The sequence below is a fragment of the Ochlerotatus camptorhynchus genome, unplaced genomic scaffold (genome assembly GCF_037179485.1).
Source record: "Ochlerotatus camptorhynchus isolate MF236.1 unplaced genomic scaffold, CSIRO-AGI_Acam_v1.1 ptg000023l, whole genome shotgun sequence".
Taxonomy (NCBI): domain Eukaryota; kingdom Metazoa; phylum Arthropoda; class Insecta; order Diptera; family Culicidae; genus Ochlerotatus; species Ochlerotatus camptorhynchus.
In genome coordinates, this window is record NW_027040515.1 from 2,099,280 (window position 1) to 2,171,368 (window position 72,089).

General features: G+C 40.2%; 3 protein-coding genes across 5 annotated transcripts in view; all 3 read right to left on the bottom strand.

Moving 5' to 3' along the window:
- Positions 1-6,661: 6,661 nt before the first annotated feature.
- scny (scrawny) lies at positions 6,662-34,314 on the bottom strand. Of its 2 annotated transcripts, none has more exons than XM_065228447.1 (4): positions 33,199-34,314; positions 10,856-11,119; positions 9,053-10,784; positions 6,662-8,154 (listed from the first exon to the last, which is right to left on the bottom strand). In XM_065228447.1, exons 1-4 carry the CDS (start codon positions 33,716-33,718, stop codon positions 7,251-7,253), a joined length of 3,420 nt encoding a protein of 1,139 aa, XP_065084519.1. In that variant the 5' UTR covers positions 33,719-34,314; the 3' UTR covers positions 6,662-7,250. The 2 variants fall into 2 exon arrangements, with proteins under 2 accessions (XP_065084519.1, XP_065084528.1); XM_065228456.1 differs by lacking the exon at positions 33,199-34,314 and adding an exon at positions 19,814-20,989.
- A 5,630-nt stretch (positions 34,315-39,944) lies between these two features.
- On the bottom strand, positions 39,945-45,545 carry LOC135706579 (eukaryotic translation initiation factor 4 gamma 3-like). The gene is made up of 4 exons (XM_065228236.1): positions 45,384-45,545; positions 45,087-45,311; positions 43,859-44,852; positions 39,945-42,721 (listed from the first exon to the last, which is right to left on the bottom strand). The coding sequence occupies exons 1-4, from the start codon at positions 45,543-45,545 to the stop codon at positions 39,945-39,947; spliced, it is 4,158 nt and encodes a 1,385-aa protein (XP_065084308.1).
- A 24,713-nt stretch (positions 45,546-70,258) lies between these two features.
- The window catches only part of unc-13-4A, a 348,082-nt gene continuing 346,251 nt past the window's right edge, over positions 70,259-72,089 (bottom strand). For both annotated transcript variants that reach the window (XM_065228399.1, XM_065228393.1), the window contains 2 exons: positions 71,753-72,002; positions 70,259-71,687 (listed from right to left, as the gene is read on the bottom strand). In XM_065228399.1, coding sequence (XP_065084471.1) covers positions 71,596-71,687; positions 71,753-72,002 — 342 coding nt within the window. In that variant the 3' untranslated portion in view covers positions 70,259-71,595. The remainder of the gene's footprint in view (positions 71,688-71,752; positions 72,003-72,089) is intronic.

The window sequence follows — 72,089 nt, forward strand, 5'->3', positions numbered from 1 at the left end:
ATACAATATTTGAAATATTTGGTAACACACAGAAATTGTTACTTGTCACTTGTCGTCACGGTGAAGTGATTCCCATTTGAATTGTACGGCAATCACGGCTCTTATTATGAGTATCACTTCCTTATCACCGTGTAGTGAAATCCGTAATAAGGCCCAACATGTGACGTTGGGCCTAATTACGGGTGTCACTTTACGGTGAAAACGAAGTGAAGTGACCAGTTGTCACTCACGGTGAAGTGATTGCCGTGTAAATCAAATGGGAATCACTTCACCGTGAGTGATAAGTTGTCCCTTCACCATTAAGTGACATCGGTAATAAGGGTCGGTAATATTTAAAATGCACATAGCATAACAGAAAATCGCATCGATAGAAATCTTATAGATACTTATTTCAATGCTTTTAATATCCCTTTAGTGAATTTTATAAACATACGAAACATGAACTAAGCACAGTAACAACTTTAATTTTTGTCATCGAATTTTCATTGTAATTTAACCGGCACAGACAGTTAATGATGCTGAATACACACTCATTTTCAGTATCTTTATCCTGGTTGAAGTATATCAACTGAACAGCTTCCGGGCTCCTAAGACTGACGAGAAATTCCTCCCAGTTGGACACCCAGGTTTTTATTGAAATGCGTAAATCTCCTGGTTTGTATGCTGCATCGGTTCTTCTATGGCAACAACCTCCTCGCTTAGCAGAAAAAAACTATCAGTTTGTTATCGATCTTTTAAATTTGTCGAACCTCTTAACGGAATCCTTTATGCAGAGCTTTGAGTGTGTTGGTTTATTTCCTTTTAATTCCGTTATAATTGCTTATTTGTTGACACATTCGCGTATTTCGTCTACTACTTGTAGACTTCACTGTCGTGACCAGGTCGAGGTTTCAAGCATCGACCATTTCTCGCGTCACTTTTAAAATAGACCAATGTAACATATCCACCATTTTGAGAAAATCGAAGTTGAAGTTCGACAGATTATTATTTTAACTGTTTAAAAACAATACATTTTGCAATACTATTTTTAATGTAGTCAGTGTATAATAACGTTGAAAATTCAGAATAAACGGTAAAATCACATTATTACCACAGACAAACAGACGTAACACATTGGATATTTCTCATTGTAAAACATCGTAGCTAAGACATTAACGCCATCTGTTGAGTACACTGTGGTGGGTAGTACGCTGAACAGATGGCGGTTGTGTGTAAACGTCAAACGCAAGGGAATTGACTATGCGCGCCACAGGTGGCAGTACTACCAACTTTGATACTTTTAAATTGACCGTTAAATGCTTGTTCGATTAACAACTTGTGAGTGTTATGTCTGTTTGTCTGTGTTATTACTTTGAATTTCATGCTACAACATAGAAAAAACCACATAGGACGTTTTGACAAGTCGAGTTGTGCATCGGACATGTTGCATTGGACGATTTTTCTCAATGACATACACAATGAGTGTTACATTGGACGTTTTGTCTACATGATACTGGTTTCCTTTTCACAGATTTCAGAGTATAGTACCTAACTTTAGATTGGCCCCGCCTTTGGAAAATGAGCACCAATCATGTTAGGCAGTCCGAATGACCGAAGTAACAATCATGTACCCATCATTTCAAACTGTACATTGGACAATTTTTGATTAATGATGTGTGTGTGTACAATCTAACCCCCACTGTCCGGCAGTGTTATTATGAAAGAAAACTGCTTTTTATTACCCTTCAATTAAAGCAGGTTTAGTCCGGGAGTTAGAAGGTGTTAGCTCTATTGCAGCTCCAGTGACCCATTTCAGAATGCCTGGTAATTCACGACCACTCCGAGGTCACTTTTACTTACAATAAGCCCCGCATGTTCACTCTACCTTTATCAAATGGATAATGGTATCATAAACACACTTCCAGATTAAAAAAATATTATTTCCAAATCTGGCACGTATATAGTTTTGAAATTTGTTCAACTGTATTAAATCGATTTGAATGGACATTTCTTACCAATTTTGTTTCGAATACCTCTTGATTCATCTGCTGGCAGCACTTACTGGCCCTTACCGGCGACCAACTCGTCTGCCCGCAAAAGCAACAACGCCTAAATCTCAAAGCTCTCCGGACGTCCCCTCGAAAATGCAATCGAGATATGTATAAGAACAATCTTCAACTGGAACGTACTCGCCAAATCAATACATCCGGGAGCACATTCCCGATGCTTATTATGCCCGTCGTCGTCGAACGGCAAAAAAAAGGAACTCGGTGAGCAATTTTGTGATACGGAATTTTCACTGAACATAAACCGCGAATTTACGAATTTCACCACTCCCAACTGCGAAACACGTTTAGAAGCACTTTTGGTACACTTTCGATCAATTTCTTTTGAAAACACAAAAAAAGTTGCAAGCAGCGAGCCAACATCAACACCGATTGTGCCGAACTCTTTCACGCACCTTGCAGCGCGTAAATAAACTGAAATTAAAAATTATAACTCGCGATGCCACTAATTTCTGGTCCGGGAGAAAATCAAATAACGCAGATTGCGACATCTCTTCTGATGCTTGCAAACATCTTGGACAATTTTTGATTAATGATTATCTTAAATAAATGAAAGTAAATTTGGATGGATGTTTTTGTATCACATACAATGATAGAAGAGCAATAGTTTGTAGCGCTTAACTCGATTTGTTTACATTTGTTACATTGGTCTATTTGAAAAGTGACGCGAGATTTGTCACTATATGATGAATCCTGCCAAATTGTCCCGCGTTGTTCGTAGCGTCCGTCTGCTTTAAAATTTGTCAACAGAATCACATGAATGAGCGTTATGAATCTGATAGTACATCTCATTCCGCACTCTTCTATCCCATAGCGTCATGTTATACCCCGGACAGACTATAAAACGCTGTCCAGACTGGAGAGTTATAACATGTTATAACGGTTGTCAAATAATTGCAACACAGAAACCACCCTCAAGATCTTCGTGTATGCAGACGATATCGTCTTGGTGGCGGTCGGATCCACAGTGAAGGCCCTTCGCAGAAAACTCAACGCGGCCACGAATGCAGTTCTACGCTGGACTAAATCCGTCGGATTCCACCTATCGGTGGAGAAATGCGCATATACCGAGGGGGACGACTCTATCTACGCTGCAGGAAAGATTGTGTTGTGCTGTGGCTAGCTGCTCGCACGCTGAGTAGATAGAAAGAAGATTGAAGACGATTTTGACGATTTCCTGCAAAAAGATGATGCTCGATGCAAGCAGATGCGAGAAATGCAAGAAGATTTTTCGAAGATTGATTCGCTAGCGTGAGATTTTTTGAGCATCTAAAATTGAGATTTAGATGTGTCGCCCCCCTCGGCATATACCCACATTTGTCCGTTCAATCACCAGGTGCTCCGCTCTCCTATCAGCGTCGACGGAAGGATCATGCCGTTTAAGAAGTCTATCCGCGTCCTCGGCATACGCCTGGATCGGCATTTAAACTTTGGAGACCATTTCAACGAAGTGAAAGGGAATTGCCAAACAAGAATCGGCTTGCTGCGGACATTAGCCAGGAGGCATCTAGCGAACAACCGTGCTGTCCGGATGCGCGTGGCTAAAGCGGTAGTCGATTCAAGATTAACATACGGTATAGAACTGACCTGCCTAGCTGCCGACAGGATGATTTCCCAACTGTCCCCGGTATATTATCAGGCCATTCGAATCACATCAGGTCTAGGTCTCCTCCCCTCCACCCCCAGGCTTGCAGCTTGTGTGGAGAGTGGAAGGTTACCCTTCGACAAATTTAACACTGAATTTATCGTTGCTACCGTTTGCAAGAGGGCAGTTGGCTTCGCAGAGAAGACAACTGGAACAAGTGATGGAGTGTCCCTCCTTATGGAGGCGAACAAACTCCTGAAGGACGCCGCCGACCTGGAACTCCCCCCGGTAGCCAGGGTCCACTGGTGTGGAGCCAGGGGTTGGAACTCACCCGGACTTTCTATCGACTTGGCGATAAAGAACAGATTCCGGGCGGGAACCAACTCCCCCGCACTAGTGGGATCGGTGGCCGAACTACAACGAACCAAGTACCCAAATCACCTAGCAAGATACACTGACGGATCTCGAACAGGCGGAAGGGTAGGCATTGGGATATCCGATCCGGAGCTACGCACCTTCTACCGACTTCCGGACCCTTGCAGCGTTTTCTCTGCTGAAGCTGCCGCCATACTAGTAGCCGCCACCTCGCCTACCAACAAACCTGTCGCCATATTTTCTGATTCAGCCAGCGTACTAACAGCTCTTCAAGCACCCTTGGATCCAGGCTATTCAGAAGCTCGCTCATAAAGGAACAACTTTCATCTGGATCCCAGGACACTGCGTGATCAGAGGAAATGAGGTAGCGGATCATCTGGCGGCATCCGGAAGACAGGCAAACCTCTATACCCAAAAGGTCCCTGCTCAAGACATCAAGCGGTGGATCGTGACTACAGTATGGAATTGCTGGACAAATGAATGGCTGCGATCTCAAGATCTGTTTATCCGGAAAATTAAAGGGGATACCACAAGATGGGATGATCCGCCTGAACACCGATCTCAAGTAATTTTATCGCGGCTGAGAACCGGTCATACCAAAGCCTCTCATAACATGGGAGGCGGAGGTCCTTTTAGGAAGCAATGCGAGACTTGTGCCCCCAGTACTATGGACCACGCATCAAATACGGGATCTCAGCAAGCGTCAGGGACACCCTGAGATATGACCCCTCTAGCACCACAGCGCTCTTCTCATTTCTGCGGGAGACAGGATTGATCAACCAAATTTGATATATGACCCAATATTGACCCAGGCAACGACAACGGACAAAGGATTGAACTACTATTGGCAAAAACCACTGACTCAAAACGGACGAGCGACTATATTAAGATGATGCACGAAAATGGACGGATGATGGCACAGAATTACGCACAGCGACAACAATGGAACTGAACACGGAAAACTACTACACATAAAAGCAAAATCACCACAATAATCGGACACAAGACCACGCGACGACAATGGATTATGACAAGGACCAACTACTAGACACACCGCAAGTTACCTGAATATCTGCCAACAAAACCAACTCCGTTATTATAACTCTGTCCAACACAATTGTACCCTTTACAGTCAGGGGCCGCTCTCCGAAGCCCTCTATCCCTTTTAAGTGACGAACCAGCCTGTGGCTGAAAGTCACTCTAATAAAGAAAAAAAAAACCCTTAAGATAGCGCTATAACATGTTATAACTCTGTAGTCTGAACTAAAGAGGCTGAATTTATAAAGAGACGAACGTACTATATGACTTATATCATGTAATATAGGCTGTTTTGCAATGAACACTCATACATCTAGTTTTCACTGGAAATCCAATGTATGAGTGCTCATTGCAAGACAGCCTATATTACATGATAAAAGCCATAGTCTGTCCAGGGTATTAAGCATAAGTCCTATCTCCCTCACTTCGAGTCCTGGAATCGCATGAATCGTGAGCTTTCCGAAGTTCATGTTTTATCCAAGGTGAGTTTATCTGTCATTTTTCTATTTTATATGAATGTCGACTTCCAGTGCTGCCAAATGCACTTTGCCGACTTAAAACTAAATAAAGGTAAATTTATTATTAATTGATCACTACTTTATCATATATACTACATTCACCAGTGCCAAGTAGTGTAGTTGAGTACTTGGCACTGGTGAAGTCTGCAAATAATAGACGAAATACGCGTATCTGTCAACAGATAAGCAATTATAACGGAATTAAAAGGAAATAAACCAACACTCTCAAAGCTCGTCATAGTTTGTTATCGTTTGTTTTGTCGAGTCGAGTGTTTTGCATTAAATGAAATGGGACTTTTTCGGACCTTGGAAAACCAATCTCAATCAACTTTCATTTCCGGTATCATAATTAACTTATATAGTTTATTAATCAACTTATGCATGTACAGTTCATTTTTTTTTGCATTTCTTTCTTTCGTTTAGTATTCTTTTCTTTGAATCTGATCTTTTACTCAGTTGAGTTTATCGTTTTTTGATAAAGATACAATATTTGATGTATTAATTAAGGGTTTTGCAGATTGTATTTACATTGTAAACTATCAGCAGTTCCATTCCAAACGACATCCCACGCATTTTCGCTCCTGCCGTGCCCGATCTGTGCCTCTAGTTGTAAAACTTTACCTAGTTAAATATGCTCATCATCATTCGCCACTTTCATTTCATCATACATACATATTCCGCACTAAATCTAGAGACTGCACTCTGCTAGAGTAGGGGATATATAATTATGCTTATCTGTTTGTTTTATGCTTCATAACTTCATGGGTAATTTCCTCGACATTACAGTTGATTGATGTGTCGTCGTGTGACTCAAAGTATAGTACTAACCTTAGGTAGGCATATAAAATTACGCATATTTCAGTTAATCAATGTTTCACTTCTCTCGTTCGCTATCCATACACAACAGGGTGCGGCATAAGTTATTCACGAGGATTGTTGTATCAGTTTTGTTTAGGGCAAAATAAAGGAACTTGTACACTGAAGGAAGGTAGTGGCAATCGGGGGGATCAAACGACTGTTTAGGATAGATAAATTTTGACTATTCTCCTAACGTGTTGATGATCGATAGCAATCTGTTTTTCAGTTATTACACAGGTAGGTAATTGCATGTATAAATGTATTTGTTTTTTTTTTTTTATTTCATGTCTCTTTCATCGTCGGTTAGAGAACTTCTATTCAGGAGGTATATTTTCATAAACTGTTCTTATACCTGCTTCGCTGCAGTTGCATTTGCTGCACTATTTACAACACCATTTCCGCCTTTTGCCAACGCTATCGATCCAACTGTTTTGTTGTCTTCTTCATATTTATTTGTTTTGTAAATCCTATGAATTAAGATAACTACTACCACTAATAAAAGTGCAATTATAAAGAGCTACAAGATTTCTAGTAAACTATTTACACAAATTTACCTCAGGCTTTTCGGTTAACACAAACGGGTTCGCTCGCTTAAAAATGCTTCATCTGGTGGATTTCTTGGGTAAAACGCGGGGTTGGGACAATTTTTCAAAATCCTCCATAAACACATACAGCTTCGATTGCGTTAATTCGCATTTTCAAAAGGAATTGTATACTCTTCCTTAATTTTACATATTTATACAACAAATAATAATGAAAATAATGGAAGGATGAGAAGAAGAGACGGGAGGAGGATTGGAAGAAAGTGCATTGCCACTATTACGACCAAGATTAAAATTTGTCACGCTGATGATGGTGATGAGACTTATTATAAAATCCATTGCGTCCGTGACGTCCATTGCGAAACCCGTTGTGATTCCGGGGATGGTTCCCATTGTGGTAGTAGTTGTTTCCTCCCCGATTCTGGTACTGATATTTGCCTCCGAATCCGCTGTTGTTGTTGTTATTATTATTATTATTGTTGTTGCTGTTCCACTTGTTGCGGTTGTTGTTGTTGTTGCTGATTCCACCGCTGCTGACTCCATTCATCATCTGGTGGTTCTGATAGCTCTGGAATGGATTCTGCTGTTGCTGCTGCATTCCGTTTCGCTGCTGATCGCGACCATGTTGGAAGTGTGTCTTCATCTTCTTCGTCCGACCTCGATCCATTTCGGTGTCGTGATCGTCTTCCAACTGACGCTTCCTGTCCTCCCGTCGCTCGTTCGCCAGCTCCCGGTCCATGTTCGTCTGCTGGCCATTCCAGCTACGGACTGGAGCTCCGTAGCCACGATGTGAAAACTGATACAGCTGACTGACGACGTCGTTGCCGTTCCGATTGTTGCTATGGTTACCATTACCATTGTGGTTGTAACCATTGAAGCCATTGTACTGACGGTTGTTCGGCTGGTAACCAGACGCCAGTGGACCACCGCTTCCACCGTTTCCGTTCACGTGACTGTAGTTGGCAGGAGAGGAGTTACCGGAAGTGGCGGGCGAAGTGTTGTTGCTGCTGTTTGCACTGTTACTGCTACTGCTACTGCTGGGCTGCGGACGATTGTCACTCACTTTCCAGAGACCGGCTTTCGTTTTGATTACGGGAGGTGACTTTGGCGAATATTCCTGTTCGGAAGGTTCCGATGGACGTTGCTGCTTGCCGTTGCATACGCCCGGACCAAGCAGGACGTGCGACCGTATCCTGAAATGTGTAGATGTGAGTATTACTTTTCCAAATTTTTTTCAGAACCATAAATCGAAGCCGTGGGAAGATTATTGCTATGAATAGGACCTACGCTTGATAGTCGGCGTCGAAATCCTAAAAAGTTTCACATTGATCTTTTAGAAGAATTCTTCGGGAATTATCCAGGCAGTCCATTAAAACAGTTTGAACTTGTCTTGAACTGAAAATCTTCGAACTTGCCCAAAACGACTTCTTAATGTGTCTTTTGATGCTTTGGTCTTGCCTCACCTTGCTAGATCACTTAACACGCTCGGTAAAACTTCGACTCAATGAAGGAAAACAGTTTCATTCATGTTGACTAATTTTCCCGATGTTTTTTTTTCCAAGGAAAATCCCGATATAGTAAACCACTTAGGCTGCCGCTATTCAGTCACATGTAGATAGAATAAGTTACAACAACAAAATAAAATGTTATTTGGTATTGAAGTTGTAGGGGGGCACCGACACTCTCCTTCTACCCCCTCTGACTGCTCAATGGATTAAATGTCAATAAGATGAATTTCGAGTAAAAGTTGCTAAATAGATACTCGTTGAATTCACCGTTTGCGCCTCTCCCTCACTACGTCGCTGAGTAAGTCTTCTGAACTTTGTCGTAAAAGTCCATGAGACCTATCTCGTAATTTCTATGCACTTAGGTGCAGAAGGTCCAGTTAAACATGCCTTGCGAGACCCCTGACTTGGACCTGGAGGACTTCCAACCTAAGCCTGAATGTTCTCTGAATTCGTACTGGAAGTCCGAAGCTTATCAAACCACATCTACAAAATCTCAAAACATTTTCTTACAAATTTCCCGGTCTGCCATGGCCGCAGAATAGCAAATAAAGCAACCCTCCCAGTCAGCAATAAACAAACTTACCGTTCCACGTCCTCATCACTATCATCATCATCGTCGTCCTCGTCATCCGCTGTGGACCGTCCGTTTCGCCTCTTGCCACCGCCGGCGGCACTTCTGTTCTTCTTCTCTTCCCCACTACCATCATTATCAACACCGTCATCTTCCTCGTCGTCATCGGCATCGTAAGGAACTAGACTAACCGCTTTACTGCCGTTTTGGTGGCCGTTCGGGATGTTGCTGCTCTTCGAGTGTCCAGGGAAACCAGCACCCTTGACGGTCGAGGATAGAGCGGAAGGCTCACCGGCTTCACCGGAGTAGTTCTTCGCAGCTGCAGGGCTATTGCAAAGTTTAGGCATTGATGGCATTGTAGTAATAGAAGAAGAAGCAGAAGCTGTGGATGATGATGATGAAGGCTTAAAACTACCGTTGTGACTGCTGCTGCTTGGGTTTGCCATGCCGTTGGAGGTGATGGTCGTGCCGAATTTGCTCTTCACACTTGACGCTTGAAGGTTCCGTACGAGCTTGCCGCCACTGGTGGAAGGACTGTTCAAATCGCATTGCTTGACCGGCGAGGGATTGGATAGGGACGATGTGCTCGATGAGATTGGGGACACTCTGGAGGAGGTGGATGTCACGACCTCTCCTTCGTCCTCCTTATCGTTGTATAGGTGAATCAACCCGTTAACCAACTTTTTGGTTTTCTCCGCCGTCTGCTGCGGCAACACTGGCCCAATAAAGTGTGGCCTGTTTTCCAGCTTGCTCGGGAAAAGAGGGTTGTGGCCAGAGTTGCTGCCAGACCCATGAGCTCGAAGGGGCGACGCGTTCGAAGAGGCTCCACTGGAGCTGTTTCTACCTTCGCCACTACTCCCGACCTTCCCGGTGGACGAACTCCCAGTTGCGTTGGCAAACGAAGCCAACGTGGCAGTGCTGCTGGCGCTTGGTTTAATCCCGTTTTGAACACTTTCCATTTCGTAGAATAGTATGTACGCATTGGTGCTGGTGACATGCTGCATCGACATAGGCCTAACCGAACTGTCATCAAATACGTAATAGGTTCCACTTTCGGTACCTCCGATTGCCGTGTAATGTCCGCAGTGCTGCGTATTGCCCAGGTGTGTCACCATCGAAACTAACTTGTACGTTAGTTTGCCGCTCGAGGCAGCCGATTTGGACGAGTAAGGCGTCAAGTCCAATCGATTTTTTAGCTCGAGAACCTTGTTTATCTTGCCACCCATCATCGAAAACCTCTTCAGCTGAATGCAGAGTGCGAAGGGTGCCCGTTCCAGAGAAAACTGCTTCGTAGCAGCTACCTTACGCTTACAAGCTTCGCACTTGTACTGCATTTCCTCCAGGTGCTCTCTGGCAAAGTACATTTTGAGCGCTTCGTCGATCGAACTGACTTTCCTGATATCCAGCAGCACATCTTCGAAGTGTTGGAAGGTGGTAGAAACATGCCCACAAGAACCACACTTGACCTCTGACCGTAGGTAGCCGCCCAAAATTTGATTCAGTGGGGTCGTCTCCTTGCTGTGCTGGTCAAGCTCTTTGCTGTTTTTGATCCGAGCTAGGTAACACTTTTCCATTGCTTCCACCAGATAGCGCAGGAACTCGTGGGCATCTTCCTGACGACCGGGAACCAAATGCTTACATACCAACCGCAGCTTCGAGTAGACCAAAAAAGGTTTTATCGCGCTTTGATTGCTCTGCGATGCCAGCAACGTTTTGGCCATGGCACAAATGATGCATCCCTGACCTGCAACGATCAAACACACAAATGTTCCAACAATGTCAAATCTACGCATCATTCCCATTCGAATCACTCACCATTGATGTTATCGCTGCACTGCTCACGGTGGGCACTGTCCGAGATGAGCCAGTTGGCAATGGCCGGAACGTGAAACAGGGCCTGCAGCGTGGAGTTCAGGTAGCACGTGTTGCCGACGTTGACCATTCCGGCGCCGGTGTTCCACTTGCGACCGGTGGCCTTCCAACCGATCTGGACGTTTTCGCGCGGGTAGAGGACCCGCTTCGGTGTCGGCAGTTGATCCTTGCCCGTGCCCGATGACGACGACGACGAGCCGGTGCCATCTGAAATGAATGAAATTAGAAATCAAAGCAAACATGTTAAAGATTACTGATTGGATTGGTCCTACTTAATTCATCGAAAAATGTGAGACGAGCGAATGATTTGGTGATAGTGTCCATAATGTTTGGCTTTATTACGCTTTATACCAGCCGAAAGAGCCGCGCAAATCGATTGAACTGTCACATGGTACAAAATAAACAAAACACTGATCATGGCTAGGCTTGATGGCCAGCAGGTTATTTAGCTTAACCTCGAAAATAGGTCTCTCAAATCCGCCATCTTGAAAAAAGGCTTGATGGTGCAGATTTCCAAACTTTGCATGGTAAGGTTCAGGAAGGCATGGGAGAGAAGTTTTAAAATGCTTATAGTTTTCAAATGAAGTACTTTAAATTAATTTCAGTGTTGCTGTGGGGGAAGAAAAGTCGAAATCTACCTATTCATCAAATATTTTGAAAAAGCTTGGAATATTCAATATAATAAGACTGAGTTTTTCTCCCCCGTAGAAAAATTGAAAAATTTAATAAACATAATATTTGAGAAATAGAAGCCTATACCTATATGCAAAATTTTGAAATCTGCATCATCAAGCGTTTTTTTTTCTTCTCCATGATGGCGGGTTTAGAGACCTAATACAGTGTTATTGCAGAGATGCTTTTTTTTTTAATTTTTCCTCACGCTTTTGATTTTAAACAATAGAAGATAGAGACGAAGATTATATTCACCTCCCTTGTTTGTTGCCCGGGAGAATTAGGGAATTTATTCTTCCTTACAGTTTTATATTGGGATTATATCCTCAAAATTCCATGCGGCCATTTCGCTCCCAGTTTCCTCCAATGCTCTTTGGACCTCCCTTAGCACTGTATTCTGACAGTTCGCTTGGAATTCTTCTTAGAATTATCAATAAATTCTCCTCAAAATGCTCTTGAAATTATCCTTAAAATTCCATTAAAACTCTTTTCAGAATTTTTTGAAAATGTAAATCCGAAACTCGAGTCCCTTGGTATTTTTCCCGGAATTCCCTTGAACCTCTCTTTAGAATTCATTTGAAAGTATCTTTCGAATTTCCTCAGAATTTAATACGCTTGGGAATTTTCTTTTTGAACTCTCTTGAAATACTTCTCAGAACTTATTTAGAATACTCATTAGAAATAGACTGGGAATCCTCTTCCCAATCGTCGTGGAATTTTCTTTAGAACTACGTAAACAACCCTTCTTTAAATTTTCACAATTACCTTGGAACTGTTCCCACAATTGACTTGGAGTTGTAGAGGTTGTAGTCAAAACTCTCCTAGTTCTTCCAAAAATTCACTTGAAGTTGTTTTCTAAAATGCCTTAATGTTATACCTAGAATTCATTCTTAAGTCTCCTCTAGGAATTTATCAATTTAATTTTAATAGTTCTACAAAGTGACTGTATCCTGAAAATCTGGTCCAGTCTAACGTGAATTATATTAGGATTTTCAGAAAACTTCGACCACAAGTGTAACTAATTTCCATAACGTATCCATTAGGATGGTTCAAAATATCGATTTTGCTACACCGGCTTCAAATCAGGTTGTGATAATTCTCCCAACATTTGACCTTATTTGGATACGATCTCATATTGCACTGGCCCTTTGAAGTTTATATGGGAATTACTATGGGAAAAGTGAACTTTTTGTTATCATTGTTTTATCCCTTCGCTGTAATGATTTACGTAAAAGTTTGGTATCTGTATTCCCAGCTGCAATTTTGCTGAAGACCGCATTTTAACTGAACATCAGTGTCGTGAGCTTTCCGCACCATTTCACTCAGCCACGAAAAGTCTTCCGGTAAAACACTTCTGGACGTATCCTTCCTTCAATGTTTATTGAATCTCAGAGATTCAAGAGACATTGACGGAAGAATACGTCCAGAAGTGTTTTACCGGAAGACGTTTCGTGGCTGAGTGAAATGTTGCGGAAAGGTCACCACAGTCAGGACAATCAGTTATTAATTAATTAGAAAGATGATATTCTTATGACATGCTCCATAAACTGCTCAGCAGGCAACATTGCAGTGCTTGCCGCGAAGAATTTTGAGAGAACGATCAGGACCTGACTTAGAATCGATATGTAAAAGTAAAAGAGTAAAAATTCAACTTTAAAAGACAGTGCAAAGAACCATTTAACTGAACAAGCTTCTATTTAGTTGAACTAAACTGCCGGTAATCGCAAGTCAGTCCCATCTGCATTTGTATCAATTTTGAGTTAGCATCATTATTCAGTATATGTTTCTATGTTTTTTGAGATTTTCTATTGACAAAAGGTGGTTTGTTCAAGAAAAATGAAAAACAATACCAAATTGTCCCACAGCGAAAAGTAACCGCTAGTCAGTCCCATTAGAAAAACGTGTGTTGGGAATGTTAGACAACACATCGCATCATGAGATTTGTCTCAAGACAGATTTTGTCAACTTCCTCTAGGGTATCTGGAACATGTCCGGATGTGGCCAATATAGTTCATACGATCAGGGTGTCTACTCAATCCAAGGAATCAAATTCCCTGAGTTTTCCAGGTTTTTCCAGGTCGGATGAAAAAAATTCCAGGTGCATACAAATTAAACACATTATTATTTTATCGAACCCCCCTGTTTGCTGGTGTTCACACTGCTTGCACATGTCGAAAGAACTGTCAATTTAGATTTCAAAACAAAACTGTATCAGGAATCAAAAGTAAATACTTCCATCATGAATTACCGGAAAATTGCTCTAGTTTCGGCAGACGTATTTGCTTTTATTATTTTAAATAAAATGAGAAAGAGTGAACTTTGTGGAGTAGGAAATGGTTGATCAGGAGGAACACCGGCAGGGATTTGGCTCATCTTGTCCGTCAAGAGCTGCGATATGAAGATAAAAATGGATTTCAAAACTTCGCCAGGATGTCGATACCAACTTTAGACAAGCTAGTGGGAAAAGTTCATGATTCCTTGAGTTCTGAAAATTTCTGTTAACAACTCAATTCTGCAAGGTCTTCAAACCTTCTGACGTCCCTGAAGTTTTGTTTCTGTTCTCCGGTAAAGTTTCTTTAAAGATCAACAATCTTTCCTGACAATTTGCAAATGTCTCGGTAGTTCTATAGATTTCTTTGAAGTTCTGTGTGTTCTTCAGAAGTTCTGCAAATTTTCCTAAAAATCTACAAAGTTCCTGAATCCCTGAAGATTAAAGATCCTTGAAGATCAACAATTAGCTCTGATGTTCACAAAATTTCAAATAATCTACAAACTTCTCGAAAGTTCTGTAATTTTCTCTGCAGATTTTCATGATTCAATGAATATCTGCAAATATCTCTGAACATCTATACAATTTTCTAAAGAATTAAAAGATTATCTAGAAATTTTTGAGCTTTACGGAAGTTTTAGGAAGTATTCTGAAGTTTTTCTAATTCTTCTGAAGCTGTGCAAATATCTCTAAAGATCAACGAACTTACCTGAAGTTCTGTAAATGTCTTTCAAAATCTAAGAACCGCAGTAAAATTCTGAAAATTTATTTAAACATCTGCTAATTTTTGAGTAGATTTACGACCTACCCTCTGAACTTTTCTGAAGTTCCTAAAATTTATTTCAAATTCTGTAAAGTTTTCTGAAGTACTGTGTTTCTGCTCTAAAGTTCTACGAACTGCCCTGAAGTTCAAAAAATTTCACAGTAGATCTCCGAACTTTTCTAAAGTTCTTTAAATTTCTTTGTGGATTCTTGATCTAAAGATCGGCGAACTTTCCCGAAGATCTGTGAGTTTTGTTGAAGTTTTGCAATTTTTTTTAAAAAACGTATAAACTTTCTGACGTTCTACAGACTTCTCTGAAGTTCTTTAGATCTATCTATTTCCGACTTCCATGGAGTTCTGCAAAATATTGTACTTTTGTACATCGCTGCTATTTGTTTTTGGAATTGAGGTGCTTTTCTGACATTTACCGAATTTTTCTGAAGATCTCACATTTGTGTGAAACTGTGAAACCTTCTGTAAAATTACTGCGAATATCTTTAAAGTTCTGTAAAGTTGTCTTAAGCTCCGTAGCTCTTTTCCCAGGATCTACAAAAAAAAATTGAGGCTCAATAAATTTCTCAGTAGATCTGCAAACTTCTCTGATGTTTTGTAAATTCCTCTAGGGTTACCCTGAAGATTTGAAAATTTCCTTGAAGATTACCGTTGTCAAAATTTATCTGAAAATATTTGAGCTTCTTTGAAGTTTTAAATGTCTCTCTCAAGATCTACAAATTTTCCTGAAATCGTGTAAATATTTTTTTTAATCCCTGAAGTTCTGCAATTTTTACTGAACATCCATTAACATTTCTGAGATTCTTGTGATTTTTTCTGAAGTCCTGTAATTTTTTTTTCAAAGTTATGTAGCTTTGTTCTGAAGATGTACGAACTTTTCTGATGTTGAATAATGTTTCGAGGATCTTCAAACTTCTGTGAAATACTTTATATTTCACTGTAGATTCTTGGACTTGTCTGAAGTTATGCAAATTTCCCTGAAGATTTGCAAAATTTCGCTTATAGTTTTACAAATTGATTTGAAATTATTTTTGCATGCTTGAAGTTTTGAAAATTTCTTTGAACATTTATCTGAAGATCTCTCTTTTGTGATTTTGTTTTTATGAATTTCTGTTAATAACTTTTATTTTTTTGTAGTTCTGTTCTCAAGATCTACGAACTACCCTGAAACTCAACAAATTTCTCAGTAGATCTCCGACCCTCTCTGAAGCTCAAAAAAATTCTATGTTGGGTCTCAGACCTGCTGCTGTCTGGCATGCTTATTCTTATACAATACATGCTTCGTATGCTTCCTTTTGACGGTTGCCAGTCTCTCTTTTTCGGCTGTTTCCTTTTTACGACGATTTTGATCCTCCACATACAAATCAGCGAAGAGCGAGCGTGACAAGACTCTCTGAATGAACTTGTCTCGTTCGCACACATTGTCTTAGCTGATGCTTGTCAAGTTCAGTGTCCTTAAGAAACGTTTCGAGAAACTGTACGAAAAACTTCTTTTGAATTACGAATGAAATGATAATTGGAAAATTCCCTGAGTGGAACCAAAATTCCCTGAATATTCCAGATTTTTCCAGAAAAAAAAAAATCCCTGTAAATTCCCGATTTTCCAGGTTTTTCCAGTTTGACCGCGAATGGATATGGCTTTGAATTCTCATATGATTTGAGGTATCGCTTGATGGATTTTGATCTAAAAAGGATTTACCACTTCCCCGGGGATACCCGGAACGTTTCCGGGTGTGGCCAACATGGTGCTGGTCACTCATCATGACTCTTATTGATCTTATTTTTGAATTCTCATGTGAATTGATTTATCGCATGCTGGGTTTGGCACGTTCCTGAAAAGCTCTGGTCTGATGAAGACCCATACTCACCGGAATATGTTCCGGCCATTGCTCTGGAACCAGCGGAACAAATCCAGAAACATTCAATAACATTCTATGGGACCATGATATCTTTCTACTATTCAATACTGTGCTAAACCTAATGCAGCATCGTCATGGAATTGTGACTGACTTGCGGTTATTTTTCTCATTGACGTTAAATGTAATCGCAAGTCAGTCTCACTCAGATTTTGGCCATGTAATAAAAATTTCACGATATTTTCCACACCGTTTTCTCATTTCTGGTTTTTTTTCAGATGGGACTGACTTGCGATTATGGGCAGTAAAGACCGTTCCGATAAGTATAAATACACTAACGATGATCCGTCATTTCAAACTGCGAGACATATTTCACAAAATTCTCGCGTCACTTTTCAAATAGACCAATGTAACATTATCCACCATTTTGAGAAAATCGAAGTTGAAGTTCGACAGATTATTATTTAAACTATTTAAAAACAATACATTTTGCAATACTATTTTAATGTAGTCAGTGTATAATAACGTTGAAAATTCAGAAGAAACGGTAAAATCACAATTTTACTTTGAATTTCATGCTACAAAATAGAAAAAAAAACCACATAGGACGTTTTGACAAGTCGAGTTGTACATCGGACATGTTACATTGGACGATTTTTCTCACTGACATAATCAATCAGTGTTACATTGGACGTTTTGTCTACATGATACTAGATTCCCTTTCACAGATTTCAGAGTATAGTACCTAACTTTAGATTGGCCCCGCCTTTGGAAAATGAGCACCAATCATATTAGGCAGTCCGAATGACCGAAGTAACAATCATGTACCCATCATTTCAAACTGTACATTGGACCATTTTTTATCAATGATTATTTTAAATAAATGAAAGTAAATTAGGATGGATATTTTTGTATCACATACAATGATAGAAGAGCAATAGTTTGTATCGCTTAACTCGATTTGTTTACATTTGTTACATTGGTCTATTTGAAAAGTGACGCGAGAATTCTGGTTGCATCCTGATGTTTACATTTGCGAGTCTTACTCATGAACAAAGAAAACGGATTGTGCTCACATGAGGAGGGTGTGAGCGTTGGAGCAGTACAAACCGCATTACGGAAGTATGAAGAATTATGCACTTTCGAAGATTCTCCGAGGCGTGGAAGAAAACCTGGCCCCGTTGACCCTGCAATCAACCGGAAGATAAGAGATGGTTTTAAGCAGCATCCTTCTGCATCGGTGCGATATGTGGCGAAGAAGATCAGTACTTCGGCAACAAATGTCATGTGGGCCAAGAAAAGATTGAGATTGGAAACCCATCGGAAGCAGAAGCAACCAAAACGAAGCAAAAAGCAGACTGCATTTATGAAGACGAGAGCTCGCAGCTGTACGACTCAATGCTGGGGGGAAAAATTGGGTTGTATAATCATGTACACCGAAAAATTCGGTAAGAAGGTCATGGTTTGACAGGCGATATTCCAGTGTGGAAAAATGTCTCGACCATTTATAACGACAGACACAATGAATGGAAAGTTTACGTGAAGGAATGTCTGCAAAACAGATTACTACCCTTCATCAGGCAGCATGACAAACCTGTAATCTTTTGGCCTGATCTTGCTTCCTGCAAATATTCAAAAGATTCGCTTGAATGGTACAAGAATCATAAAGTCACATATATGTGCCAAAAGAGATGAATCCACCAAATTGCCCGGAGGCTCGACCTATCGAAACTTGCTGGGCTGAGACAAAGGCAAAGCTGAGGAAACATGTTAAATCAGCGGATGCAGTTGAAAAATTCAAAAAAGATTGGTCTAAAGTGGTAAAAATGGCGAAGGTAATGTGCAAAAGCTAATGAGCAGTGTCAATGGAAAAGTTAGAAAACTCGACTACTCTCAATAAAATCCTGCAAATTGAATTTATGTGTGAAAGAAAACATGATAATAAACAACATTTGAAAATAAAATGGCCTAAAACTTCACCCTAGATTGATTTATTTAACTAACAAAGTGTAATTAACTTTCAATGTTTGTTGGTAGGCGCAGAAAATGGATGGCTTGAATCTTCCGAATTTACAGATCAATGCTTAGACAGATGTATATGGCCCATAAAAACTTTTTTTTGAACGATTCTATACGTGGGGGGGGGGAGGGGGTCTGATACCTCTCCGAAACTGTCTACGAATGAAACCCCTCCCTCTAAACTGTATATGTGGTTATAATTGTCTACGATCAATATCGATAATATCTATATTCTCCGTAAAGCCAAACAGCATGTGCGACTGTTCGTTTCCGCTGCACACCAGCTCTCCGAATAGCTCCTTCGAGCCAAATGTGGAATAGTAGGTTCACCATCTATAAAAGCATCTTCAATCAGAAGTGATGAACCAGCCTACGGCTGAGTTCAAACAAAAATATTCAATGAGATTTCATTAATTGTCGATTACTTTTTTGAAGGGAGGTATGTGCTTTAGTAAACAATGCATTTGATCGTCGATTTGGCTTAACTGGCAGCTCACCCACGCATACTAACACCACTATCAGGTAGGGGAAAATTCCCTCTATTGGATTGTAGTGTTACCATGCGTTGACGAGCTACCAGTTACGCCAAATAGACGATCAATTGCATTGTTTACAAAAGCTGATACGTCCCTTCGAAAAAGTAATCGAGAATTATTAACTCGCAGGCAATCATTTTTTAGCCGAGATATTATTTGAAAATTACTTATTTATTTTGTTCATATCTACTGTGCATTGTGCATAATTGGTACGGTTTTAATTTAAAAGACTGAACCATTCTCTATTTAAGTTGAATTTATCTCATTTGAATCAACAAATCTTCTACGCTTATCGCGTACTCTCAACTTCTAAATGCACTTCCACAGTTATTAATTAGAGCTTTCGATGCCAATACCAATGCATGAATTTTTATATTGTGTGGCAAGCAATGATACTCTATGCCCGCCCGCATAAACAATAACCATAAGAAGCGCCTAGCCACCAATTCGGGATATCATCCCAACTTTATGTGTTGTCGTACCATCTATGATATCGTTAGTTTATTAGGGCATGGAAGTCGACAAAATTTTCAACCTGTTCTTTTTAATTTTAAAGGTTGTAGCCAAAACATAATTTAAAAAAGTAAATCAGAAACAGTTCTAAACATGCGAAATCAATAATATTAATATTAAATCATAGAAATTAATTTAAACCACAACTGACTGCACAACTCGCGCTGCTATCCTTTGGATTGTTATCATACTAACTTTCAAGACACTTGAGAACACTTCCTATCTACAATTCTGAAATTAAATATCCCTAAGTAAACCTACCCTCCATATCTGCAACATCCACATCCACTGCTTCAACCATCGGTTCCCGTGTCGTCTCCGAAAAGCTTCTATGCGTACGTCCCATCAACCCAGCTACACCGTTTGTAACTCTATTGAAAACCCTACCCCCACCCAGACATCGGAACCAAAAAACCAGCAGGAACCGTACAATCAGCTGATAGAACACAAGAAGTCTTCGTTTAACGACCCGCACCACCGTCATTACAGTCGGCGGAACGGTCACAACAAAGGGATTCCGCCTCTGGATACGTTTGGCTGCCTTCGTGGAACGAGGCCGTGACCGTTGCTGGGGGCGGGTACCAGTCCTGGTGGTGGAAGAACTCATGGCACACTCGTCGTAATCGGGAAATCGATACCATCCGGAAGGTCATAGCTTGTTGCAGTCTGTCTGAGCTATGTAATATTTTTGCTGAAGTTAGCAGCACACACGCGAATCTACCGTGTCGTGTCTAACTGCTATTACCGCGAGGAAAAATGATTGCACTTTCCGTTTCGTCTCGGCGGCAGCACATGACTCGGTTGTAAGTTTTTCCACCTTTTATTGAGCAGTTGAACGGGCACGGTTACTGCTATTTCACTTTCTTCCTTGAAATGAACTTATAGAGGAGCACACAAACCGCTTCGGGGTCAAGATCTTTCGAAACCAAAGTCTCGCGTCCAGGGTTTATGAATTATTCACCAATTTGCACACTGAATGGACAAAACGCTAGTCTCCGACTTCTTATCATTGACAGCTTGTGCTTATCTATTTGCAGCGCGATTTCAATAGTTTCAAATCAGAACTCAAAAACACGACCAAAGGAACGTAAACACACGCGAATGTAAAGTGGTGAATATAGGAACTGTCAAAACGAATGACTTTCTAACCGCATATCGCGGAGAATAGCAGCAGGCGGTGCTCGGATTTATTTTTGTTCTGTCTCGTTTCCCCCTTCACACCTGCCCCACCCGCGAAGGGTAAAAAAATATGGATATTCGAAATTGGGTCAGCGTTGTGCTTCTATTTTCACCACACCACACGCACTAATCGAAAAATCAATCGAACGCACGTCATCCGTTGTCACTTGCGCACAAAGAACAGTACCAAAAAATATTTAAATTGCCGAAAATGCGCCTAAAAATGCACAAGCAAACACGACACAGCGAAAAGAATCGAACGACCATTAAACACGGCACGCGGACGACGAAGAGTAGTGTGCATGAAAAGGAAGGGAAAATTAGCGGAAGAAATAAAAGACTGGCACCCGTGCAAGCAAAACCCGGCAGTCGAAAAGAATGAGCGAGACATACCCCTTTCTTTCCCGCTCTCACTTGGTACATGTTTTTCTTCCCCGGGTGGTGAATAATAATTACTCAACTAGGTACTTCTTGTATCTCCTTCTCCGATGGGATGGCATCGCGGCGTGGCTCTCTTGAGTGACTTTCATCGAGTCAATTCGCGAGACGACGTGAGCGCCATTGCTAGACGATGATGATTACACGATTTTCTTGTTACAAGAAGCGTGAGGGAAGTTAGTGCAGTCATCATCATCATGATTATCATCAGTGTCGGCTTTTCCTTGGTAACCACACTGTCACGAGTTGAAACGGACTGCCCAATACACATGCACATGTTACAACACAACAAAAAATGTGTTACTCATTCACTGTGACGAAAGAGCGGTGCTTACTGCATTCGGTTCAAGATTCTCCAAGGGGGGCCTTCACCACTACAGCCATGTACTAGGATAGTGGGAGATAGATTGAAATGTGGGCATAATTATTGATACTGAACAAGATTTTGAGGTTGTCGATTAAGCTTTCATTTTGTTCAAGAGGGTTCCTAAAATAATGCATAAGAATTTTTAGGGAGTTTCCGGGAGGGTTTGGCATGAAATGGACCGTATTTGCAAAGAAACTATGAGTAGAGTTCCAAGAGAATCTGAAGAAATTTCAAAACGAATAATGAGGAGAGTGCCCAGGGAATTCCAAGAGATCATCTGAATGACATTTTGAGACGAAATCCAAGGATACCTCGCGTAACATTTGAAAAGCACCTATGACCAAGATGTATACAAATCGTATTTTGATACCATTCTATCTAAATAGCTACCAATCGTGCCGGAATTTTCCGCAATATCGATAAAAAATTCGAATTAAGGTATACCGGGGCAAGTTGAAACGCGTGGGGATTTTGAAACGATAGGTGTATCTTACTGGAAGTGAATAATAACTGAGGATATTTCTAATGCCGCTTACCATAGTGGGAGCGAAGAGGCGCGCTAGCGTTCTATACAAAAGAATTCCTATTATTGATATTATTCCTTACGTTCGATTTCACGTTTGCTCTCACTATGGCAGCGGCCTAATCTAGTAGTGTGGTACTACACAATGCCTCTCAAAAATAATTACAGTGAGTATTGGCGAATCAATGCAAAGCCAAAACTGGTCATGCGACACCTAAAGGGTGATACGGTCAAAATTTGGTCAATATCAACTTGACGTATTTCTTTCAATTTTGCATTTAAAAAACCTGAACACCCCTCATTTTGAAGGTGTGTGTGTGTAGAATGTTGCGAAACCTACGTCAAAGCCGACTACAAGCAGCTTCCGGGACAGGAGTTTTATACGGCAAAAGGAAGGGGAAAGGTAGCAGATGTTTTCAAGCACATGAAACTGTCAAAGTTCGCAAAGAAATATCTGGTTTGGCAAGCCATCTGTACCTGTGGCTTGAAAAGCAGCATTTTCATAGCTTCCGGAACTGTCAACCAAGAAATTTACGTGAAAGAGTGTTTGAATAAACGTCTGCTGCCTTTCCTGAAGAAACACGGTTGTTCCGTACTGTTTTGGCCGGATTTGGCATCTTGCCATTACGGTAAAAAGGCCATGGAGTGGTACGCCGCCAACAACGTGCAGGTGGTTCCCAAGGACAAGAACCCTCCCAACACGCCAGAGCTCCGCCCAATTGAGAAATACTGGGCTATTGTCAAGCGGAACCTAAAGAAGACCAAAAAAACTGCTAAGGGCGAGCAGCAGTTCAAGGCAAACTGGCTTTCTGCGGCGAAGAAGGTGGACAAGGTGGCTGTACAAAATCTGATGGCAGGGGTCAAGCGTAAGGCCCGGCAATTCGGATTTGGAAAAGCGGAAGCCTAACTGAATATTTTTCCTGAATTTTATACTAATTGAACTTGAAAAAGAAATTTAATTTGATTTTTTAAATAAACGATTTCACCGATTTACACGCATTTTCCCTTGACCAAATTTTGACCGTATCACCCTTTAGTTTTAAGATCCGCAATTACAAAATGACGATGTTCTAAAAAAAAATGGCATGCAATTTGACAGATATCAGAACGTCATTACCATTTTCACCCACTCTCCATCTGATAGTCAATCTTCATTTTGATTCTTCAATTCACTTCGAGCACTAAGCCAGTTAACAGAGTTCTGGTCTCTTCTCACGACACTCGTTTCTTTACCGCGTTTCCTTCGCTCTCGTTGCTAAAAACGTGTTTGGATAGTGTTCAGGTGAATCGCGCACGGTTTTCGGAAGCAGCTATCGTAAGCTGAGTCTTACGTATAGACTGTCCATCTTTACTCCAGTGATCGATCATCATCAAATCATCACCATGGACAACATCGACATGAATCCGATCGACTTTGTTCATTTGTCAACTTGTCACTCCCAACATAGTTTACCCATTTTTGTGTAGCTCATGGATCCAAGCTATTCAGCGATATGCCCCTAGAAACACTACATTTGTATGGATTCCGGGTCACTGCATCATTCGTGGTAAAACGGAGGCGGATCATCTAGCGGCTTCTGGAAGACAAGCCCAACTGTTCACCAAGGAGGTTCCATCGGGGGACCTGAAAAAATGGGTTGCCAGCAAAATCTGGGACTTATGGTCAAATACATGGTCCCAATCAACTAGCCTTTTCCTTAGAAAAGTAAAGGCTGGCACACGAAAATGGGAAGACCCCCCTAGCCACCGAACTTAGGTTGTCCTGGCAAGACTCAGAACAGGCCATACCAGAGTATCGCCCGTTCCGGAAATTTTGCGAGCTCTGCCGCACCAGCTGTTCAGTGGAACACATCATCTGCCACTGTACTCAATACGAAGGTTCACGAGAGCTGGACGGCATACCGGGCAGCATTAAGGACGCACTGAGTAATGACCCGACTAGAATCACAGCATTAATGGGCTTCCTCCGCGAGGCCGGCCTCTTCGACCAAATATGAAACCTGCCAAAATCCCGACCACCGCAATGCAAATGGACTTTCTCTTATCACCCAACATCTCAAACCAAAGCAAGATCCTCAGCAACTCAACAATCAAAACTCCGAAGAAAGACAGCACATTGACAGCCTCAGTATTTAACTAGAGGAGGCCTCTTATAGACCTCCTAACATGATAAAAATAAATAAATATCTTTCTAACTAGATGAGGTCCCTTCTGGACCCCACACTATCTTTTCAGAGACAAACCAGCCAACGGCTGAAAGTCTCTATAGTAAAAAAAAAAACAATCAATCATTTTTGTGTAGGTTCAGTTTTGACCGATCTGGGTGGATTCTACACAAATTTGGGTAGTTTTGAAATAGCGTGTACATTTTGCAAGTCCGTTGCCTCCGTATTTAAGAATCAAAGTAACGATTGACTCACAGATGGCGAGTATAGTCGCTATATTCATAGTCTGGCGGATAGAATTTCGATCTATCAAAAAGCGGAACCATTTCAATATATTGTAGACCAACAATTGAAAAGGTACTATCAACTTTTATAAACAAAACGTTGATTATTCTTTCCTCGCCAATCGAAGGTTATCAGCATCATCGGATAGCGGAAATTTTCCACAACCTAAAGATGGCGTTAGTTTGTGTGGGTTTCGGTTTCCGAAATTTTGTTCGCAATAGCTGATGTGCTCTTTTCTGATTGTTGGTCGTGATTTGCTAGATTGATTCCGCTATTTGACAGCTCTATTGGTTCCCGAGATTCTATCCGCCAGACTATGAATATAGCGACTATAATGGCGAGTGAGTGAAAATGGTAATGACGTTTCGATATCTGTCAAATTGCATGAATTTTTTTTAGTAGGGGTAAAAGGGGCTAATGAGCATCCCATGTCCCAGCTTGGTCTTCCGGCCGTTCGGAACAAATAGGTTGGCGGTAGGATCAATATCATAATGATATAGAACCTACTACCAGTTGATTTGTTTAATACAGCTGGAGATCCAGAGCCAAAGTGCGGAATTCTCACTATGCCCCACCTGCCCCTACATCATCATTTTTGTAAATGCGGATCTGAAAATTAGGCGTCGCATGACCAGTTATCGCTTTGCTTTGATTCGCCAACTGTAGATTAATTTTGCCTCGTGGCGCGTGGCTCTGTATCTCACCCCTGAGAGAGGATTAAGGTCTATAGTGAGACAACTTGTTGCAACTAGACATAAGTCTTTTTTCGCTCTCTTCGATTTGCTCGTATTCCGGGTAAAAAAAAAATGTCATGACTAGTAATTAAAAGTTATCAATTGGTGAATTTTTTTTTCCTTCTTAAATGGCTGCGCATCGCTTTTCTGCAACACTTATGGCATCTTCCAATGCCTACGTTACGCGAACCAGGGACTACCAATCGCTTTCGAAAGGACCATGGGTTGTCTTTTTTCGGCCTAAAAATAAACCTTTGAAAACTCTCTACATTTCGAAAGACATGGAAGGCGTGGTCTCCGATGCGAGCAAGGGGCTGGCAACCCTATATGAATCCTATACGTTTGACAGTAGGCAATATCACGGGTCTTATTTAAATACGGCCCGCTTGACGTATACATGGTGGAAAGAGACGGGAAATCGTGTTGTAAGCAGAAAGACAAGAGCAGTTGATGGCATCAAAAACATGGCCGCCAGTCAGGCCCCTGGACGCGAGTCTGACTGTCGAGGACTTGAAACGTGCTTCGATAAGTTTTAAAAACTCGACATTCGCTACCGCGCTAGTGAAGATACTGCATTCCGTATCTTTGCTAGACGGCAAAAAAAAAATTATCAACATTCAGACTAGTTTCGGGTGACTTTCGCTGATTCAGTTCTCCCAAACTTTGTCAAAGTTGATGGTGCTTTTTTGTACAGAGGGTATATAATTGTATCAACTGTAAAAGGCTGGGACACTCGGCCAGTCATTGCGGTAACAAAACTCGTTGTGGCAAATGTGGTGAAAACCACAAAGAGGATTCTTGTCTCAAAGCAGTGGCTTCGCGTAACCTCACTTTTTACCTGTGCACCATTTTTCAAAAACAGATTTAATGCCATATTCATGCTCGAATCGATTGAAAAACACACTTAACCTTCTAGTTAACTCGATATCTATCCATTGCAAGCAATATTTTGATAATTGTTTATGTTTTGAGAGTTGGTGCACAGGTAGATTGAGGTTTAGGCGACGCCACTGCCTCAAAGAATCAGTAAAATGTGCTTACTGTTGGGAGAATCCTCATCCCTTGCAGGAGTGCCCGATGTACATACAAGCAGCACTCCGATAAAGTGCAGCGTTCAATCTCTGGATGCTCCAAGCAGTCATATGCACAAATGGTAAAGGCTGCATCAGCCGTCCAAGATGAAAACCAATTTTCGATTTCGTCAGCTGAAGAATCGAACTCTGACTTACCCGATGAGGGTGATTCTACTGTGGTAATGGACGGATCTTCAAAAAGAAAATGCCCGTCCCCGAAAGTGCGTCGTAAGAAAACTAAAGTCAGTTCCAGAAGATTGCCAAATTGCCAGGGTAATGGGGATAAAAAAAACGAAGCCGGAGGCTCCTGCTGATCCAATTCCTGGCTTCAACAAGAACTTTACGCCATTACCTAACAAAAATAAGAAAATTAAAAACGCTGCTCCTCAAACTTTTCAAACTCGGGAGGATCCACCCCTCCACCGTGAGCAGGTCGTTTTATCACGACTCCGGTCCGGCCACACAAACGTCTCCCACAACTATAAGGGGGACGGACCCTTCCGGAGGATATGCGACCACTGCCACATCCCACAGACCGTCGAGCACTTCATCTGCATATGCCCGAAATATGATGGAACCAGGAGAAGCTACGACATTTCCGGCAGCATCCGGGATGTCCTCTCCGATGATCCCGTTCGGACTGCTACGCTGTTCATCTTCCTGAAGGAAACCGGACTAAATTACTAATTGATTTAAATTACTCGACCCACGCAACCCTCAATGACTACTACCGGCATACACCACGATACGTTTCAACCCTGAACCCTGATGACAACTTACCGCAATCCAATTAATTATATGATTTGAGTACTAGCTATACTGAAGATCCGAGAGATGTCGCCCCTTCAGTGGTAGGAAAATCATTTTTGCAGTATAGAGAATATCAGAAAATCCACGATTTGTGACTAAACATGCTTTCACAGAAGGAAACAAATAAACGAGTGTTTACCTTATCACTATAGTAATGTACTCGTGCAATTTTTGTACATCTAAAACTGCCCATAAAGACGATAATGAATAAAAACTGAACATTTTCATGCATTTCGAAATGGTTTCCTACCATTCCCATACATTCGAAAGTGACTGGCCGTCTGGATGTGGATGATGTCAAAAACAACATGATTAATTGGAAATCCAACTGAATTAACGCAGATGTACCACGCCAGTTCTTATTTTAATATGTCCTTTATGTTTATACTGATTTGTGTTTTATGTTAATGGTGTTAATGGTTATACAAACACTGTAGCAGCTCTTACAAACCTTTTGGAACTCCCTTCTGGAGTTCTCAAGGCGAACCAGCCAATGGCTGAAAGTCTTTACAAAGGAAAAAAAAACTTTTGAAAAGAAATCTAAGTTTGAACGAGGTTTGCTAGCTTTTTCGGACATTGTGGAATTCATATTAAATATGTTCAACATACAAGACCCTCTAAGAAGCTAAGTTTCTGCCTTGCTTCCAACATTAGAATCATATCTTAAGCAATTGACTGTTTCATGGCCCCTCCTTGCATCAATCATATCTTTCAATGGATAATTCGTCGAACGAGGTTGAAGATATGATCACTGTGCTACAGTGGAACTGCCGTATCTAGTGCCTAAACTAGACTCGTTTAAATTTATACTTCACAATTCTAATTCTGATATATTTGCTCTCTGTGAAATATGGCTTTCTTCCGATAAAGAACTCAACTTCTACGATTTTAACATTATTCGACTGGATAGAGACGATTCTTAGGAGGAGTACTTTTAGGGACCCTTTCTACAAAATGTGCCTTTCTGCTCTATCAGGCGTCGAAATTGTCGCTTGCCAAATAAATGTGAAGAACAAAGGTCTTTGCATAGCTTCAGTACACGTTCCACCAAGAACCTCCATTAGCCGTAGTCAACTCTGGAATTTAGTTTCGATTCTTCCATCCCCAGTATTAATTCTGGGTGATATGAACTTCCATGGCACAGGATGGGGCAATCTATATGACGACAATAGAGCGGTTATTTTTTACGATTTATGTGACGATTTCAACTTGACTATTTTGAACACTGGTGAAGCGACACGTATAGCGAAACCTCCGGCTCGAGAAAGCCGACACGACCTATTTTTGTGTTCAAGATCGCTATCATTGGATTGTCTGTGGAAGGTTATCAATGATCTCCATGGTAGCGATCAATTGCCAATCATCATTTCAATTAAGTGTGGCCCTCAATCTGCAGAACCATCTCGAGTTCCATTTGATCTTACAAGGAACATCGACTGGCAGAAATATGCAACGGCAGTGACAATCGGTGTCGAATCAATAGGTACGCTTCCACCATTGGAAGAATATAGATTCCTCGCCGATTTGATATACAAAAGCTCACTGGAAGCGCAAAATAGAAAAGATCCAAGTGCACCCTTCAAAAGGAGACCAGCCACAGCTGGATGGGACGAAAAATGTACATTTTTTTTAGAAAAATCTTATGCTTTCAGAGCTTTTCGAAGACACAAAACCTCTACACACTTCTAGGAATATTCAAAGCTTTTTACGTCAAGCGACTCTTGGTAAAAGTCCCCAAGAAGGGGGATCCAACTGTATGCGACAGCTGGCGAGGCATCATGTTACTGTGTATTGTTCTCAAAGTTCTGTGTAAAGTTATCCTCAATCGGATACAGGAGAACATCGACGCGACTCTCCGACGACAGCAGTCAGGATTCCGTGCTGGAAGATCCTATGTAGACCATATTGTCACGCTCCGCATCATCTTGGAGCAGGTCAATGAGTTTCAAGAGTCCCTGTACTTGGTATTCAATGGCTACGAAAAAGCTTTCGACCGACTAAACCACGAAAACTTGTGGGGCGCTCTGAGACGCAAGGTAGTCCTTGATAAGATCGTCAACCTCATCGAAGCGCAGTACGAGGCTTTCTCATTCAGAGTGTTGCACAACGGAGCTTTGCCTGACCCGATTCGGGTAATCGCGGGTGTGAGACAAGGATGTATATTATCACCCCTACTGTTCCTCATCGTAATCGACGACCGTGTACCAAACCGTGGGTTGCTGTGTCAGCCTATTACTATGGAGCATCTCAACGACATCGATTTGGCTGATGATGTTGCGTTATTAGCACAACGGCGCTCTGACATGCAGAGTAAGCTCGACGACCTTGTGGAACGCTCCTCTGAAGCAGGTCTAACCATCAACGTCAACAAGACCAAATCGTTGGATGTCAACACGGAAAACCGTTCCAATTTTACGGTAGCTGGGCAGGCAGTGGAGAAAGTCGAAAGCTTCCAATATCTTGGCAGCCAGATAGCGTCGGACGGCGGCACCAAGAGCGACATAGGTGCACGGATTAAGAAGGCGAGTGCTGCTTTTGCCAGTTTGCGATGTATGGAGAGCGAATCAGATCAGTCGACGCACCAAAATCCGAATTTTTAACTCGAACGTGAAGTCTGTGCTGTTATACGCCAGTGAAACATGGTGTGTATCAGCGGAGAACACTCAGAAGCTGCAGGTGTTTATCTATCGATGCCTGCGGTACATAATTCGTGTCTGGTGGCCCCACAATTGGATCTCAAATTCCGAGCTCCATAGTTTGTGCCATCAGAAGCCGATAGAGACAGCAATTCGTGAACGGAAGTGGAGGTGGGTCGGCCACACACTACGACGGAGCGGAAACGAAATCTGCAAGCAAGCACTGGACTGGAATCCAGCAGGCATCGCAGCAGAGGCAGACCCAGAGGCTTGTGGCGGCGGAGCCTAAACAGTGAAATTAAGAACGTTGACCGAAATTTGACTTGGGCACAGTTGAAGGCCAACGCTAGTAATCACCCAGGATGGAAATCGTTCACAAAGGCCCTTTGCACCCCTGGAGGTGCGCCGGATCGTTAAGTAAGTAGACTCTCACGAGAAACCTCAATGAGCACCTTGTGAAGGGTGACTCGCAACATGCGTAACCGCTCACGGTTACGATAACAGTACAACTATTCCACAAATGGATTGGATGATACCCTGAACACGTCATCAAGCAAAATAACCATATCAATTTTATTTGGGTGCCGAAGAAACCAAGAAAGACCGTTGATGAACCAACGAAGCTGATTGGACAAAATTGGGAAAACCGTGTAAAAAGTAACACTGAGCACACTCAATTTAAGCTGAACAGCGCATTAGGTCACTGATCAATTCTCTTCGACTTGTTCTAATAACCTAGGTACTGAACCGTTTCTTGTCGTGTTTGACGTATAACAGCTCGATAATCAACGTAGAATTTAATTTTAAATCTCGTACATTTTAATTTATTATGTTACTAAACTAGTTTAACACAGAGACGATGTTATATAAGAGACGCGCGGAGAGAATAAAAGTAAATCTGGTTGCAAGGCCAACTAATTTCTTTTTCACCAAGGTTTGGTAACCCGCAATTTTGTGTTTACTTTAAGTGACTTTTAATTTGAGCGACTGTCGTCTGCTTCAGCATCACGGTACAATGAATACTTTTTCAGCCGTATCGGTAGTATTTGAAGACTCAATTGTTAACAACTCTGAGTGAAACCAAATATACCACATTGGAGGGTATATTCTGCAGAGCATTGCACAAAATTATTCAATCTGCGATTGTTGCTTCCTATCATGTATGAGTGAAATCTCTTTTGAAGTGTTTTACAAATTTTAATATCTTGTAAAATTACACCGGAAACGCCTTGATCTTTGTTACAGAGCCTGTGTAGACGTATTGCGTTGTGCTGGAGAAAATATTTTGTTAGAACATAACGAGAATTCAGCTGGTGAATAACAATAATATTCCCTGTCCAATTTCACTTTTCATACGCAAACTTAATTATAATTATTTAAATCTCAACAGTTAACCAGCGTCTGGCTGAAAATCTCCTTGATAAAGACAACCAACCTCAACAATTAAATTCAACCCCAATCTCAATTCTTCCCACGCTTTTCTTCGTGAAGCGCTCGTGTTTATTTCAAAGCTGTTCAATATTTCGTTACAACAAGGTGTATATTTCCCTCTCGTTGGAAATCTTCGTTCATGTTCCCGATTTTCAAGAAAGGAGACAAACAAAATGTGGAGAATTACCGAGGAATTACTTCACTTTGTGCCTGCTCGAAAGTATTCGAGATAATCATCGCTTTATTTGCCAGCTGTAGAAACTACATTTCTCCTGACCAACATGGTTTCCACCCCAAACGTTCGGTCTCAACAAATCTCGCTCCTTTCATTTCCCTATGCCTACGGAATATGGAGGCAGGGGCACAGGTGGACGTCGTATACACGGATCTAAAGGCTGCTTTCGACCGGGTTGATCATGCCATTCTAATTGCCAAACTCGAGAAGCTTGGTGTTTTTCATGGACTCACTCGTTGGTTTGAATCATATCTTACCAATCGAGAGCTTTGTGTGAAAATCGGGTCTGATCAATCGGAATATTTTTCAAACAACTCAGGCGTTCCTCAAGGCAGCAATTTGGGACCGCTGCTATTCTCCATATTCATTAACGAAATCGGTTTGATACTTCCAACTGGCTGCCGGTCATTCTATGCAGACGATGTCAAGATGTACGTGGTTGTGCGATGTCAAGATGTACGTGGTTGTGCGATGCTTCACTGACTGCCTGCGGTTGCAGCTCCTGATCGATAGTTTCGAAGAATGGTGCTTTAGGAATTTTCTCACGTTGAGTGTTCAAAAATGCAATATCATCACTTTCCATCGCAAGCTAAAACCTATTGCATTCAATTATACGATCGATAACTAACCTCTGCAGCGTGTGGACAACGTTCGTGATCTAGGAATTACACTTGATTCTGCTTTGACATTTAAGCTACATTACACGGATATCATAGCCAAAGCTAACAGGCAACTCGGATTCATCTTTAAGATCTCTGATGAGTTTCGGGATCCTACCTGCCTGACAGCTCTATATTGTGCTCTAGTGCGATCGATCTTAGAATTTGGTGTAGTAGTATGTTGTCCGTATGAAACAGTTTGGATAGCGAGGATCGAGTCTGTTCAGAGGAAATTCGTTCGTTACGCTCTTCGCCACCTTCCTTGGTACGATCCTACGAACCTTTCACCCTACGAAGATCGTTGCCAACTACTGGGTATTGAAACTCTTGAATGAAGGCGGAAGATTAACCAGGCAGTTTTTGCAGCAAAAGTGCTGATAAGCGAAATCGACTCTCCCGGGATTTTGGCTGAATTCGAAATCTATGCACCTGAACGAGTTCTACGATCGAGAAGTTTCCTGCATCTCGGACCCCGTGCAGTCTGCCCGTTTCAATGAATTCTATGTTTTTTTTTCGATTTCAACTGCACAGTGGAAACATTTCGTCAACGAAATGCGGAAGAACTCTAGAGAATAATCTATTTTTTTTACTAGTCGTCAGAGCTATTCATGGTGAAATTTAGAAGAAGACCTATTATAATAAGTCTTTTACATGAGCTTTAATGAACCTCTTAAAAAAATAACTCTAGAGTTGTCTATATTTTGGAATTCCCCAAGTTTTCTGAACATCACGAAAACCCTTGGAAGAATTTAAGCATCCAAAGTAAATGAAGGTAGATGGCACTAACTATAAGTTGTAAACCGCGATGAGCAACCGATCAACGTCAAATTGTGACCTACATCAACAAACATTTTGCATCAATGTGTCCCCGCGCGAACGAACGACTCGACTGACTGCAGCTAGCACGTACAAGTAGAAGGTATCGTAAAATACGCAGACAAACACGTAGAACAAACATATCGTAAAACAACTAAAACTACACATAACTGGAATAGCAACATGGCAGCAGAGGGAAAGTGTAGGTGGTTCTCCCAAGTTCAACGCGCTCGTCTCCCAAAGTACGCAGGTACTTTCATCACCTACCGAAAGTAACAAGCCAGAGGGTACTTACTTTGCTGACTGTTGCCATTGCATGCAGGGTTTGCGGCAGACAGTTTGGCCATCATTGTGGATGACGATGTGCTACCCTTACCACCGTTCATCAACAGTGGAGCTGAGCTGGTGTTGGTGCTTCCATTAATTGTTACAGCTCCACTAATACTGTTCGATCCGTTGATGCCATTGCTGTTGCTGGCGGTGGTTTTCAGCACGGTATATTTCGATTTGAGATTGTCCAGCTCATTGCTATAGCTGGGCACTTCCTCGTACCGAATCTGCTTCAACTGGTTCCGCTTGAGGGCATTCGATAGCTGGTTTTCGATGCGGTTATAGTCCTCTTCGGAATCTAGAAAGCCCGAACCATTCCCCGAGGAGCTAGCACCAAAATAGGACGACGATACGGACGAGGAGGCCACGGACATAGCATTTCCCCCACCGAGACCACCACCGCTGCTGGAGCCGGATGAGGTCAAAGAGTCACGCAGCGCCGCACTCACCAACGATGTCGAATCGCAAACCATCTGTACGGGCATAGGTACAGCGGTGTCCAAAACAAATCCGTTCGTAATCCGCCCCGCCAATTTCGCTTGGCACTAACCACTTTTTCGACACCACTCTTCGCTCGTTTTTGTGCGTATCAAGTTAAAACAAAACACCGAAAAAAAAAGACTAAACTCGACTCCCGCTCGATCGCCGTCGACGAGAATCGGAGAAGGCCACAGCACTTTTTCTTCCACCACGCGTCTTCTTCTTGTCGTGTTTTCCCGATGGTTTCACACGAACAAACACCACCACACACTCGCACGCGAAGAGGCTGCTGCTGCTGCTGCCTTGGCTCTCGTCTGCCTGCTGCTAGCTGGCCAAAATGGAACCGCAGCAACGACGACGGCGAGACTGACAGGAGGGCTCACTTTTGAATGGAATTTTCACCAGCAAATTTCACCTTTCCGGCACTAATGTCATTCTGTACGCGTCGGATGGGACATTGGGAACGGTTTTCACATATTTTCACTAGTGGATTGCGACTATTTACCGCTGAAAATTGATCAAATTTCACCCGAGTTCGGTTTTTCTGAATCCTGCGGATCGGACGACAAGTAGGCACGGAAACACTCGCGGAGCGCACATGTATGTTCCTTTTTTTGCGCTTGTGACATGTGTAGGAGAACACGGGAGGCGATGATGTGCGCGTCTGTTGCGAGAGTGAGATGGCGATATTGACGGGCGAGTGCATTTTGCTGCTGCATGGGCCGCAGTTTGACAAACAAAACGTCAACACTGGATCAAGATGGCGGATTGACGGGCAAAGTGCCCAGATTATTTTTTTTACAATCGGTAGCTTCTCAAAACTTTTATCGGTAGGTCGACTTAAGAACCCGTAGAAAATCCAATAAAAAGAAAATGAATTTCATAGTCATTACGGGTGTCACAGGAAGTGATACTCAGAATAAGAGCCATGATAGCCGTACAAATGAAATGGGAATCACTTCACCGTGACGACAAGCGACAAGTTTTCACCGTGAAGTGACATCCGTAATAAGCTCCAAAATCAATACATATTTCTAATGCTAATTTTGACTACACGGAAAACAAAACACAGGCATTGAATTTTTTTCAAGATTACTAAAAATCTGTAATTCTCGGTAGGAAAAGTGAAAAATCGGTAGTTTTGAACCTTTCCCCGCATAAACGCGAACCATAAATTGACCTTACCTAAAATGGTTAAAAATTGTTTATAATCCCTGCTAAACTTTAATTGAAATGGTTATGGAACTTTACATGAATGTTTAATGATAAAGTTTCAACCTTATGTATTATGGTTTTTTGGAACTGGACCTTACAAATAATGGGTTGTTAAGAACCAGTAAGGTCCACGAATGGTTTTGTAACATCGATCAACTTTATGTGGAATATATCGCGAATTGGTTGCCTGTAATTTACTGATTACCAATTCACGATATATTCCACGTAAAGTTGAGCGATAATACAAAACCATTAATGGACCTTACTGACTACCATAACCATTACCATTAATGTTCTCAAATCATAAGTAAAAACGTTCTTCTATAGTTCTCTTTCTGAAAATGTATGGAGAAAACAAGAATTTGGAATGGTAATGGTTCTTAACAACCCATTATTTGTAAGTCCAGTTCCAATAAACCATAATACATAAGGTTGAAACTTTATCATTAAACGTTCATGTAAAGTTCCATAACCATTTCAGTTAAAGTTTAGCAGGGATTATAAACAATTTTTAACCATTTTAGGTAAGGTCAATTTATGGTTCGCGTTTATGCGGGTCGTCTGTGAATCGGTAGACATCCCGAAAATCGGTAGGACTCTAGGACTACCGATAAATAGGTAGGTCTGGCTACCCTGTTGACGGGATCTATTTTTTGCTACATGGGTTTATACACGCAGAAACTTTCCCTGATGCCGTGATGCATTGGAGCCATTCAAATATTACGTAACACAAGAGGGCACAGAGAAAAACACCCCTATTCTGTATTTCGTTTCGAACGAAATTCTCATACAAAAAAATATTTTTTTGTATGAGAATTTCGTTCGAAACGAAATACAGAATAGGGGTGAAAAACTCACCCTAAATTTAAGTTCTTACTTAATTTTGAGTTTTGCATCCCACTCTCACTTTTTGTTGTTGTCAAAAACGGAACGAGAGATTCGACTTTCTCATGACTATCGTTCAATAAGCTACTGGTGAGTATATGAGATATTCTCAAACTTGAGTCAATTGAACTTAATTTTGGGTAGAAAATACTCACGAGTAAGTAATTATTTTTGCCGTAGTCAAATGTAAACTATACTATAAGCGGTTTACTGAAAATTAGCTTATTGAACGGAACATGGGAGATGAGTGAAAAGAACTTAATTTTGGGTAATTTTTCGGTTCCGTGGGGGTAGTCTGGAAATGAGTTATGGTGGTACACAGAAAAAAAGTTGTTGAATTTTACATCCAAACAGCTGCACAGAGATCATTCCGGTTGTGTAATATTACGTTGTAGGATGTACATCGATTTTGCAAACAAAATTACATCCACTGATGTAATATCCCTAGTAAACATAACCATAAAAGAGAGTATAATGAGAGAGACAGAAGGATTAGTAATTTCCATTTAATTCCACTACCTTATTTGCTTATCCTTGACAAATACGCGTATTTCATCTACAATGTGCAGACTTCTTCAATGTCTTGTAATAATACTCGACTGTCGAGTCGAGTATTAGTACAAGACACTGAAGAAGTCTGCACATTGTAGATGAAATACGCGTATCTGTCAAGGATAAGCAAATAAGGTAGTAGAATTAAATGGAAATTACTAATCCTTCTCTCTCTCTCTCTCATTATACAGGTATTCCACTAAAACGCCCACATTCATCAGGATTTATAAAACAGAGCTTAACGACGTGTTCGGGGTATCATCCAAACCATTTGTGGGATACAGTTCGTTTATGGTATTTGTTTATTAGGGATTGTATCTGCTTTTTGCTATTTTTTTTGGCTATCAAGCTGGAGCTGCGTGATAGCTTAATTTTCAAGACTTGACCCATTTGAATAAATTTTGCTTCTATCTTTGACAATACAGCAGAAGGACTAGCCTATGTTGGCCGCTTGAACACTGAATTCCGTATGTATTGTTTCAAGATAGTTATAGAAAAAATGCTGTGATGTGTGCGCGTAGATACATCCGCGTAGTAAACCGATTGAATAAGTAAATCCGTTTCGAACGAAATATCTAAATTATGTAAGTTACGAAAACCGCGCGAATTCCGAAAGCCGTGCGAGACAACCGAAGCGAGAAAAAAAGGCTTATTATCATTTAAAGAGTGCCACCAAAATAAAAGTGATAGCCTATGTTGGCAAGTTGATTAATTTTGGTTTCCTCCCTAAATATTCTACTTATTTTACTGTTGAGCTTTGTTTCAATTTAGTTATTTTACCGCACGTATCAATCATTTCAAGATTTCGCGATCGTACCGAACAAATTCTATACTACAGAAGCTAGAAAGCGTTTGACAAGCTCTACCGAATTGCGTATCACTTCTGCGTAAGCTCCGTAGACATAGGCGCGTTAAATCCGACAGTCGGCAAAGGTTTAACCTGTACCAACACCGCTTAAGGAACGACCTCGAGTCAGTAAAACCGTTTAGAGCTACACATCTAAATTACGTAAGATACGAATATCGCGCAAATTGTGAACGCCACGCGAAACAACCGTAGAGAAAAAAAAACAACTTATTATCACTTAAAGAGTGCCACCAAAATAAATGTGATAGCCTATGTTGGCAAGTTGATTCATTTTGGTTTCCTCCCTAAATATTCTACTTATTTTACTGTTGAGCTTTGTTTCAATTTAGTTATTTTACCGCACGTATCAATCATTTCAAGATTTCGCGACCGTACCGAACAAATTCTATACTACAGAAGCTCAAAAAAAAAACTCTACCGCATTGCGAATTACTTCTGCATAAGCTCCGTAGACGTAGGCGCGTTGATTCCGACAGCCGCGAAAAGTTAAACATGCATCAATACCACATAAGGAAAGATCGATTTTACGTATGGTTTAGTTCATAGATTAACATTGACTGCTGTTTACAAATGTAAGTACTTGAACACTAAGAAATAAGTTAACTCAAATGCTTTAACCGCATATATAAGAGATTTCGCGTATTGAGAGAATTATATAGTAATCGAGTACAACAAACTCAGGGGAATACAATACCTCCAAAAGTTTAAAAGCTATTAATTGTCACATACCTTTACTTTTACTTATTTCCTAAACTATTCCTCTCCTTGTTAATCTGCTTAATAGTATTGGTCTGCCTGCGTTTTCTTGTTAATGTTCAAACCTAAATAAGAAGATTTATTCTACAACTTTAAAGGTTAGTTGCCTCCTAAGCGGACCCCCCGCATCCTAATTCTTTTGTTAATCTACTTAATGTCATTAGACTTTCTGAAGTTTCTTATTTTAGTTCATTTGATGATTATGATATCTCATTAGTCTAATTTAATAAATTATTAAAAGCTCTAATTCACCTAATCAAGCATAACCCATGCTTTATTAAGTACCTGCACTTGTGCTTGTAATCTAAAATTAAACGTGTTTCAAGTACTTTTGATTTTGACCTATACCTATTTATTATATCTTAGTTCGACCCAGGCAACACCTTCATGTGACTAAAATGCTTCCTTTTGAAGTTAGTTTCCTAGCTGATTTTTAAATTATATAGGGTATATGCTCCAATTACGCTCTCACGTTTCCACTATGTTGCACCACAAAAATACATATGGGTATGTCACAATAGAAGCACACCACAGTGGAAATCTCGAGCCACAGTTCAAACACTTATCCCAAATCAAAATGAAGCACATATAAGATTAGTTACAATACCATGTACACAAATGGTGTTTAACGTCGTTTCCTGAGTAATACTTTAAAGAAAACAACAATGAAAGCTTGTCACGCAAATAGAAGGATCACTGTTGGGCACTTACTGAAATACTTCAATAGTACAATTCCCTTGCAAACCCAAATAAATCTATCTGCGTAGAAATAAATAAAATAAGAGTGATTTGCGGCAAAACCCACCAGTATCACACCCAACGTCAGTGCCTATATGTAAGCGTACTACGACGCGGCTCTCAATTTAAGGAGTAACAAGTGTGATACTATCACTGCTAGACTAGATCTTTGGTTCTCTCATGCAGTGGTTTATCAGAGAGGGGGAGCTTAGTAATCCCCATTGCCTGCCCATGACGCCATTCTATCGCGGCATGAGCCCGCAACGCCGGCCATTAACCTACCGTCTCCAATACTCCACTATAAAGCATGAAATTAAGCCCGCCCACCAACAGCAAGGTGCAAAAACTAGCCAAGGGGAGGGCTTGTATCTGCTTTTTGCTATTACATCATTATTTCATACATCAACAAGTTGTCACTTCACCGTGAAGTGACATCGGTAATAAGGGCCAACATCTCTGATCACGCCTTCCTTCGGAAAGGAAGTAAAGCCGGTTCATGAATCGATAGGTAGGGTGAGTAGGAGTGGGAGCTGCCTCCCTGGCGTCGGTAGCATTACAACTGACTTGCCCTGTCTTTATCCAGCTTTAGAAAAAAAAACAATTATAATCAATGTCCGGTGTCTCGCTTGCTTGCTTCATACTGATTTTTGTTTTTTTTCCTTGATTTGTTTTCCGTGCTGAACGCCAGGGAGGATTCTCCTGGATTCATTCTTTACAAAATTTAAGTAGATGTCGAGTCAAAAACTGGAGCAATAGTTCCATAACTTGCACACTTACCCTAGTCGAATAAAATAAAAAGCAAGGTGACTACATATAGGTGTTCTAATGTGTCAAATTCATGATTCAGCCATGTTGGATATTTGTATGGGACAGCGACCGAGTTTGTTTAGAATTTGCTCTAAAACTGCTCTTTTCCCCCGCAACCTCCTCGCCTATATAGTGACAAAGCTGTATCACCATTTATATACCTACCATGATAAAAAGCACATTTATTGATAGAGCTGGAATTAGGGCGTAACAGCTTTTGTAAACAATGACTTCTTTCGATGATTTCTAGAAAGTCTAGTCAACGCAAATCAACATCACCATCGGGTAGAGGAAGACTTCTTATGTTATGTTGGTTTGCATGGGCGTGCCTTGAATTCCTATAAATCATCGAAAGAAGTCATTGTTTACAAAAGCTGTTACGCCCTAATTCCAGCTCTATCTAGAATTTGTCAAGTTATATACTTTATTTCAAGGCTTTTCGTTAAGCTTTCGTGGATTTTTGAATCTAAGAGGTAGCTTAAGTTAGCGTCTGTAAGATACTTTTCGGCCTTGTCGGCACTGAAATCGTTTGGACTGAGGGACAACTCGTGCCAAAGCATTACGGTGGCATCCTTACCGTATACAGCTTCATACTGGAGCAGGAGTTGCGTAACCATGCTAGCACCATATTTGGGCAGAATCTCCTTGGCAGCATTCAACACGTCGACCAGATTGATGCAGCGCTTGTTCAGTAACATCACGTAGAACGTGGCAACATACCGGTACAGCTGAGGTAGATCGATGAGCAGATCGTCGGCTAGTTTAAATAACTGCTCCAGGGCATGCAGGTAGTCGGTCTTGACGATGAGCTTCATCTCGAACATTACCGCAATTACTTTAACGACGATTTCACGAGACTTGACATCCCGTTCAATGTTATCGATTAACAGTTGACTAATGGCGGCGTGGTAGTACTCGGCTGGGATATTGAGATCTTTGAGCATCGCGGCACCTGCCTCGATGTCTGATTGATCCATTTCGATGTTAACAGACTTTACAATCTTCTGTATCTTGATTTCAGTTTCCCTATCGGGAAGCGGAAAGTTTTGCCGGACTGCAACACTCTTTGGCATTGCAAACGGTGGCATACAGGGTGGACCCATTCTACCCGCTGGCGGCGAACCTAACGATAGTGGAATATATCGTTGTTCTGACGACCGGCCGTGGATAGTTGATTGTTGCTGCTGAACAATGCGGTCATGCATTTGGTCATTGCTGGGCCGGGAATTCTTGGTTGGTGTAATTCTAACCGACGACGATAGTTCTCGTGATGAACGGAACGCCCGCTCATCATTTTGCCTTCCACTACTGTCGTACTGATTATACCGGTTGTGTTCCATCATCGTTCCCTTGTGGTAGGAATCTCCGCACACGATATTCCCGTTACGATACCGGTCACGATGTTTTCTATTCCCATATCCATCAGTCCTACTGTCATCTTTGTTCAATGGAGCAAACATGCTACTATTGTTCTTCCAGCCCTGGTAGCTAGCCGCTGATCCGAGCCGGGTTGTTTCCAGATTGCTAGGAATATTGAATCTGTTGGGATCCATTTGTAATTGCGAGCGATTTTTAGGAACAACCGCATCGGGGCTTCTGAGTCTTCCTTGGTCATACACACCGCTGAAAACCGTTGAAACGGCCTTCCGAAAACCGCCTTGCATGTTACTACCTCCTCTGTGACCCACGTCACCGCCACCACCCCGAGAGGGACGATAGTTAGTAGTGTTCAGAGTTTGGTCTTTTTGGGCTTCGTCCTGTATTTCATCTATTGTTTTGGGCTTGAGCTCTTGCCGTCTGGGTTTCCATCCGTTGCAACGCAAATCGATTACATCTTGAATCATGAAACGAATCCTACTGCTAATACGGTATCTATCTTTATCCCGAACAATTTGATCCATCTTCTGGAAATATGAGCTCAAGTCTTGGTGGTTCTCATTTTCAATTTTGGAACCGATTGTAGTCAACAGCTTACATAGGCATTCTAGCGTCTCTTCGTTGTAGCCCCTGGCGTCCTCAGCGAGAAGCAGCTTGATGCAGATGTGCATGATGTTGGATGTTAGCTGACCTGCCTTGTAGAGTTCTCCAATGAACCGTATTGTTCCCACCGCTCTACGCCGCACTTTTTGCTCTTCTTCCTCAAGTTTGGTCTTCAGATCATCGAATTTTTCCTTGTCCAGATTCCTGTTCGCTTTCAGCTGGATTCTCAAGTTCCGCGTGGCACTGTTTTGATCGATGCGGCGTTGTTCAAACTCCGCCTGACACCGTGTTATCAGGCGGTTCTTGAAGCTGATAGGCTTCTGTTCGGACGAAATCACCACCACGGCCACCGTTCCTACTTCTTTGCACATCTTGGCGTAGGTTTCGGAAAATGTTGGCTCGGAGATGGCTTTCTCGAAGACCAGGTTTATGCACCCATTCAATCGCTCGTCGTTATTAATCACAAAGGTGTGCACCTGTTTGACCAGTTTAACGAAGTTTTCCGGTGTCAGTTTATTTAAAATCGAGCGAAACCTTTTGAAAAGTTCCTGTGTATTCCGTTCCTCTTCGTTCAGAACTTCATTATGCTGGAGGTGCCTCGGGCGCCACGCATTTTCGCATTTTGTCAGTTCCACTTCATTCAGCTGAAGGCGGACTATCTTTGCACCCTGCTGGGATGGTCTTATCTGGTTGGCCATATTGAAACCGCTACCTCCTCGATCGCCCATTCTCATAAAGGTTGGTAATAGGGACGCTTCGGTACGGTTCTTCTTGCCATAGCGGTTATCGCTACGCGTTATGTGTGCTGGGCCGTGGCTAGATCTACCCAGGACGATCTCCACACATTTGGACAGATTACTCATTTTTTTCAGGGAATGAGGGGAATTTTTGAGGTGCAGCAATTGAACGAATGAGTACTTCTTCTTGCCAGAAAGATTATGCGGACTCCATTGGTCCGGATTGTATTCGATGAGCGAGCGAGGCTTTTTGATTGGACCTAGCGTAGATTCCTGGACATTTGCTAACGGCGCAGGTGCTAGGATTGGTGCTTTCGTGGGCTGTTCTACCGCCTCTAGGGCGGGTTCCTTAGATAATACCTCGACAGTCACGACTGGCGTACTGATTACGAGTTGTTTCGGCGGCGTGGACTGTCCGGAATGGATTTGTTGTTGATCGTCGTTTTCCTTCGGCGAAACGGCGTTGTAATCTGTCGTAGTAATAGTAACAGTATTATTATCTTTATTTCTAGTAATCGTTATTATTATTATTATTAATAACAGGGCTGGTAGCGGTTGATGTTTACGAAAATAGTGAATGTAGTCACCTCAAGTTTAAAAATGTGACTTATAGAACAATGCGATTTCGATTTTCGTGCAATATTTCGCGAAAGTTCATTCTGCGGAATGATTTGTTTTGCAGTATATTATTCTACAGGAATCCCATTTGACGGATTAACCCTGAATTTATTATTTCTATTATAGTTCTTTTTTAACATGAACAGTCCTTCGTGTTTCCATGGATTTCTATTCTTTGGTACTTGTGAATGAAAATCAAAATGAATTTTTTTTCGCGGTATGATATATTTCACCAAATGGAGCTCTCCAAAATGTTGGCAATCAGCGAGGCATTATTTGCTTTTAGATTGATGCTATTTACGTCATTACAAAATTATCTTGAAAGAACATTTTTAGGGATCATTGCTTCCATTATAGGGCGCAGTACAACTTCGGCAAATTGGACCCTTTTCCCAACAATTAATACAAACAGCTGTTCATTACGTTGACAGTTTTTTGCGTCTACGTAGTTAATGAACAACCCCTTACATTATATATTCTTGCACAGACAAACAGACATAACTCTTGCTTTTCATTGAACATGAATTTAACGGCCAATTTAAATTGTTCTTAGTTGATAGTACCACCGCCTGTGGTACGCATAATAAATTTCCTTGCATTTAACGTTTACACACTACCGCCATCTGTTGAGTGTACTGCCCATGACAGTTTGCGGAACAGATCGCGGTTGATGGTATGATCAATATCATAATGATAGTGAAACTGTTAAACAGTTGATTTGTTTCATGCAGCTGAAGATCCAGAGCCAAAGTGCGGAATGCTCACTATTCCCCTTTTTCCCGTACCTACTTTTTTGTACTGTACTTTAAAACTAGAACGAATTGCAATGTTGGAGTCTGTTAAAATACATTCAACAGATAGCAAATGGGCACTCCCTCGGACCCTCATATTGAACAGATCACTGACCTGCTACCAGCCCGTAGATTGTCATTAATATTCAGACTACGGAGTCAGTAGATTCATTCTAGTCTGAAAATGACAGAACTTACCGGCAGTATCGATTAAATTCTGCTGTTCATCCAGTATCGTCGCTGTATCCGTTACTAAAACAGGAGCTTTGGTATCATCAGGCTCGTTCTCAACCCGTTTCTTTCGGTGCTTCTTCTTCTTCCTGTTCTTTCGACGGACGGCTACCTCCGGTTGTTCCTTCACGCTTAGCTTCTCCAAGCCGGTGGTCTTCACCTTCATATCCACTGGTCGTTCTTCAGCAGCTTCCATTCGTCCAGTCTGCACTTGGATCGCTTCAGGTGTTTTATGCGGAACTGTTTTTTTCTTATTTTGTGGCGACTGTTCTAGAGCCACTACCGCGGGGGAAGACACTACAACCGCCGCAGGTTGAGGAGCTTCCTCTATGTGCGACAGCGGGTGATTGCTACGGTCGCCGATGCAAACACAAGGTTCAGCAACAAACGATAGAGTTGACTCGGCGCTGGATATCTCCGAGATAGTATCTGTATCTTGTATATCCGGAGCATCACCGTCCATTCCGGTGTGAGGCTGCACAACCGGCTGCTTCTTCAGTTGTTGACAGGGTCTGACTTCGACCGACGGGCGATCGACATTGGCGGAAACGACAGGTGTTCCGATGGTAGTAATTTCCACAGCGGTAGCAGTTGGTGTCTCCGCCACTTCAGGCGTTTTAGGCGTAGTTGTTGCTGCTTGATGGGTAGGTTGAGGTTCTTGTGCTACAACCACGGGGGAAGGCACTACTACCCTCGGCGGTCGATGAACTTCCTCTACGTGCGGCAGAGGGCGACGGATGCTGGCGCCGGCATAGACGAATGGTTTAGCGTTGATCGATAAGGTTGACTTGGCAACAAATTTCTCCAAAGCATCACCGTTCATTTCGGTAAGAAGAGCCGTTGGAACGTTTGGAACCGACGGTGGAGGTACGGACTGTAGCCCTGCCGGCGATCGGGCCATATTGAACAGTTGTCTCTGGCCAGAATGTACGTGTGTTCGAGGAGAATTTTCCGGTGTTTCCTGGTGGGAATAGAACAAATAATTATCATATTCGGTTGCTTGGGCCAGTGAAATTTCAATTAAATTTCGAAGAATAATGCTATGGTTTGCTAGAGGTGGTGCTAAAATTCTGGCCGATAGTGAATCACTGTAAATATTTACAAGAAAATCTTCATGCGTGCCCGGATAGATAATTGGAATTGCTCGGGAACGACGATTTTTCTTTTGGTGAACTGTAGAAGCCAGAGCGGGTACCGGTGGAGCCGCCGGGTGATTACCAGGCATCAGCTGGGGCTGTAGCTGCTGAGCTCCATTGATTTGACCGGGATTCAGCTGGTGTTGGTCCATCGGCGGTATTTGGCCGGGCTTACCGATAACAGGAGCCCCAGATTGGAGCGTGTGATGGACCGGCGGTGGATGCATTTGATGCATCATAAGAAATGGCGATACGTTGGCCATAGTGCCCGGTGACATTGGAGCCTGCGGAATAATCGTTAGCGGATGGGGATGATTAGAGCTTCCATTAGGAGTTCTGAAATTGATAATGCTTACATGAATGTGTGGCGCAAAATACTGATGATAGGGAACCATTCCCGGTGACACCGGGCCATACTTAACCCAAGGGTTTACCGTTGGATCATATGGCCATGGAAAAAATGGCGGCGGCATCTTCTGATACATACCACCACATCGAAACAGATCTGGCTGATTCATTATAATGAATATTTTACAGTTAAGATGTTTAGGATATTACAAATTACAATTCATATAACACAACCGTTGTCAACGTCGAAAACTTAATTACGGAAGAGACTAATCAAAGGTGGTGATGTCGGCGAATGTAAATTTTTTTTTGATGTTTTGAAAAAGCTTAAAATGAACAAAATCGGTTACCATGGTATCATAGAAAATTCGGAGAGATTGATTTCCTCAACGTTGGCAATGCCTGTATCGGTTGGCTACGCTTCGTTAAGCTACGCAATGAATGCGGTCAAGTTACGCAAATTAACCACTTCATTCGAGCAGATAAAATGACGTTTACTACCACTCGAACTTTGAAATGAAACATTATTTTGAGATTTTTTCTTCTAGAACCTCGAAAAAAGTAACCAACATTTGTGCGTTTCACAAAAAAATAGAAATTAGTTGGTCCAGTTTTGTGAAATCGCTGGTAGAAAGTCACGCCAAAACTGCTTGACAAAGTGGTCAATTGACGAGTGCACGAATGGATTTGAGTTCACTCACTCGACAAAAAGTGACACAACAGCGGGGCCCTGTTTACTAAAAATGAACACATATGTGTTCATTTTTAGTAAACAGGGCCCCGCTGTTGTGTCACTTTTTGTCGAGTGAGTGAACTAAAATCCATCCGTGCACTCGTCAATTAGGTTCTGCAGCGTGACGTCACAAATGAACTCAGTGTTAATAGGCTGAACCTTTTTGACAGTTCAGTGGTACTGTTTACAAGCACTTAGTCGTTTTTTCGAAAAAAAATTTCTAAAGTTTCTGAATTTTAACTTGAAAATTGTCGAGGAACAGCGCGTTGCAAGGATGTTGCTCGTGAACATTGCAGAAATGCTGTTTACATCTCACTGCAGTCTGAAAAATTATCGAGAAAATCCACCCAAGAAAAAATCGACTAAGTCCACGTAAACAGTACCACTGAACTGTCATCAGATTGAGGTTAACCCCGACGGTGCAAAACCTAATTGGCTACACGCAAGATGCATTATTAGGATACACTGAACGAAAACATCCGCAATATTTCGAATGATTATTGCATTAGGTCGTACGAATAAAAGCGTTTACTTTACTTTTCCCGTAAGAAAAGCACGGGAAAAAGTAAACTCTTTTTATTCATACGACCCATTGTTTGAGACGTTTAATAATATGCTTTCGAATTTCAGATTATTACCTTATGGTTGAATTCGTCATCAGCTGATGGGCATCCAAATGACTGTCATCCAAATACAGGATGATATTGATTTGAAAATTTGCTGTACATCTTATACCTTGTACAGACATACAAAGTACACTGTTGTACTACCGTTGTATTTCTTTATACCTTGTACAGACATACAAAGTACACTGTTGTACTACCGTTGTATTTCTTTAAGCTTGTACCTCAAATTGTACCTTTTGAGGTACTCGATTAAAGGAGTACAACGGTACTGCTTTGTATGTCTGTCAATGGTATTACAGCGCTCATAGGACAACAATTTAAATGCTTTAAATTAGATATATTTTTCGATTGTTTGCATTTTCATATTGAATAGCCATGAACTGTAATTTCAACATGGATGTTTGCACCACGAAATAGACAATCTTCGGTTTCCACGCTTTATGGGGTGTTGACATCTATGCGGATTTGCTACCCGGATGAACGTGAACCATAACTTGATCTTACCGAAAATGGTTAAAAATTGTTTACACGGATAGAACTCTCCTTATACCTTTTGGCAAATTTCTATTGTTGATTATTCATAAAATGTATAAGTCAAGTAATAAGCAGAAGCCTTGCAAAAAGTTAATGAAGCTCATGTGTCAAATGAAATGTATAAGAAAAGGGCGAGAGGGCTAGGTCACACATACCTTTTATGCATTCTTGTAGGACCTATGTGGTTTGTCTTATGGAATGTGGCTGATGCTTTGGCAAAAATGTATAAGTGAAACACATGAATAAAATAATTGATTTTCGTTTCGTGTATAATCCCTGCTAAACTTTAACTGGAATGGTTATGGAACTTTACATGAACGTTTGTGTGATAAAGTTGTAACCTTATGTATTATGGTTCTTTGGAAGTGAACCTTACAAATAGTGGGTTGTTAAGAACCATTACCATTCAACATAGTTGTTTTCCTGAGAGAGGCAACCAATTCGCTATATATTCCACAAAAAGTTGATCGATGTTACAAAACCTTACCGACTACCATAACCATTACCATTAAAATTCTCAATCATAAATAAAATGGTTCCAATTTAATTCATTTTCCAAAAATGTGTGGAGAAAACAAGAATTTGGACAACATATTATTTGTAAGGTTCACTTCTAAAAAACCATAATACATAAGGTAAAAATTTTATCACACAAACGTTCATGTAAAGTTCCATAGCCATTTCATTTAAAGTTTATCAGGGATTATAAACAAGTTTTAACGATTTATGGTAAGTGTCGTGACGGCAGCCTTCAATGCACATCCAATCGGCTCCACTATCGTTAACAGAATGCTCGAAATTCATTAAAAGCTTTCCGTTGATGCGATGTGCGGGTCGACTTTCACGAGGTTCAAGTTCAGAGCTTTTTCTCTCTCTTTATTTCAACACGAACATAAAGCTCGATCGTATCCGTTATACGGTATTCGTTTTCCGCATATAACCGATTATCATTCAGTTTCGATCGTTTGTTTCGTTATCGTTAGGGGTGTATCCTAGGGTGTATCCACGTTTGAATAGCGCGTTCGTTGCACGTTCAAATAAATAGCATCATTTTATTCATAATATAACCTACATCTACTACATTATTCCCCTTGTCTACTCTCATGTCAGAAGCTGTCAGTTTCTTTGTTAATTAAAAGTAATTCTACACTATCTCATCAACCTTTCAAATAATAACCAAATGTATGAATCCGAAAGCAGCTGTTTTTAAATGTACACAACATTTTCAATTCTTCGAGATTCAGAATGTTATTCCATGCCTCGTACCATAAAATAGATAATATGTCATCAGAGCTTGCTCCTTCTTTTCCAAATAATTTAGATCAGTTATTCAATCTACTTATTTTCTTTGAATTATGATTTATATGTATGAACCATGTGGCTACAAACCCATACACACAAAGAACAAAAATTGTTGCAATAAAAATAATGCATTATCAAATTAAAAGTTTCGCAAATTTCGTAGTTTTAACTACGAAAATATTCAAATGAAAAGTTATTGTTTTGTTTTGAAAGTGTTTCTTTTACTCTCGACTCGTTATTTTAAAAGCGCATTCTTTTAAAATAAAAGTTGATCAACTTTCAAAAATACCTTTTCATAGCGATGTTTTTGGCAACACTTGACCTCCATTTGGCGCTAAATTTGAGTTGACGTCGATTGATGGAGGAATGGTTTTGGCTGGCTTCCATAGGAGTTTTTTGAGTATGGTAATTGATTCAACGGTAAGTTTAATAAACTACGAAACCATAATTGATGATGATGAATCTATTTATGAAACGTAACCAATAATTTCATCTCCACAGATCAACGTATTTAACTCGGTATTCAAGGCGCTTAGTGAAGAGCTCCATTCTGATCTTGAATTTGCTCATCTTCCGTGGGAATAATCTGACAACCATCTACTAAATCTACAAGCTGCATACAGGTATAGCTCCAATCACCCATAATTGCTAATTGTACCATTCTCAAGACTTGTAGATTTACAAGAAATAACTAAAGGTTTCCAATATTGATTTGTATCTTTCTAATTTGCAGTCTAAATACCCGGAACAGGTACCAGTTGCAGGATGAAGCATCCCATCAGCTGCAGTGGAAGTCTCGGAAACCGGGTAGACATAACTTGAATAACATATTTATAGAATATAGTATATACTATTAAATATTATCAAGAAATTAAAAATAATATAAATAATTAAAAAAAATATTATATTGAAAATGCTTGTTTTTAAATCGACAACATTTATTTTTCCTATTCAAAGTGGCACATTTTATTTACACTATATTAAACTTTCATGTCAAAAGCTTGTTTGAAACACGCTGTTAATTTAAATACTGCCATGCTTTCAATTTGACAGTTCTACAACTCGATTTGAAAGTTTCAACTTTTAAAAGTAGGGAGTGGGCAACTTTTGAATTGACAGTTAGATTACTTTCATTTTGAAAGCTACACAGCAAAAAAAATGTAATATCGATCAACGTAATTCAAGCTGATGTATGAAATAATGATGTAATAGCAAAAAGCAGATACAATATTACATCAATGGATGTAATTTTGTTCGCAAAATCGATGTACATCGTACAATGTGATATTACACAACCGATGGATTGACCTGGTTGCATCAGTTTCGATGTAATATTCAACAACTTTTTTTGCTGTGTAGCCGCTTTCTACCAAAAAGAACCAATGCAAACTTTTAATTTCACCAATGGTTTTTTTTAATTTTAATAATGATTATTTTTTGTGTGTACAAACAATCAATCACAATTCACTTAGTTAGTTTTGTGCCTTTCCGTTTATTTTTATCATGCTATTACCATTAATTTAATTTGTCTCCACCCTGCTTGTAGTCGAGTGATTTATAGAGTGCAGTGGTATGCACCGATTAAACTCAATAGAGACCTCCCGCGCCTTTACTTCTGCATTAATTTTTTTTATAGTTATAGTGTTCTTTTGCCCATTTTTTTTCCATTGACTTTCATTAACATTCACTTTTTCCATTTACTTGTGTCCTTTTTCCCATTTTTTTTCTGTATTGGCTCCCTTCACCAGTTTTATTGTCATAGATACCATTCACTTTTTCCATTGTTTTTTGTTATAGGGTCCTCTCGCCTTTTTTTGCTTATTTTTTTTTCTCTACAGGGTGCATTCACCCGTTTCATTGTCAAATATGCCTCTCGCTTTTTCCAGTTTTTTTTTTTTTAGGTTAATCTCGCCTTTTTTTGCTTATTTTTTTTCATAGGGTCCTTTCGCCCGTTTCATTGCCATAGGGACCTCTCGCCCTTTTCTTTTTTGGCTTCATAAAATTTTTTTGCTTTAGGGGTTTCTCGTCCTTTTTAGCCATAGGGACCTCTCACCCTTTTTTTTTCTTTTTGGCTTATTTTTTTTCAATGGATCTCACTCGCCCTTTTATTTTTTTTGCCTCATCATATGTATACTCAACTATTTATCACCCTAAACGCAATGGAAATCTTGCATTTTAACCCACTTTTTAACCCACTCCACCCTTTTTTTCCAAACTTCCATGCGCACTAACCTCAGGTGTCGCCTCTCCACTTTTTTCTAAAGTTCACTAACCACATATTGTATCCGCAAGCCACAATTTACATCCTGAAAACTTCCTTCACTTTGGTTACCCTCTTCGTACTTTTCAAAAATGGCCGTTCGCAATATAGACAACATACTTACAAATTCAAAAGCCAAATCCACCTACCTCCTGCGCCATTGTCGTGACGGCAGCCTTTCCGTACTTCAATGCACATCCAATCGTCTCAACTATCGTTAACAGAATGCTCGAAATTCATTAAAAGCTTTCCGTTGATGCGATGTGCGGGTCGACCTTAACGAGGTTCGAGTTCAGAGCTTTTTCTCTCTCTTTATTTCAACACGAACATAAAGCTCGATTGTATCCGTTATACGGTATTTGTTTTCCGTATTTAACCGATTATCATTCAGTTTCGATCGTTTGTTTTGTTATCGTTAGTATCCACGTTTGAATAGCGCGTTCGTTGCACGTTCAAATAAATAGCATTATTTTATTCATAATATAACCTACATCTACTACATCTACATCTACATCAAGTAATGGTTCGCGTTTATGCGGGTAGCGCTAGTGTACTAGCAACCACAAACGAAGTGACAGACGGAGTGGCTCGAAAACTTTGGTGACTAACCTGCTATTGCAATTTTTCAGTGTACCACATGGCAACACCACTACTACTGGATTGTACCACATGGCAACACTACTACTGGATTGAACTATAGTTGCTACACGAAACGAAAATCAATTATTTTATTCATGTGTTTTACTTATACATTTTTGCCAAAGCATCAGCCTTATACATTCCATAAGACAAACCACATATGTCCTACAATAATGCATAAAAGGTATGTGTGACCGCTTATACATTTCATTTGACACATGAGCTTCATTAACTTTTTGCAAGGCGTCTGCTTATTAGTTGACTTATACATTTTATGAATAATCAGCAATAGAAATTTGCCAAAAGGTATGAGGAGATTTCTATCCGTGTAGAATGTTTTGGTTCTATCTCTTTCATTCTACTCAAAACTGAAATGCATAAAAAAATGACAAAATGATATACACTCTTTGCACACTGTCAAAGAATCATTGAACACAAAATCAACTTTGTGCAAAACCAAAACAAAAATACTATCCCATCTGGTGGATGATGGCACAAGCTTCTAAGAAAATTCTATTACAGCGAACCACATTATTTTAATTGATTTCTTCGCCAGTTAGTCGTCTGTCACTTCGTTTGTGCTAGCAACCCAGCACGAATTTCAGTTGCTCTTGAAATCTTATGCTCGTAGACGCTGATGCTCTGTTTACATTACGCTGCCCTAGTAAAGTTGGAATGGTTATTTTGCTTAATGACGTGTTCGGGGTATCATTAAAACCATTGATTCGTGGAATAGTTCAGCCGTTTGAGTTATCGTTCGTTTACGGTATTTTTTTATTAGGGTTCATTCGACAGCGAGCATTACGTATTTCAATTGAGGTCCGTTCGCTTCTCATATCAATATTCATCCTGTATTCGAGAGGATCTGATTACAAAACATCCGTATCCGTCATTCGGTTGCAGCTATCATTCGAAAAAGCTATTTCGATGTTTCGATTTGAATAGTCTGAGGTTTCATTCGAACAGAGTATGATGTTTTGGTACAGTGATTAACATACTTTGGTTGCGTATCTGGCAGCATTCGTTGCGTAACTTAACGAACGCAGCCAACCGAACCGATAAACGGTTATTTACTTTCCGCATTGCCAACGTTGAGGAAATAATCGCCCCGCATTGTCTGTGATACCGCATCCATGGTAACCGATTTGATTAATATTAAGCTTTTTCAAAATATCGAAAAATTTCACATCCGGCATCACCATTGGTCACCTCTGTCATTCATTTTTCGACGTTAAGACACAACGGTTGTGTGATTTCATATGATGCATCAATTGCATCCACCGCCGGTCCAGCACACGCTCCAATCTGAGGTGCCTGTTACCGGTAAGTCCGGCCAAGTGCCGTCGATGGACCAACACCAGCTAAATCCCGGTCAAGTCAGTGGTGGAGCTTAGCACCTACAGTACCACATGGTGCCTGTTAATCACCGGGCGGCTCCACTGGCACCAGCTCTGGCTTCTACAGTTCACGAAACATTGTTGTTCCCGAGCAATTCCAATTATCCATCCGGGCACGCATGAAGATTTGCTTGTAGAAATTTGCAGTGATTCACTATCGGCCAGAAATTTAGCAGCACCTCAGGCAAATCATAGCATTATTCTTCGAAATGTAATTTAAATTTCCCTGGCCTTAGCAACCGAATATATTTATTTGTTCTATTCCCACCACCACCGACACATACATTCTGGCCAGAGACAACTGTTTGACCCGATCACCGGTAGGGCTACAGTCCATCCCTCCGTTGCTAAGGCCAGGGAAATTTAAATTACATTTCGAAGAATAATGCTATGGTTTGCCTGAGGTGCTGCTAAATTTCTCGTCGATAGTGAATCACTGCAAATTTCTACAAGCAAATCTTCATGCGTGCCCGGATGGATAATTGGAATTGCTCGGGAACAACAATGTTTCTTTCGGTGAACTGTAGAAGCCAGAGCTGGTGCCAGTGGAGCCGCCCGGTGATTAACAGGCACCATGTGGTACTGTAGGTGCTAAGCTCCACCACTGACTTGACCGGGATTTAGCTGGTGTTGGTCCATCGACGGCACTTGGCCGGACTTACCGGTAACAGGCACCTCAGATTGGAGCGTGTGCTGGACCGGCGGTGGATGCAATTGATGCATCATATGAAATCACACAACCGTTGTGTCTTAACGTCGAAAAATGAATGACAGAGGTGACCAATGGTGATGCCGGATGTGAAATTTTTCTATCGTTTGTAGCAATAAGAAAAAAAAAACAGTTCCGGATACAACGCCTGAAGCGATCCAAGTGCAGACGGGACGAATGGAAGTTGCTGAAGAACGACAAGTGAAGGTAAACCGGAGGCATCCGTCCGTCGAAAGAAAATTAATAACAGGACGACGAAGAAGCACCGAGCGAAACGGGTTGAGAACGAGCCTGATGATAGCAAAGCTCCTGTTAAAGTAACGGCAACAGCGACGATACTGGTAGAACAGCAGAAATTAATCAATACTGCCGGTAAGTTATGCCATTTTCAGACTACTTCCTGGTCTGAACAATAATGATATCACCTGTATTCTTGTTTTTGTTAAAATCGAAAAAGTCTAACGAAAACGAGAATGTGGGTATTAGGGCTGGTAGCGGGTAACATTTAAAACTAACACGAATTTCAGTTGCTCCTGAAATCTCATGCTGGTAGAAGCTGATGCCCTGTCTACTTTATGCTAGTGAGCTTTTTTGCTAGCATCTAGCTCATTAGCGCTAGTAAAATAGCAAAATTGTAAACACCCCATTTATGTGGAGTTTACATTTTTGCGCATTTGCTAGCGCTAGAAAAGATAATTATATTACTACTACTACGACAGATTCCAACGCCGTATCATCGCCAAAGAAAAACAAAAAATCACCAACAGATCTGTTTCGGACAATCTTCACCGCCTAAACAACCCAAAATCGGTGACAACGGAAATGTAATGGAAATCAGCGCGCCAACCGTGACCGTCGAGGCTTCATCTAAAGAACCTCTTCATTCCTTGAAAAAAAAACGAATAATCTGTCCAAATGTGTGGAGATCATCCTGGACAGGTCTAGCCACGGCCTGTGTTCTATGCCTAACGCGTAGGAGGTAGCGGTGGCAACATGGCCAACCAGATGAGACCATTCCAGCAGGGTGCAAAGATAGTCCGCCTTCAGCTGAATGAAGTGGAATTAACAAAATGCGAAAATGGGTGGCGCACGAGGTACCTCCAGCATAATGAAGTCATGAACGAAGAAGAACGGAATACACAGGAAACTTTTCAAAAGGTTTCGTTCGATTTTAAATAAACTGACACCGGAAAACTTCGTTAAACTGGTCAAACAGGTGCACACCTTTGTGATTAATAACGACGAGCGATTGAATGGGTGCATAAACCTGGTCTTCGAGAAAGCCATCTCCTAGCTGACTTTCCGAAACCTACGCCAAGATGTTCAAGGAAGTAGGAACCGTTCGCCACCGTGGCCGTGGTGCTGATTTCTCCGGACAAAAGCCTATCAGCTTCAAGAACCGCCTTAATAACTCGGTGTCGGGCGGAGTTTGAAAACCAACCAATGACCAGAACAGTGTTACGAGGGACATGAAAATGAAGATGGAAGCGAACAAGAACCTTCATAAGGATAAAGTCGATAATCTGAAGACCCAACTTGAGGAAGAAGAACAAAAAGGGCGGCGTAGAGTAATGGGAACAAAACGGTTTATTGAAGAGTTTTACAAGGAAGCCCAACAAACAATTTTAGCTGCAGATAACAGCTAATTTTTGCCTGTATAAGCTAAGCTGCAGCTAAAATTGTTTGTTGGGAGGTCAGCTAACTTCCAATATCATGCACAGCTGCATCAAGCTGCTGCTTGCTGAGGACGTCAGTAATATGTAAGCTGTTGACCATGATCGGTTCCAAAATTGAAAATGAGAACCACCAAGACTAGAGCCCGTACTTCCAGAAGATGGATCTAATTGTTCGGCATAAAGATCGGTAACATATTAGCAATAGGATTCATTTCATGATCCAAGATGTCATCGATTTGCAATGTAACGGGTGGAAACCCAGGAAGCAAGAGCTCAAGCCTAAAGTGATGAATAAAGTACAGGACGAAGCCCAAACTCAGTATACTACTAAGTATCGTCCCTCTTGGGTTGGTGGTGGTGATGTGGACCAAAGAGGAGGTAGTAACATGCAACGCGGTTCACGGAAGGCCATTTCAACGAGCTTGAAGGGTCCGTATGACCAAGGAAGACTCAGAAGCCTCGACGCGGTTGTTTCTAACAATTCCTCACAATTACAGATTGATCCCAAAGGATTCAATATCAGGGCTGGAAGAACAATAGAAACATGTTTGCTCCACTCAACAAAGAAGAAAGTAGAACTGAGGGAGATGGGAATGTAAAGCAACGTGATCGGTATCGTTACGAGAATATCGTGTGCAGAGATTGCTATCACAAGAGACGGATGATGGAACCAGACAGGTATAGCTGGTACGGCAGTAGTGGAAGGCAAAATTATGAGCGAGTGTTACATTCGTCACGAAAACCATCGTCGTCGGTTAGAATTACACCAACCAAGTATTCCCGGTCTAGAACAACGATATATTCCACTATAGTTAGGTTCGCCGCCAGCGGGTAGAAAGGGTCACCGTTTGCAATGCCAAAGGGTGTTGCAGTCCGGAAAAACTTTACACTACCCGACAAAAGCTGAAATCAAGATACAGAAGATTGTAAAGTTTGTTAACATAGAAATGGACCAATCGGACATTGAGGCAAGTGCCTTGATGCTCAAAGATCTCAATATCCCAGCCAAGTACTACCACGCCGCCATTAGTCAACTGTTAATGGATAACATTGAACGGGATGTCAAGTTTCGTGAAATCGTCGTTGAAGTAATTGCGGAAATGTTCGAGAAGAAGCTCATCGTCAAGACCGACTACCTGCATGCTCTGGAGCAGTTATTTAAACTAGACGACGATCTGATCATCGATCTACTGAACAAGTGCTTCATCAATCTGGTCGAAGTACGGAATGCTGCCAAGGAGATTCTGCCCCAATATGGTGCTAGCATGCTAACGAAACTCCTGCTACGAAGCTGTATACGGTAAGGATGCCATCGTAATGCTTTGGAACGAAATGTCCCTCAGTCCAAACGATTTCATCAACACTAATGAGTAATGTGACTCGCATAATAAGGTTGATTGATAGGTTCGAAATGTGGTGGCTTGCTTACACACTCAATATAGCTCGGGTGAAATCTCCAACAACCGATTACCTCGGCATTTAATTTACTAATATCGCTGCAAAATCAGGTGCAAAATATATGTTTGTTAGCTGAGATCTCAGCCAAAATCTAATTTGTTAGCTGAGATCTCAGCCAAAATATAATGTGTTGGCTGAGTCTCTGCAATTCAGTGCCAACATTTCAAAGGGGCGTAATTGCATTTGTAAACAATGGCTTTAGCCGTCGATTTCTCGCGAATAAATGCTCACTCATGAAAAATAATAACACCAATAGGTAGAGGAATGGGAGAGGAACCATCTAGCATTGTTATTTTGAAGGAGGGAGCTTTAAGATGCGAGAAATTGACAGCTAAAGCCATTGTTTACAAAAGCAATTTCGCCCCTTTGAAATGTTGGCACTGAATTGTTTTACTGAATCTTAGCTAATTAAATTGCAGAACTACTTAGCTTCCCCACTAAAACCTTATTTGAATTGCATGTTAGAGTATGCGAAGAATGTGAGTGTGAGTGTTATGTCTGTTAACTGTGCTATTCATGTAGGGGAAATGTTGGCTTCGGCAATACCTTAGCTTATTATCGTTAATACCTTAAGTTATTAGGGGGGTAAACAAAGTCCTAGGATTGAAAAATAAGCGCGGTTTCACATGCCGAATCCTTGTAGCTCGAGCGTCATCTTCGATAGGCCGATGTTGCATTTATTCACACTGAAAAAAAAAATCCATTGGAAAAATAATATATTGCTAGTTTAAATTAAATACCCTCACCAATAGATTTTTACAGAAAACAATTTCATTTAATTTTCCTATTTCTATCAAAATTACTATGCATTTCGAGCAAGCATTACTGTTGGTAGTTTTGCTAGAATAATAGTAAATTTTTTAACATTCATAGTCAACTATACTGAATTCATAGTAGATTTAACAGTAATAAGCGTGGTCAAGTTTTGCAGCTAAAATGCTATTTATCGGATTTATGAAACTATGAAAGTTTTTAATGATAATTCTTGTTTACAAGATGCAAGAAGTGAAGGTAAACTGTTTGTATGATACATAAAACCTGTCAATTTAGCTTTCAGAGGGTCACAAATAGCGATTAGCTGTAACGATGAGCAACGCGATGAGCGAGCAATCAGCGATCATAAAATCGCTAGTTGTGACCTTCTGAAAGCCAAATTGACAAATTTTATTTGTCATGCACACACTTTTTCACCTCTTCTTGCTTCTAACAAACAAAAATTATCATTATAGTATCTCATAGTTCCATAATTCCGAAAAACAGAATTTTAGCTGTAATGAGCAATTGCAAGCCTGAGCGTGGTTATATTGATAATAAGTGTTTTCTGAAAAATAGTATTCCTAACTATCAGTGGCGTTTCCTTAACCTCAATTTACCTGTGCACCAACTCTCAAAACATAAAAAATTATCAAAATATTTCTTGCAATCGATAGATATCGAGTAAACTAGAAGATTAAGTGCATTTTTCAACCGATTAGAGTATGAATATGGCATTGAATCTGATTTTGAAAGTTGGTGCACAGGTAAACAGTGAGGTTACGGGACCCCACTGCACAGTGGTTCCTGGCTGGACAAAACCTCAAAAATTAAAGTTGATATTTTTTTATTTCAATATTTTTTTATTATTTTTACATGTTAAGAGTATCTTAAATTGAATGATTTGTGCAGTTCTGTTGATTAAATATTTTTTTATGGCTGTTATAGTGTAGAGATATCAAAATTTTTTAAAAGAAATCGTAATGTTTCTTGTTACTGTTTTGCTCAAATATAGCAAAAACTAATGTGTTTATAAACTTGGTTGCTTCAGAAGAAATGTTTCTCGGTTTATTTAACGTCAAATGGATGGCAAAAAAAGTGTCTTAGTGTTTTTAGTGACAGTTTCTGATATAAAAAATAGCAAAAATATACTTTTTTCGCATTTAGACTAAGCAAAACATATGACGGACACATCCGCCCACTATCATTTAGTAACCAGAAGATAGCTAGAAAAGTTAGCTTTCAGTAAGGCTTTAATATGTTTTGCGATTTTTTGCGAAACATGTTGAAATCAGGAATAAGAAGTAAAGTGTTCTTTGAAAATATCTGTTTCTTAGTTATATAATCTGCGGTGTATACCGTAGCAAGCTTTACAATGCCGTTTTCAAAGCACACCAATACGCACACACAAACGCACACGCACCATATATCTATCTATTATGGATCATGAGTTATGATTTTTTTAAACAAGCAGGTTAGGGTGGCCCCTAGACAATCGGCATTCTTTAAATATCTTTTTATACGTTAATTTCTCGTGAAATTTTTATACCATATACTTTAAGAACTTTTTATGACGCATATTTTTGCTAAGTTGTTATCTCTTTTATTTGAAAAGTTATGACTAGTTTTGTTGAAAAATATATTCTTTTTATTTAATTAAATGCTTTAAACACAAAAAGCTCTTGCAGTTTTTTTTTACCAAAAATGAAAAAAAAACGATGTTTCCAATTAAGTTAAATGTTTGAAAATCGGTTTGCTCCATTCTGAGATATTGTCTATCGAAAAGAGTCATTTTTTCGAAGAATCAAAAAAGATAGTAACCAAGTTGCTTGACCAAAAATATGCGTCATCAAAAGTTCGAAGTGTAATCAGAACAATGTTTTTGCAAGAAATTACGGCTGAAAAGATATTCAAAGAAAACCGATTTTAGTGGCCACCCTAAACTGCTTGTTTAAAAAATCATAACTCATGAACCATAAGAGATAAAAACGTTGTGTTTTCTACAAAGTTACTTTGAATTTAATGTTCTACAACTGTTTAGAACACTGCTTTGGTCTATCTCAAATAATAAATAGTTTGTATTTTTAATTCACCAATTTTATGGACCACCCTAATTTTACGAACATAAAAAGATTGAACAAAAAATATGAAGCAACTTTCCCTAAGAAACCATATACCTAAAACTGACAGTTTGGGCGCGTCTACCTAGGTAAATACGGCTGAGACCATTGTGCATTGGTTTTGGTTCTACTATACTCATTTTTGTGACGTCTTGATTGTCAAGTTTTCTTCGTACAGCTAAAAAACATCTATTTTAACTATGTTTTGCCTATTAGCAACAATTTTGAGGTTTTGGCCAACTTTTGTTCTAAGGGGAACCACTGTGCACTGCTAACTCCTTGTTTCAGTGTATATACCGTATAGACCCAATTTGAGTACAGTAGACCGACATTACATCCACTTACTTGGAAAGTTTTCATGTTATAATGGTGAGTTTTACAATTTTCCGTCATTCCTAATTAATATCCAAATAAGAAGCATATTTAAACGTGTATGTTGACTTGATAGTGAAATATGGTTTGCATACACAGTAATTGAAGGTTTCATATAAGACAAAGGTTAGGGACATGGGAAAATCTTTTGTTTTATATGGATTTGGGTATTTGAATCCTTCAAGCTATAGTTGACGCGAATAACCATAATGAACTGGCATCAGCCTTAGTGAGGGGCCAAGCAAATGAAATACAAATAAAACAGCACAAACGGTGTTTGATAGATGAACATATATCTTTTTATTCTTTATATATTATTTTCGAAAAAAATATTTCCATTGTCCAATTTACATGTTTCCAAGTGTTCTTCTTTAAAGTATGTATATGTATATACCCTTCGATTGGAACCAACCATTTAGATCTACGATCTCGCGAAAATATGATTTTTGCTTTGTTTTAGTGATATTTTTTACGGTGATCTTTTTGTAGGTGTATATCACGTTGTTGTAGATGGTCGAAATCAATGGTTTTGGTTGTTTCCTACATGTTGCATAAACCTCGATATAAGCTCAGAAATTAACCGTCAGTTGTGTGTGTGTGTGTGTGTGTGTTTGATGTGAAACGTTCTACGAAGGATACATTTGTTATTGAAATTTAGTCGATTTTAGCTATCATATGAATGTACTACGCCATATATGTATGTTCCTAATGTTTCTTTTCAATGCAATATGTTACTTATTCTTTTTATTCGTTTGGTTTATACAATAATTGATCAGTTTTGTTAACAAATACGCTGTGAAACAAATGTTTTCATCTAATCGTATAAATATATAATCTGAGGAGAATCATAACACATTAGTTTTAAATATATTCACTTGAATCATACTGAACTATATGGCAAAAAGTCGCACTGAAAATTGATCTTAGAAAACTCAACAGTTATAAATTACTCTGCTTTATACTTAAGTTCTTGTCAAATATTCTCTCAAAATTCGCCATATCTGCACTGACACTGAGTCTATTATGGTACAGAGCGTTTTCTATATAAGTATGATTGTTGTCTTGCTAGGACACTGAACGATTTAGTTTTACTCCTTATATGTACAAATTACAGGTATTGTATGCTTTGCTTTCGCTTATTCTTTGGCTCACGATGATTTAGGTTTGATTTTGTTGTTTTTTTTTCTAGTCCACGGGATAGAATGTGTACATAAAGTTAAGTGGTTTGCATACGTGCGCTTCTTTTTTTTTGCGTGCATATAAAGTGCACCTAGAAGGCTACAGGGCGTATGGGTTTGTTGGAAGGGGTATGCATTAGAAGGCATTCTACTGGGGTACATGCATTGCACTAATTCTACAACTAGCCAAGAGCTGGAAATGTTCATTCGCTTTTTCTTCTTCTGTTTTAGAGGACATCATAAGGATTGGTGTAGAAATTACACATTTATAAAATAAAAAACCGCGTTTGAATCAAGATGAAACTGTAGTTCCTTGATTAATCACTTCGTGTGTAGTAGGTACGTATCATAGAAACTTATCGATTCGGATGATTTTGTTCAGTGAGGTTTTCTATTCTCAGTAGTACAAATTTTTAAAGCTTTTCCCCTGTTTTGAAAAACGTACATATTACATTAGGGCTCTGTTTCGACTTTGTTTTTGTTTTGGCAGAATGCAATTCCAACAAACATTGAAAGCTGAATAAGAGCTTATTCTGGTAAACAGTTGCTTATTCAGCGTTTAATCAGCTTGTTGGGATGTCAGATGAGAAGTATAGTAGTGTGATGTGATGGAATGATTGAGGTATAGGAGATAAATGCACTGAAATTCGTTTGAGTGTGTCTTGGAATTAGTGTACATTTCGTAATGAGTCGATCGATTGAAACACAGCTAAGCTCGACATTTAATTTATTCTACGCGGCACACCAAGTCTATCGATGATTGCTATGTTCGGTGGTTTATGGATAGTGTATTAATTTCTTTATCTGAAACCTAAATGTATATTATGCCTTAAACACACACAAATATCGAAAACTAATGTTGTTTTATCCTGCGTCATTATTTGTTTGAATCAACATTATTATAAAAAAAATCAGCCCACAGCGTGTTGAAGAATCACTTCACATCATCCTATTGAACTTCCAAGCTGGCTCAGCTGTACTACGTTAAGCAACTTTTCCCCTCAAACCTCAAATGAAGATGCAGTTCCAGAAAAACAAGCCCGTTACCCAGAGGCGTACTTAGGATTTCTGTTTAGGTGGCTAGCTCTCAGTTTTGCGCCCCTTCTCCTGGGCTTTACACTTTAGCGATGCCCCCGTCACATTCCATAAGAGTAGTCAAAGAAGTCTTAGCGGTCTTAGGTAGAGATATCACAACAAATTCTCACTATTATACTTTTTTACTCTAGCATAAAGCGTGAGCCCAGGGATGCCAGGTGCATTTAGAAAAACTCTTCAACAATATCGAATTTTCGGGTAAGAGAAGGTGTTCATGTCCAATTTTTTACATTTAGAAAACAGAGTCTTCCCGGAAGCTCAGGGACCTTCTTAGTAGAAGTCAAGAACAATTCCTTAAACCTAAGAGAACATCACTTTATTTCTGAGAACTGCGTATACGAAACGAAAATTAATTATTTTATTCATGTGTTTCACTTATACATTTTTGCCAAAATATCAGCCTTATGCATTCCATAAGACAAACCACATAGGTCCTATAAGAATGCATAAAAGGTATGTGTGACCGCTTATACATTTCATTTGACACATGATCTTCATTAACTTTTTGCAAGGCGTCTGCTTATTAGTTGACTTATACATTTTATGAATAATCAGCAATAGAAATTTGCCAAAAGGTATAAGGAGATTTCTATCCGTGTAGAAGCTCGGAGAACTTCTTGAAAGTAAAAGAAACGTTGTAGAATTTCAAGAAACTTCATAGATTCTCGAAACATCGTAGAACTTTAGAAAACTTCGTAGACATTCATGGAGCTATGTAGAAGGTCAGGAAACTTTCTACAAGTCCAACAAATTGTATGGAAATTCTGTGAACTTTATAGAAGCTCAGTTTGAACTTCATAAAACTTCAGCAAGTTTTGTGTAAGGTAAAAAAAACTGTAGAACTTCTTGAAACATTGATGAAAATAAGGGAAATATTGAGAAATTTAGGAAATTTCGCAAACGGAACTGGGTTTTATCTTTAACTGCATTTGAGCTTCTTGAAAAAGTTTTTGTTTAACTGTAGAAGGTTATAAATGAAACAGATTGAAACTAAGTTCAGCTCGCGGTTTAAAAGGAAGTTTGACTCTGGTTTTTCGGATTCGGAGATTGTAATCAGCATAGCCTCGGTAGGGTGCCCAGAAAAAAATGACCCCCACCCCGTCACGGAGCCACTTAATCCCTATGTCAAACTGAGACTCTGAGACTGAGCGAAATCGGTCAATATTTACCCATTTCTCAAGCGGTCTTCACATTTCCGCCACTAGGACGGGTTGTGAACTTGCAATCACCATCAAGTCTAAGATTCTTATGAGAAATTGAATGCTCAAAAACTTTTTCAAAGACCGCAAGACGATCCGAGTTTCGAAGTGATGTCTGACTGATACTAGAAAAGGGCCTAACACAGTAATACCAACCGGTGGAAACTAACGATTTTAAATTGGCTCACTACTTGACTAGCCTATTGGTCCCAAGCAAATCGATTAACGTACCCCATTCTAGTCAAAATTCTAGTACTACACAATGTTTGTTTTGATTCGCTATGAAAGTTTGACAGATAAAATCGAGGGGGACGACTCTATATACTAATATAAATATTGTGTTTTGCTCTGGCTAGCTGCGTGCACGCTGGGTAGATGGAAAGAAGATTGATGGCGATTCTGAAGATTTCCTGCAAAAAGATGATGCGCGATGCAAGTAGATGCGACAAATGAAAGAAGATTTTTCGAAGATTGATTCGTTAGTGTGAGATTTGTTGAGCATTTAAACTTGAGATTTAGATGTGTCGCCCCCCTCGGATAAAATGAGGGATTATTGGATTTTCCTATGTTTCGAGGGGTGAATCGATTAGCTTGGGACCGAAGATAGTACTAGAGTTGAGCCAAAAAATTGAGCACGTTTCTTCGGGACCCTCTAGTTTTAGAGTTACCTCTATGGCAATACCGGATAATCAAAATACATTTTGACATTTTGGCCAGCGATTTGGACCATATCATTTTTGTTTTTAATCGATGGAAGCATTCCATATTTTATGTAATTTTCCTGAACAATTTGAACATATATTTCACAACAAGTTGTGTGAACTACATGCTCAGCTGTGTTCAAATCATTACTTTTGTTGGAATGGAATAGAACGGCCCACTGAGGTTCGAGAGCGTATATTTAGCAGTGCTTCAAAGCTGGAGTTGAATCAGAATTTATCAAATATAATTCACCAATAACCAATCATAAGATCTCACAATTCAGTTTGCCTTACTCAGTTACAACAATCCTTGCCAGCTTCAATCCTATCCAACAGTTACAATAGCTCCTTCCTTTAAACAATCCAAATTTATAATTATGATTTACTTATAGCATCTACAGACCGCTATTACCTTGCGAAACAATCTGCACCTCACTCTACACTTCAGACCAATCCGCAAACGTAAAACTAGTAAATTTTAACACAGGCTCAATTCTCTTCGAAAAATAGAATGATAGAAAATTATGTTGAATGCCGAAACCCAAGCGTCGTTTGATCCGTTTGACATTTATGCTGAAGGTCGCCCGTAACAATGGGCGCTCCCGTTACGATATTTCGGCAGTGCAGACAACTCCACGGCTGCTGCGTCGACAACTTTTGAGTCTGGAAGATGGGTTTGCAAATCCATCGCCGATTTGATAATGCAGTGATTTATTCCATAATACGATTATCGACCAGTGGGACTAAGATTGACTCACGCAGAAATAACTGGTTCGAGCCCGGGACGGGACTTGACAATCGAGCTTCTCACTCTTCTTAATGTTCTTGAAGAATGTCCTTCGGAAAGTTGTGCGTGTTGTTTGACGATGTTGACCAATGATGCTAGGAATGTAAAATATTTTTTTTTTCTTTTTTAACTTGGATTTTATACGGAATTTCTACCGCAGTCTAGCAGCTTGTACATAACTTTTGCTCAACACAATAAAAACAACCATAAACAAACAATAATATCCATCCCTTAAAACGAGTAGTGCACTCAATTTTTCAACTTTTCTTTCGCAAATATAAACAATTAACAACGCCATTGACGTCAACATTAATTCCGGCATCACTGCCAGTCAGAGTGATGTGATCCCTCTGTCCTTTTTATTCCACGATTGCTACTGTCAAATCGACCAATCAGCAACTGGCTCGGATTTAACAGCAAATTGGCTCGAAATCGCTACCCGATTGTCAAGTCCCGTCCCAGGTTCGAGCTGGCCACAAAGCTTGTTTGTTTTTGGTTTACTAGCGTTTTTCTCTTTAAAGAAAGCGCTATAATCATAAGTCTACTTACAAAAGTTAGTGCTCGAGTGGCAAATCAGTTAAAAAAATGACTGAAGTCAAAATGCGTATTTTCAAAAATGCACTGAAAAATACATGACTGTGTATCAAAAGTACACTCAAAACATGAAAATGCGCACAAAAATGCGTAAAGTATGCCATTGCGCTGATTGGTGCGTATTTAAATTTGATGTTAAACAGTATTGAATACGCTTCTAAATACGTGAAGCTGCATCGAAAATGCTTGAGTAATCCACCTCTCGTTAGTGCTCACTGTCCCGACTGTCAGAGGAAAATGGGGCATCACTTAAACCTTTTCACACTTCGAACGCTTGCAACGATCAACCATGACCACGTTTTATCGATTTGGTGGATTTTGAAGCACCGTGTTCAAATCTACAATTAACCACTTCATTCGAGCTGTTGAAATGACGTTTACTACCACTCAAGCTTTGAAATAAAACATTATTTTGAGATTTTTTCTTCTAGAACCTCGAGAAAAGTAGCCATAATTTGTGCGTTTCATTAAAAAATAGAAATTATTTGGTCCAGTTTTGTGAAATCGCTGGTAGAAAGTCACGCCAAAACTGCTTGACAAAGTTGTCAATTCAAACAGGCCTGATGTTTTCTGTTTCATCTTGCCCCTTAATATCGCACAGTAGTGGTCCTGGCCGTTCGAGCCAACCTGAGGCCTCCACATGCGCAAGAGAAGCTGTACACTGCAATTAGTGCTGGGTCTAGGATTATCCGAATATTTTGATTTTTAAATTTTACCAAATTTTGGCAATTAACAGATAAACCGTTCCATACGGACACCTAAAGACCAACTATTTGACAAATCTTTGGAACAATAGAAATGTAAACTGTTAGAGGGAGAACAACTTTACGATTTCACTATCCGAATATCCGTCTGAAATCCATATCATAGCGGTAAGCTCCATCGAGGATAATACCATAGAGGTAACTCTAAGACTAGAAGGTCCCGAAATAACGTGCTCAACTTTTTGGCTCAGCTCTGGTACTCTCTTCGGTCCCAAGCTAATCGATTCACCCCTCGAAACATAGGAAAAACCAATAACCCCTCATTTTATCTGTCAAACTTTCATAGCGAATCAAAACAAACATTGGGTAGTACTAGAATTTCGACTAGAATGGGGTACGTTAATCGTTTGCTTGGGACCAATAGGCTAGTCAAGTAGTGAGCCAATTTAAAATCGTTAGTTTCGTATTGATTGTTGATAATACGCCAATCTCGAATTATCCTCGATTTTGCTAAGCCCCATATCGGCAGATTTGAGAAAATCTTGGTTTTTCAAAAGAACTCAGCCAAAACAAAACATGCTCTCAGCGCTCTCACATACACATATGCACGAGCATAAAATTTCGACTCGCTGATCACTGCAGCTGTTCCGATCGCAGATTCCAGAAAGTTGGTTACGGCTTGGTCCCAATCGGGACGTTCTTCCGTGGGTTGCATTACTTTTCATCATCTTCATCACCTTCCTGTCCGGTCGGTTGCGGCAAATAAATTCGGAAAAGTTATACCCATCTTATTCGGAAGGAATGAGCAAGGCAAGAATTTGAAATCCCACAATGCAACATCATATTTTCCCTATTTCATGCTCCATGTTAGCCAAGAAACTTGTTGCCTATTTGGGATGAATATTTCTTCTGATTATGCTGATCTTCTGGATAAACTTCTCGACGAAAGTACTGTGAATTTCTAATTGGAGGATCTCAGAATTCATCGTCGGAAGTTCGTTCTCTTCTGATGTTTGCTGAATTTCTCCTCGGAAGCTTTGAACTTCTCCTCGAAAGATCTTTGAACTTCTCACCGGAAGTTATCTGATCTCCTTGTCGGAAGTTCTCTGAACCTCTCATTGGCAGTTTTCTGAACTTCTCCTTGAAAGTCCTCTGGGCCCTTATTACGATTGTCACTTCACGGTGAAAACAAAGTGAAGTGACAACTTGCCACTCACGGTGTAGTGATTGCCGTGTAAATCAAATGGGAATCACTTCACCGTGAGTGATAAATTGTCACTTCACCGTGAAGTGTCGTCGATAATAAGGGGCCTGGACTTCTTGCTGGAAGTACTGTGAACTTCTCATCGGAAGTTTTGCAAACTTCTCCTAGGAAGTTCACTGAACGTACTATGAATATCTTGTCAGAAGTACTAAGAGCTTCTTGTCGGAAATTCTCTGAATTCCTAATTAGAAGTTGTAGTAAGAAAATCTAGGAATTTCTCATCGGAAGTTCTCTGGACTTCTCATCGGAAAATCTCTGAAAATATTTTTGGAAGTTCTCGGAACCTCTTGTCGGCAGTTCATGTTTTCAAAGGAAGTACTCTGAACTTTTTGTTGGAACTTCAGGGAATTTCTGTGAAATTTTCATCATAAGTTTTGTTTACTTCTTATCACAAGTTCTGTGGACCTCCCCTCGGATCTCCAGGGAATTTAAATGAAGTTCTTTGAACTTGTCGGAACTTCTCTTTAGATCGCTGAACTTATCGTCGGAAGTACATACGCTGAATCTCTCGACGAAAGTTATCTAAACTTCTCGATGGAAGTTCCAAGAAGTTCTGTGAACTTTTTGTCGGAAATTCTCTGACCTTCTCGTTGGAAGTTCTTTGAACTTCTGGTTGGAAGGTCTGAGAACCTCTTATTGGAAGTTCTCTAAACTTGCCGACGGAACTTCACTGTAAGTTTCTAAGTTCAGAGAACTTTAATGATGTTCTATCAATTTTAGGGAAATTCAATGAAGTTCTCTGAATTTTTCGCTGGATGTTCTGGAAAGTTCAATGAACATCTCGTCGGAAATTCACTGAACTTGTCAGAAGATCTTTGAACTGCTCGACAGAAATACTCTGAATTTCTCGTCGGAATTTCCCGGGATTTTAATAAAGTTCTGTGGACTTCAGGGAAATGCAGTGAAACTTCAGGGAAGTTCTGAGAAAAGTTTTTTTCAAAAGTACTATGAGCTTCTTATCAGAAGTTCTCTGAACCTCTCGTCGGAAGTTCTCTAATCTTTTCGTAGGAAATTCAAGAAAGTTCTCTGAGCTTCTCGTTGGAAATTCCCTGATCTTCTCGTTGGAAGATCTCTGAACTTCTATCGGAAGTTCTCTGAACCTCTCGTCGGAAGTTCTCTAAACTTTTCGTTGGAACCTCAAGGAAGTTCTGTGAACTTCTCGTCGGAAGATCTCTGAAATTCTCGTAGGATTGTTAGTTAGGTGACTTAAGAGTGATGACAAGCCTGCAAGCCTGTTCGATTAATAAGATGAAGATGCTCTATAAATGACGATACATGTCGGAACTCTGATGGTCCGGGAGAGTTTGAAGATCCTGGCATAAATGCTCCATCTAGGTTATTCATAGAAAATCTCCCTTTTATAAATGGAACAGTCCTGTATTGTCAGGTGGCGCCTCTCCTGCGTCCTCTTCAACGAGACCCCAGCGATGTGCCGACCAGTCCAAAAGAGTCCACGGAAAACACTAACAAGTCCGATATCACATTCGCGATTCGTCGGATTACTGACTGACGATGAGAAGTGTGATCCTTGATCATCAATCCGCAGTACAGCATCTCCGAAATAACCTTCATACACGACGTTACAATCCTGCCTCAGAAATTTCGTGTTGCATCCTTCGCCCAGCAACCTAAATCACTGCAATGTCTACAGGTATATGGGTTCTACATCAAGGTCTTGCAAGGTGGAGAAATATCGCATCTTCCAGGCAAAAATCCTCTACTTGGGACATAGGTGAAGCTACACTCTATCACTCCATCACCGACCATGATTTTCGAGCTGAGATCGTTGTTGGGGGTCTTTATCTACTAGGGCATCCTCCGGGCAAGCTATATTGAAGAAGGAATCGAAGTGACAGTGGAATTCCAATTACCAGCGGTCCTTCGATCAATTAAAGTAAGTTGGGTCAATTTTGATTTCCAGCTTCGAGACAGCGAAGTATCTCCATGGGAAACTCATCAAGAACTTTCGAAGAGCTTTTCTAGTACCATGTTGGCAGATATATGCCTTTCTTCCTCATTCAGTTATGCAGTTGCATACTTGTGAAAATGAATACCAGGCCACTTACGGTACTTGCACAACCGAAGCAGTGCAGCCCTGAAGGAGGCATTCACTGGACTTTCCCTGAACCTTTTCCGGATATACCTGAGCTACCCTTAGAGGTTCCATTAGCTTTCAAGGAGGTTTTTGGACAATTTCCTTGATCTTATCAAGGTAAATTTGTAAGGATGGATTACAATTTACCTTTTGAAGATCAGTGAAATTGGACCTAAAAGGGTGACCACGATAAAAATGGGTCACACAAACAGCCCGAATAATTTTTATAAAGATCTGAGAGGTGCTTTTCCCCAAGTTACAGTGGCATAACAACATTTTATCTAATAAGGAAAAATGTACATTGTCTCAAATATGAAATCAGCGATTATGCAAGCTAATTCCATCTTCATTATTGCTATTGGCTAAGGGGGGTGGGAGGCTCCATATTTTTTTAGGGAAAATATTATATTACAAAATATAGTGGAGTTGATCAGAAATGACAGTCCAAAAATTCGGTTAAATGTAAACCCAAAAAAAAATGCTCAGCTAAAACATTAATTTCTGTAGCACCATAAAGCTGTGCAATCTATGAACCAATTTAAAATGAAATGACAAAAAATAGTATATATCAAATGAACATTTCTGATATTTTTTTTATACTAAAAACAGTTCGAATCTTCACCGAAAAATTCAAGTTATTTGATGTCACAGTTGAAAAGATACGGCTGTTTTTGTGTGGCCCATTTTTATCGTAGACACCCTTTAGATGTATACTATTTTGATTTTATTTTTTTTTATTTTCACTGATCTTGTAAATAATCCTAAATTTTAAACGAAAGCTTAGCAACTTAGCTAACTGATGAATTTCAGTGCACATATAGACACTCGGCTGTTATTCTACGCGCACAGTGTGTACTACAATCAGGACAGGTATGTATGTATATGTATCTATGTCAGTTTTGCAATGACTGCAGCGTGGCGTGGCATGGCATGGCATGAGTTAGTATGGGGGTTAAGTAGTATTTTCCTTTAAACAAATCCGTACTATACAAGCGGATCGGTCGCCGGCTGGGCGACGACCGTTTCCTTGATTTTGCGTTTGTTTAAGTTTTTTTTTTTATTCATTCATAAGAAAATATCTGCAGTTTGTTCGAGAAAATTTACAGCTTAAAAGTTAATTTCATTTGTTTTGTTTTTGGTTTTTGGTTTGGTTTCGATTTTCTTTTTCTTTGTTGTTGTCCCCTAAAGAGAGAGATTTGTTATCTAAAAATATGGTTCATAGACTTTTTTGTTTTGTTTAAAGACTTGTTTTGTTCGATTTCACTACTCCGTTAGTTTAGATTTATTTTTTTAGTTTTTGCCTCTGGTTTTGTATAAACTTATGTATAGCATCTCTAAAGTTTCTTTTGTTAGATTTATTTTTTTTTATACAAAGATTCAAATATACAAGATAAGAATAGTTTACAGTTGATTTCAGTTTACTTCTTTGTTTAGCTAAAACTTAACAGTAGATGATGCTTGTGGAGCATTCAAATAAACAGTTTTGTATAAAAATATGCACTTCATGTATAGGAAACAAAACGATAGTTTCTAAATGTTTGTGTATTGGTTTTGTGCTGTTTTCACTTACTGGTAGTGGTGAGTTTCACACGTCTGGCTGGGATTGACTACGCGTTAGTTTATGTTTGTATATTTTCTGTATAGGTTTCTCTACTAGTTTATCTGCTTAAGGTGTAATATGACACGTATGAATCGGATTTACACATATGTTGTTGGTTTATCAGGTGAAAGGCATTGTTTTACTCGCGTGAGATTAAATTCTAGAGGTTAGTTTTCCGTACAAAATTAGCGGTCATTTTATTTTAGTTTTACAGATTACCTAATCCAAAAATGATCGATCATGAAAGCAAGATTCATGGTTTTGTCCAATGACGAGTTACTGGCAAAGGTTGCCTTGTCTGTAGTTTTACTGTTTGGTTATGTTTACTTTTTCAAAACTATCGAATGATCCTCTTTAAACGTTATGTGTGATTGACAAAATGGTTTTCACTAGTGTCTACTTCTACGGTTACTTTTTGATTTACTTAGCCTACTACGCGAGCCTTTTGTTTTCGTACAAATTCCATGGCATTCTTGTCATTGACGCGGCCTTCCAAAATCAGTAAAATTGGGTGACCTGCGAGAAAAAATAAAATAAAATTGTTACGATTCGCCGTTAGTTGAATTAACCATGTAACATACTCTTATCCTTCATTTCCAACAGCGGCAGACTGATCTGCGTCACACAGTCTAAGTTCTCGATGTTCATGTTGAATGTACTGGCCACACCGGGAATGGTGTTCAACGCTACGAAAGCTTCCCCGGCAAAATCATTCGCCGTCAGCACATCGTGGTCCATCACAGTGAACACGATCATGGCCGCTTCCGCTTGCAGTTGATCCGGTGTGACGGAAAACTCGAAACATTCGTCGAATACGGGATTGAGCGTTTTCTGGAAAGAGGAGAAAATTACCCATGTATGACGAAACGCAGCATGCTTTGGTTCAGTGTTGGCAAAATCATCAATCAAATGATATTT

Excerpts from the sequence above, each read along its gene's own strand:
- LOC135706579 (XM_065228236.1), bottom strand. The coding sequence starts at position 45,545 with ATGAATCAGCCAGATCTGTTTCGATGTGGTGGTATGTATCAGAAGATG. Across the intron at positions 44,853-45,086 it reads ATCACCCGGCGGCTCCACCG|GAAACACCGGAAAATTCTCC; the intron begins GTACCCGCTCTG and ends TATTCCCACCAG. Across the intron at positions 42,722-43,858 it reads GAATTTAATCGATACTGCCG|ATTACAACGCCGTTTCGCCG; the intron begins GTAAGTTCTGTC and ends TTACTACGACAG.
- scny (XM_065228447.1), bottom strand. The coding sequence starts at position 33,718 with ATGCCCGTACAGATGGTTTGCGATTCGACATCGTTGGTGAGTGCGGCG. Across the intron at positions 11,120-33,198 it reads CAATGGCAACAGTCAGCAAA|ATGGCACCGGCTCGTCGTCG; the intron begins GTAAGTACCCTC and ends CATTCATTTCAG. Across the intron at positions 8,155-9,052 it reads AGTGATGAGGACGTGGAACG|GATACGGTCGCACGTCCTGC; the intron begins GTAAGTTTGTTT and ends TACACATTTCAG.